Source organism: Protopterus annectens, chromosome 6.part1 (genome assembly GCF_019279795.1).
Source record: "Protopterus annectens isolate FY-2018-M chromosome 6.part1, PAN1.0, whole genome shotgun sequence".
NCBI lineage: Eukaryota > Metazoa > Chordata > Ceratodontiformes > Protopteridae > Protopterus > Protopterus annectens.
The window spans coordinates 188612963-188685051 of NC_056738.1; the positions used below are offsets into that span (position 1 = coordinate 188612963).

Sequence of the window (72089 nt, forward strand, 5' to 3'; positions counted from 1 at the left end):
AAGGAATGGGACATTGGAATGGCTGCAGGGGGAGACGCCATTCAAACATGATTTTGTGAGGGGGGAAGGGCAGCAAACTCAGACAGCCCCTGATGAACTATACCTCTCAAATGTCCAGATTTTTGCAGAATGAATAGATATTTGCTTCTTATTTTTGGTTTGTTCCTCATAAAATTTGTGGTTTTCTGGAAAATCATTTATATGTGAAGTCACTAAATGACAGACATTGAGTTTCAGACATCATAACCTTAAGAAAAATGCATGCTAAAGCAAGACCTGTTATTCTATCAACTGTCTTAATTTTATACAAGAGCAATTTTTAGTACTGTTTGTATGTTCCCCCAATATATTTGGCCTTGTCCAGATTTTCTGCATTAAGAGGTTGAGAGGTACGTGCAAATAGCTTTATAGAATTAGAAATATCCAAACCTCTCAACTGTCCCCAATTTTGGCTCAAAATGTTGCTCTCTCCCTAATAATCTCTCCTCAAAATGACAATTTTGGAAGAAAACGTGGAGGATTTACAATTATATATAACTGTAGTGATCAGAGTTATAGATTACTTTTATTTCAGAGATGCATGTAAATGCACTTATTTTGTTAACTGCTCAAGTTAACAGTTTTAATATTAAAAAGGTGTCCCTTCTTTGACCGGTTCCCAGCTGTATTGTGTGGCAATTTTATATTTTTGCATCACATTTTTGGTCTGTTTTTCATAAAATTGTGGTTTTCTGGCAAATTAGTGGCAAATCATTAAAGATTGAAGTTAGGAAATAATGGCAGACATTTGAGTTTCAGATTTCATACCCTTCAGAAAATTCATACTAATGCAAGACCTACTACTGTTTTATTATCTTTCTAAGTTTATAAGAGCAATATTTAAAAATTGTCCTTATTTCTGGGCCTGTGTCCCACTTCTATGTATGGCTTTGTCCAGATTTTTTGCTCTGAGGTTGAGAGGTATGAGTGTCAGGGCCATCACCATCAGCCAGAGACATTTCAAATTGTGACATACTTGTTGCACCCCACTCCCCATTGCAGTGGCTCTGGATGTGTCCAAGGAAGGCAAGGAGCAGTTATGCAGTGCAAGTGTGCAGAGTATTCCCCCATCCCAGGTAGACCACAAGTACAACCGTGGCTTTTCATCTGACTTGATTTTGCAGAATGTTCTGGTTTTCTGTCATATTTTATACTGTAGATTTATGCTTCTTATTATTCAGAAAATGCATGCTGTCACAGTGCCCTGTTGCTCTCTGTTTAAGTAGCAGTGCTTTAATGACTATCAGGTAAGCTTGTTGTAGATTGTAAGATGCAAGTAAGCTTTAATAAGCATACTGTTAAAGAATTACCAGCATTGAAAGCCTTTTCGTTGTTGCCATGCAGAGAATATTTACATAACTAGATAACTCATAAGCCTTAGGTATTGAAATGCATATGACAGTATTTGTAATAAAGGACAAGATTACAGTATTTTCAGAAGATCATTACATTTGTTGGAGACTTGCAGTCATCTTTGCAGGCATTACCCGTAAACTAAACAGAATGTCAATCTATCATGTGTGCTCCATAACTTGTGCAGTAATCCTTTAAGCAATTTATCTTGAGCTTGTTTCTTGTTTGCTGTTCATTTTTTACTTTGATCGTATCTTCCCCATGAAACAAGTAGATAGTTGTTGTCAGGCAGCAGGTCTTTTTTGGATAAGAAACATTTTTACAAGTGGGGGTATCACAGAGATTGCTACTTTCAGCATGTTACTTGGTAATTTTATAAAGCTGAATATAAATTATAATTACAACTGCAGTGCAAGGAGAAGTGGTTTGAGTTGAGTGCTGCTTGTTTTTTTTTATACTTGATTTTGACTGGCATTCCAGTAATGTATTTAAAAAATAGTTTATTTTTTCATGCCTCACAACCTGTGTTTCCATCTAGATATTAAGTAAGTTGTCATGTAGCCAATGCATTGAAATATTTTTTCTTCTACACTTCATTTTGTCTTGATTGGACACTTGTAATGACTGTTTGGCACCCAGGGCAGCGTATTTAATTAAAGTTCCAGTTGTTGTGGGTTTGAGAATAGCTCCACCCCTTTCTAGTTGGCCACACCCCCTCCCATTGGCCACACCCATTCATCTGTTTCCTGCAGCCCCCCCCTTTAATTTGAAGTCACCAGCTGCCACTGCAGCATTGAAATAGGGGGATACATGATAAAATGGCCAACAAATGAACCTCAACTGAGGAATAAGACAGGCCATGGATAATAACTCATACAAATACATAGAACCAGAGAAACACTAGCTCTGAATGGGTGCTGATTCTGTTCTTGGCAACAACTTATAAAACCTTTTCCAGTTACTAATAAATGCATTTATTTGTTTGTTTGTTTATTTATTTATTTGTTGACATTTGATTACTGAGAATGTCTGACTGGGTAGGTGCCCATTTTCAGCAGATGCCTAGAGAGAAAACCTCCAAAGTATTACAAAAACATTTTAGGAACAATAATTTTACAACCTTCAAAAATAATACAATAAAAACAATAACAATTATAAAGTTTACTCAGTTATACCAATTGGACATAATGTGAAAACAATGGTTAAAAATAGATACAACTTATATGACAATTATTTAATATTTAGAGAAATTTTAGCCAGGTTACAGGAGTTAAAGGAAGTTAGTAAAATACAAACAAGAATTGCAATATGAAGTTGGACAAGAAAACAGAATTATGACAATTTGGATAGAGAGTCAGAGAGAGAAATTGATTCAAGTAAGAAAGGGAGTAAAAGAGGGAGAGTAAGGAGGTGTAAGGTATGAAAAGGTACATGTTCACAGTTACAGATATAGTTTATCTTCAGGTTGAGCAAGATCAGAGACAGATTTTGACTATGAAATCTTTTAGAATGGTTGTAAAGGACTGGAGGGAGGGTATTGACCTGACCCCTAAGGAGTTCCAGGCTTGAGAACATGGTATGAGTACAGACCATGCCCAGCAGATTTGATAGCTTTGAGGCAAGAAGGAGTTTTTCATCACTGGATCATAATATCCGAGTGGGAAAATAATTGTGTAGAATGGTATGTAGTTTTGCAAAAGCGGATGGATGCTGGATAATTTTATAGATGGTGAAACACTGTGTAACCAATTTAAGCTTTTTAGTGCTATACAGTGTTGAGTTGTGAAGGGTATTTGCTGCAAATGTAGCCATTTTATTATAGCATTGTTCAAGTTTTACATTTTGTGAGGACTGAAGTTAATAGGGAGTGGCATAAAGTACTGACGGGAGGAGGTAAATAGTGTCAGGTATAGTTTTAGTTGCGTTGGTGAGAAAATGTTTGGCTCTATACAGCATTCCTAGTTTTTGGTGAGTTTTTTATGCAATTTTGTACATGTAGGTCAAATTTAAGATTATCATTGATTATCATCCCTAATAATTTGCTATGGAAAGTAACTTCAGTGGCTGTATTATTAATAGAGAGTATTTTATTTTATTTTTATGAGATAGGGGTTGGGGGGATGTACTTTGACGGGGGCTGAGCATAAATTGCAAGTAACAAAGACAAGTTTCAGTGGCTGTTAAAGCTTCTTTAATATCTGATGCACATCCTTGTAAAAGTTTCCTAAAAGATATTAAGATTCTATCCTCCAAGACGTCAGTTATAGTTGTTATGGTTGGAATGTATCAAACACCCCTGTACTTGTGTGAGTAGATCCGTAATGAGCTTGCAGTAATTGCCCTAGCCATAGCAAAATAAGGGAGAGCAACTGTTGCCTCAGCCAAAACAGAGTCACCACAAAGATTTGGAGAGTCATTCTGAAGCTTCAGAGTGCCATTGGATACTGTTGGAAATGGTGGTAAAGCATACAGGAATATTCCTGTCCAAGGAAAAGAAAAAGCACCCATCTTCCATGCCTTCCAGAATGAGGACCTGGAGCAGAAGTCTTTTAAATAGCAATACAGACTTACTAGGCTGTCCTAGTTCTAGGGGGGGGGGTTCCTCTAGTTTTTGGAAATTCCCTGCTATAGCTTTTAAAACAATTGCTTTCCAGCAACTTGATGGGTTAGTTTAATTTGGCATTAAAAAAAGGTAAAAGGGGGAGCAAAAATCCCTAGCCAATTTGGAGAAGAAGGCTGAAAAAACTGAGAGATCCCTGGAATTAACATACCTCTCTTATCACATTAACCAAGGACTTCTGCATCTGGGGGTCCAAAACTAACTCTCTATCCAAGACAGAATTCAAAATTTCATTTTTGAAATCATCTGGTAGGTTTTGAGAATGCAGCCATGCAAAACTCCTCTTAACATTTCCAGTGGCATCAACAAAATCATATACACGTTTCAAACAATGGTTTGCCACTTGACACACAAGAATCAACCAAGTTAGACAAAGCAGATTTCTCCTCAGAAGAGGAAACAGATGCCAAAATATTCCTTGTCTTCTCACAAGAGGCAAGCATAAACTTCAACATATGAGCTTGACAGTTGGGAGTGCTGCAGAAGAATACACTTTTTCACAATTCTATCAAATCAGATGAAATCACTAAAGCAATAAAGCAATAGCTGTGGGTGCTGATCTGGGATGAGTGTATAAAAATTCAAAAGCCTGAGGAACTTTATAGAGTCTATCTACTTTCTTGGGGTTAGCAGGCTTGCTGTAAGGTAAGTTATAAGCTGTGACAAAAATATCTTCCAGAACTGAAAGAACAGGAGAAAAATGAGTAGGTTCTGGAAATGTCAACTGAAACACATCATAATACTTCCTGATGAACTGAGAAACATTACTGCCCAACTGAAACAACTGATTCATTTTGGAAACAGTTTCAGAGAAGAAGAACCTTCAAAGGGACTGGCCAAATCCTCACTCACTTCAGAATTTTTATCAGAAATCTGAGGAGGTAAAACAAATTATTTTCCTTAACACTAATTTGTGGTTCAGTCTTGTGAATATCTTCAGAGAATGAAGACTCCCTTTATATTTTACCACAAACAGACAAACACGAAGGGTAAAAACCCTGCACTAAACCTGAGATAAACCCAACAATTTACACCTGTCCAAAATACCTGAGACAGGAAAAGACCTATGTTTTAAGTTTTTGTTACTTTTCTGACAGGACTCTTTGAAGAAACAGACCCACTTTTGCCAGTAAAATCCACCCTAAGGACAGGTACAGTTTTGTGCCTAGACAGAGTGCATTCTCTGCCCCTTCTACCAGAACTGACAAGAATGTTAATCCCTTCCTCACTATGAACACTTCAACAGCTGCAGAGAATATGTCTAACCCCCATTCCATAGTAGGGACTACACCAATGGAACCCAAGAAAAAAGATGAGTGGTTCAAGGAACCAGTTTTGGCCTCAGCAGAGTCACCCACCTGTTGGCCAAGGCACTTTAGCAGACTACTGTAATAGCAACCGCTGACAAACAATTGCCTTTTTTTTTTTCGTCAAGACCTTTTGGTCTTAATTTAGAATTAGGTATCTGACTAATTCATTAATTAATTAAGACACAGAATATAATTTTAATATTCATATTATACTTCATAATGTCCATAAAACTATATTAATGATATTTAAGCAATATATAATAATGGAATGATATATTTAGCAAAACATGCACATGCATATATAATAATATATAATAATATATATATATATATATATATATATATATATATATATATATATATATATATTTTTTTTTTATATTAAAATATTTTTGCAGTAAGTATTGTGATATTACTTTAAAAAATATGTATTTAAAATTTTCCCTCCATTTTTTTGAATTTAATTGCATAATTAATAGAATAATTGATGTAATTGATGTGTATATAAAAACTACTATTGTTCTGTATTGAATTGTGATCCATTGAAGGCGAAATGCCGAGGTACCAGGTCTTGTGGAGATAAAGGAGACTATTGCTGCGAAGTATTGGCTGTTTGGTGTGTTTTTTTCTATTTTTCTTCAGTATTGTTTGGCTACAATTATTTTCGGATCCAAGCCGTACTTTTTGCAGTGAGTTCTCTGATATTGAAAGAAGTAATTTCTATGTTGAATTTATTGGACATTGTGAATGATGTCAGGTACTGAAGGCTCCGAACGGAGCGCTACATATAATGCGTATAATACCATGTTATTTCAAGATATGGTGACGGAGCGTGACAAAAGATTCACCAGTAATGATCCATGGAACCTTGGGAGGAATGCGGATGCGGATGGTCAATTTGCCCAGCTGAATAAACTTATGGCCAAGGAAGTTGCTTTGTACTTTGACACTAGACTTTTAGAAAAATATGTAAGCCTTAATATTACCCCTAGGGGTTTACGCATTGACAAATTGCCTGCTGCACCTTTTTCCGATGATGAATGTGATCTTTTGGAAGAATGGAAACAAACTTCTCTTTTGTGTACTACAGGCTGGCTTCGCATACTTATTAAAAGGAATCAAAAGTGTCATGACAAGCTAAAAAATGAAATTTCCGTGTTACAGAATGAACTTGTAGCAGAGGTCAATTATAGAGCCCAAATGGCCAATATAAGTGAAAAGATGAACAAGTTAGAGGCAGATGTTGTGCAGAGAAAGCGCAACAAGTTAGTTCGGGACCTTAAAGACTATGAAACAGGCATTGTTTTCAACTGGCAGCGTGAACCTGTACGTAGTCAGTCTAGGGGGCGGAGCTGGACTCGCAGCTCAAAGCGCCGGAACTATTCAGCATCGGCGTCATCGTTTTCCTCAACAGAAAAGGAAAATACTGTGAAAAATGTTTCTTTCGCCAGAACTGCTGCTCCTAACCGAGCTATTAATAGGGACATTGTAGAGATCTCAAATGAAGATTCTAATCTCAGTTCCACGGAGGATACAAACTTTCAAAATGACAACTATAATAAGGGGCGGAACGGCAGAAATGGCAGAAAGGGTCGCAACCATTACAAATGAAAATGAAGGTTTGAGTACTATTACATCTGATAGGACTTGTCGCAATGTTGTTTCGCTAGAATGTGTTAATTTATCTGACTTGCACTTAAGCGATAGTATGATGAATGTTCTAAATAAGGGGAACAAATTTGTTCCTACGTTCTTTCCCTCATTTGCTGATATTTACTTAGAAGTGAAAGCATTCATTCGCAAGTTGTTATTAAGAGTGTATTTTAAGAAATTTACCAATGCGGATGTTAATGATAATGTGAATTTGAACATAAATGTCTCAAATTGTATTGAAAATGAGACTGAAGATGAAGTTTCTAATGCTATTGATTTTGATGATAGTTTATTGAACATGTCCATATACAATTATGAGTATGATGAAAATGATGAACATGGTGAATTTGATTGTCTTCTTGAAGAAGGAGATGTTTGTTCTACTGAATGTAACACCGATATTAGCTCCAATATCAGTTATTTGACAGGATATGGTAGACTAAAGATGCCAAAATTCAGAAATGTTAAAAACAAGTTTACTCCTACCATATCAGTGCCAGCCATTTCAGTGTTTCAGAAAGTGCTTCTAAAGGAAACAGAGTTGATGTTTAAGCAGTTCTGTAGAGAGAAAAAACAATTTAATCTAAATAAAGAAGAGTGGCAGGCCTTACAAGATCTCAAGAAATTGAAGAATAATTACATATTTAAATGTGCTGATAAAGGGGGCAATTGGGTTATTCAAAATAGATCTGATTATTGTGTCATGGTTAACAAGTTGCTTTGCAATAGTGAAGAATATATTAAACTTAGTAGGGACCCATTAAAATTTTATAACGAAGAACTTTTAAATCTTCTGGAAAGGGGAGAACGATTAGGATTTTTTTCCTATGCTGATGTTAAGAAAATGTACATAAAAGACCCTGTTACACCCATACTATATGCTTTACCAAAGATACATAAGGACTTAAATGAGCCCCCTGGTAGGCCTATAGTATCAGGGATTGGGTCTTTTTTGGAAAATGTTAATGTTTTCTTGGATTCTCAATTAAAAGTTCATATCAATAGGGTTAGTGCTCACATCAGTAACACCCAAGAGTTAATAAATGAAGTACATAAGATTACTTGGGATAGTGACTGTTATTGGGTGACTATTGATGTTAAATCATTATATACAAACATCAATATTAGATGGGGACTTGATGCTATTCTAAATATGTTAGGTGATGGTCCTAGGACTAGTTTTTTGATTTTTCTGTTAGAATTTTGTTTGACCCATAACTATTTTGTGTTCAATGATGAGTATTTTTTACAAACAAAGGGAACAGCCATGGGAGCTGCATATGCTCCCAATTATGCTGTGATATACATGGATTCTTTTGAAAAAAAGTTTATCTATCCTACACAATTTTTTCAACATAAGGTCATCCTATATAAGCGGTTCATTGATGACCTCATTTTTATATGTAAAGGGGACATATTTGAATTCTGTGAATTTTTTGAATTATTGAACACTAATGAACATAATCTTTCTTTTTCTTATGAGGTCAATCGAAACCAAATCAACTTTTTGGATCTGACCTTATTTGTAAACAATAATATTATTGAATTTAGACCTTACAGAAAGGATACATCAGTAAATATGTTTTTGCATGCAACGAGCATGCATCCTCCCCATTTATTAAAAGCTTTGCCCTATGGAGAATTTAAAAGAATACATCAACATACTAGCATGGAATCTGAGTTAAATTATGAGCTAAATGAGGTGTTCCTAAGGTTGCTTAAAAGGGGATATGATAAAAAGCAATTATTGGCCAACATGAATGATGTTATGAACAAGCATGGAATGTCTAGAAAGTCTCAAATGTATTTTTTGGGTTTGGCTAAAAGAGATAGAGATGTGGAAAACATATTTTTAAGTAACTAAATACACAGCTTTTTCTGAAATATTTGTTTCTTTAATTAAAAGATTCTGGTATTTAGTTAGCGAGGATGAGTCCATAGGTGAACTTTTCCCATGTAATATTATATTTTCATATAAAAAGGGAAAGAATTTAAAAGAAATATTAAACAATAATCTTTCTATAAAAAGAACTGTCTATGCTGTTAATGTGGGTTAATTTAGATGCAATTCTTGTAGTATATGTGACAGAATAATTAATGTTAGATCTATTAATAACATTAATCATAACCCCAAGCATTATTTTAATTGTAGATCTATTGGTGTTGTTTACATACTCGGGTGTAGTTGCAATAATATATGGTATATTGGGCAGACAAAAAGAATGGTTAGAGTCAGAATCTTAGAACATTTAAGAGACATTAAAAATTCAAATTTATCTAGTCCAGTTGCTAAGCACTTTTTTGAGGCACATGAGGGTAAAGCAGATTGTTTAAAATTCAGCATATTAGGCAAGCCTTTTTGTACTAGTGGTGACAACATTTGTGACAAACTATTAGAACTTGAAACGAGGATGATCCTGAAGTTTAATACGTTAAGACCTTTTGGTCTTAATTTAGAATTAGGTATCTGACTAATTAATTAATTAATTAAGACACAGAATATAATTTTAATATTCATATTATACTTCATAATGTCCATAAAACTATATTAAATGATATTTAAGCAATATATAATAATGGAATGATATATTTAGCAAAACATGCACATGCATATATAATAATATATATATATATATATATATATATATTTTTATATTAAAATATTTTTGCAGTAAGTATTGTGATATTACTTTAAAAAATATGTATTTAAAATTTTCCCTCCAATTTTTTGAATTTAATTGCATAATTAATAGAATAATTGATGTAATTGATGTGTATATAAAAACTACTATTGTTCTGTATTGAATTGTGATCCATTGAAGGCGAAATGCCGAGGTACCAGGTCTTGTGGAGATAAAGGAGACTATTGCTGCGAAGTATTGGCTGTTTGGTGTGTTTTTTTCTATTTTTCTTCAGTATTGTTTGGCTACAATAATGAAAGCACTTGGTAAAGGAACCCTGGAAGTGTGAATTTAATTATTCAGTGGAGAATACAGCTCCAGGAAGTAGGGATATGCCAAGGAGAAGGGATGTAGGAACTATATAGGGGGTTATGGAATCACCAGTGACTCTTTGCCCACAGTTCCACTTCACCTAAGACCAGCCCTGCTCAAATCCTAGGCTTTAAAAAATAATGGAAATGCTGTATGACAAAGTGGCACACTGTCTGTTCTCAGTACACATAAGATTATGAAATGTGATAACTATACCTCTCAACCATACCAAATTCCTTGGTATTTATCAGTTCTGAGGGCAAAATAACGGGGTGCCATGAATTCCTGACTGGCCCCTTTAATTCACAACATTTTCATTTTTTTTATATATATATGCAACTTTAAATTTATGGCTGACATCACCATGCATCGCCAAGGCACAGGGGTGTGTGCGTGATGACATCAGCTTCGTGAGGCAGTGCCTGTCTGACTCTCTGAGATGTGGGAGATTTCAAAAATAAAAAAAACTTCAGTTGGTAACAGCCACCGACTTGCAGGCAGCTTGTGGGGACTCTCACTTACTTTAACTGAACATAATTTTACACTTGATCAAGGTATAACAATGGCTGTAAACACAGGATTGCTATCAGCTTTCTTCCTCTTGTCACTGTCAGCTGACCGATCAGTGATGTTTGGTCAACAGTGAGCTAAAAAGCCGTAACTTTCATAGATGAGTGCACCACTAGGACTGGCTACTATTAGGTCTCATATAGCTGGGATTGGCTGGAGCCAGTTGGGCACCAATTCTTTTGAGTCTGCTAACATGGACCAAGGGTTCAGAGTGGAGGACAGAGTGGAGAATGAATCCTCTGAGAAGTCTAAAGATTCCAATTGGCAGCTTTGGCTGTGACTCTGCATCTTAAACAAGATTCTGAACACAGAGGGGTACTACATTCTAAGTTGTCTGTAAGTTCATTGCTGGTTTTATTTTTGAAGTGGGTGATTTGCTTTTATTTTCCCATGATGTCTCTGATCATTTTGCCTTCTTAATCATATTTTCTTTGATACCCATTTTATTTTCTCAAAATATAGATACCCCCTCCTTAAGGTGCTTCACAGGTTTCATGGCTTGCTTGTATGCTGTTGTTGCTTATGAGACAAAGGCTGTTGGTATTATGAACTCTGTCCAATTAGTATTGTTGATTGTTATGTCTGGTGAAGACTTTACTGTTTTATCTGTCACTGTCAACTAAGAATTAGACAGGAATGTGACCCACGGTGTAGGGATGCATCTGGTGAACTGAGGAGGGGAGGGCGCTCAGCTTCCCCTTTCATGAACTGTCTTGTCCATTGCTCGTTTCTTGTCCATTGTTTGGGATATGTTGAAGGTCAGTTTTTGTCTGGCGACTGATAAAATTTAAAAAAATAATGCAGACATGCAAGTTGCCTTAGTATCTTCCTCTCATCCTAGATTTGCTTACAGCATCACCCATCCATTTAGCCCATGGATGAGCTGTGCCTGATTCTGCAAAGAAACCTGTGGTTTACAAATGATGTTAACACCAGAACTGGGTGGTAATAGTGAGGTTGTAGTAGCCATTTAGCAGGAGGCTGAGGGAGGGGGAGAGGCTGTGTTATAGTGAGTTGAATCATGTTAATCTAGGCAGTGGGTAGCAGTAAGTGTTTTGTTTTTTCTGTTTTATCCTTAGTTGAGCTATGCTCTACAGGAAGTGGCAGTTGCTTGATCGGCGTAGGCAAGATGTGTTGATCCTCCACGGGCAGCAACAGGTTGAGCCATGACTGGGCAGCAGCAGCTGGCGTGTTTATAAGTGAGATGAGCATTGTAGAGGGCAGCTGCAGCTGGCTGTTTGTACTGAACTGAGCCCTATAGCTGGACAGCAATTGGCAAGCTGAAATCTTCAGTTATCTGGATTGCATGGCCTGTGACCCTCATGTCCCCTCGCAGGCTGTGTTAACTGCATCACTGACTTGCTGCTGCTAGACATGCATAACTTTATGTATACTTCATAATGTCCTCCCCACAAACAGCTGAACTTCTCATCAGTTTATTCATTGTATTATAACTACAGATCACCAGGCAGCAACCTGGGAATTTAATGAAAAAGTAGGAGCTCCTCTTGTGGCAGAAAATGTTGCACTGTGTTGAGAACTGTTAAGTCCCACTCACTTTTCAAAATTATACTAATAAAGTAGTGAAAAAGGAAAAAATCATACATAAAGTAAATTGACTAAAACAATTAAAAGTATAAAATCCAGTATTCGTCAGTGCAAAATGCTGAGTTTTATTTCAGGCAGTGAAAAGTGCTAATGATGAAAATATAGTTTAGCTGAATATAATTTATTTATTGAACAATATAGTCTGCTTGAACTAGAGGCCTCTTTTCATCAGGGTTCTGGAGAGAAAAGCTCCATAGGCAATATAATTTGCAATTGAAATGCATACAGTTTATATGCAGATGTAATCATATAAGTTTAAGAGATGGTTTACATATGTTGTGCAGTTCACCAAAGCTGTAGTTGAGGGTAAGGCGGTTCACAGAGCCTATCTTGACCTCGCCAAGGCTTTCGACATCATTCCCCCATTCTAGAATTATAGCTAAACTCACTAAACTAGGTATAAATCCCTACCTCGCAAGATGGGTTGCCAACTGGCTCACTGACAAAACCCACACTGTAAATTTGCAGACTCCAAATCTGACCTCAAAGCAGTGACAAGTGGAGTACCACAGGGTTCCGTCCGGGAACCTCTCCTGTTTGGTATCTATTTCTCTGAAGTACAGGCTAACACAGAAGGCCTCTGGCTAATGAAGTTTGCAGATGACTGCAAACTAGGAGCCATAGTCAAGTCCCCAAATTATGTGGTCATCCTACAGAAGGGCCTCGCTGAGACAGATGCCTGGTGTCAGAGCCATGGCCTCAAGCTCAGTGCCAAAAAGTGTAGTTTCATCCCCTTTGGTAAAAACTCTGTACCCATGAACTACCACATAGGCAGCATCTACTTAACACCGAATGTGTGAAAAGAGACCTTGGGACCCAGGCGGACAGTAGTCTCTCCTTTGATAGTCACATCGCCACAGTAGTCAGGAAGTCCTTCTACATGGCACACCTCATCATAAAAGGGTTCTCATCCAGGAAAAAAGAGGTCATTGTTCCTCTCTACTCGACACTCATTAGACCCATTATAGAGTACAAGCCCCTTTTGGAATGTACCTCACAAGACATCTGAAGCAGCTGAAAAGGCCACAGAAGTACCTCACAAAGAGGATTACTGGCCTCAAACAAATGTCCTACACTGACCGTCTCAAAAAACTTCAGCTTTACTCCGTAGCATATCGCCTACTCCGAGGTGATCTCTGCCTAACATATAAAGCTATGTCAAACCCAGAGCTGTTGGACATGCTACACCTAAAGAAATCCCAATCCCTCCGAATTACATGCTCTAGGGACCTAAACATTGTCACGACAATAAACAGGACATGCTAGAGGGATAGATTCCTGTCCCAGAGACTTCCCATACTCTGGAACAGGCTACCCATCTATGTCAAGCAAAGCTCTTCATTAGCACACTTCAAGAAAAATCTTGATGAGTGGATAGGAAATAGGAAATACACCCCGGGGATCACATCTGTGTCTCTGCTCGACAGTGGCACAGGAAAATAACTTTCTTGGGTGGCGTAAGCCAGGGAACCTTCTTGGCTAGGCTTATGTAGGCCCTTGGGCCGATAGCCTAGTACCTACCTATGAACCTATGAACATACTTATAATACATCCTGAACAATTAAGATTTGTATAGCCATACCAATATTGTTTTTCATATTTCTAAGAGAAAATGTTCAAGTTTTTCATGAATAGTGGGTTTAATGAAGCAAGCATGAAATAACATATGCATTTCTGGTTGCAGAAAATATATTTTGTGATGGAGCTGAGAAATAATATCACATTTGTGAGATGTACTGAAGAAATGTATGCATTTTTAATTTTTCAAATATAAAACTGACAATTATGAAGCAATGTTTAATACAGTAAATACAGCACATTAGTTGTCATAGTTTTGCATATTTTTACATGTGAATTTTTATGCCACTTTATATGTTTCAAAATATTCTCCTTCTACAGTGTAAAGTGATGTTGAAAAGTGAGTTCCAAATGTCTCCTACTATGGCGGATAACTAATTGGACATGGCTTAACTTTTGAAAAAACATATTGGTTATGCTTATAGGGATACACACACACACACACACACACACACACACACACACACACACACACACACACACACAGCTAGATAGACTGATAGATAATATGAGGTGCTTCCCTAAATTGTTGTGCTGAAATTTGATGTCATTGTGTAAAAAATGTCAGTTATACTCATTTAATGACACACTTACTTACCCAGACCAGTATGATCAGAGTGAGTTCTCCAATAACATTCTTAGCAGTTTGATAATATTCATTATAGAAATCATTTATACTGATAGTTACTGTCAGTAAAACTTTTTATGATCAGAGAGGGAAGACTTGCCATTCAAAACTATCAGCTTTTCCCTGATTGATAATGCAAACTTATTATGTAGCCTTCTTCAGTTTTCTATGTATTGACATCATTACTGGTCTGAGAGTATAATTACTCCATGATTTTATCTCTTTCTAATTATGTTATGCTTCATCTGTAGTAGTATTCCTATACAATAGGTTTCTTCTATGCATAGTCATGGGAGCCATTTTTAATAGACTTCAAGAACAATTGGGTGGCAAACAACTTTATGGAAGAGATAGCAGGTTTCTTATTTCAAGAGCCTACCCCTTGGCTGAGTGACTTTGGGATATTAACAGTTTAGTATCAGATTTATCACAGATTTATAGTACTAATATCTCATTTAGCAGGTTTGTCTTCTAAAACCAGAATAACCATTAAATGCATTGAGTGAATCAGGATTACTGACTTCAGTTCAAGACTTTTGCACAGCATATTAATTTTGTGAATGTATGTTTATCAATGCCTGAAATTAACAGTCTAATTCATACCTCTCAACTTCCTAGCACAACATATCTGGATAAAGCCTTAAATAATGGGGGGGGGGGGTGGAGCAAAGACCCAAAAACAGGCACAGATTTAAAATATTGTTCTTATAAACTTAGAATGTTGTCAGAATAACAGGTTACTAGCAGTTAATTTTACTTTTATAAAAGAAAATTTTATTTTAGTTTTATGCAAGTTCAAAGTCTGATACAAGCTCAAGTGTTAATACAAACACAACACTATTGTTCTGGTGGTCCAGCAGTTAGCATTGTCACCTCACAGCAAGAGGTTCTAAGGTCTGATTCTTGGCTCGAGCGCCTTCTGTGAGGAGTCTGCATGTCCTCCCTGTGATTGAGTAAACTTTAAAAGATATGCAGGTAGGTGCGTGAGTGTGTGTGCTTTCTGTGAAGGTTGGGCGCTGGGCTGGCAACTCAACACCGTAAAATCCACTGCCAATCAATAGCGGAACAGTGATCCACTGTGGCGACCCCTAACCAGGAAATTCTGAAAGTCTTTTTATTGTTCTGGTTATATTTTGTGTTTAATATTTTGTCAGTTCTTCGATTTATGTTTGCATGTTGGTATCCCACAATCCCACTGGGATGGGTGGGGTTAAATAATTATGTATGCAGATTCTATGTTAATCAGCATCCAGATTTTTGACCAGTTGTACCTACTGTCTGGATTTTTGATGGTTCCAGGTTGAGCGGTATGGTGATAACCACACTAGTATCACAATTGTAGTTAATGTGGGACCTAACAGGATGCTTGCTGTAATCATCCATAGTAATGAGTAAATATTCTCCAGACTGCAGAGCAACAAGGAAAGCTACACTCACATCACTTATAAAAAACCATGGGATTTGAGCTCATAAGTGTAAGCTCTGGTAGTGCTCCTATTTGTCTTTCTAATTGATGTGATTTTAGTGCCACCCAATTGTGTTTTCCTTGGCACACACTGAAAAGTACCAAAGACCTTACATGAGATTCCCTGGGCAGAAAAAAAACAAAAAACTCCCTTTATCTTTAAAATAATGTATGTTTTTGTTTAAGTTTAGCATGCATTCTGACACTTGGAAGTATTCATTATGACTTTTCTGTATACCCTTACTGACCACGCCATCACGGAAACTGTACTGGAATGTAAAATGGAAGGAGACATGGTAAAAATTTTTAAAAAGATTACGGTAACCTAAAATGGGATTTCCCAAAATGCATGTCAAGAGTAGGGCACAAACGTAACTACTTTATAACATTGAAATTCCAAAATCGAGAATGTCATATTACCGAAAGGACAATGCTGAATAATTATAACACTGAAACATGAAAATACCGACATTCATAACACGGAAATTAACTTTTTTTTAAAAGTTTTTTCATGGGGTAAGCCTCCCTGCAACCCACACACCCCATGGAAATTAAATACACCAACTCCGTGATCGCACTACATTTTAAAAAAGGTATGTAGTGGATCGCCCATTATTGTTCAGTAAACATTGTCGATAGTGCCTAGAGTGTCATACATAATGGCCGCCATGCTGAATAAATAAGCACATATTACAAATTTAAAGTCATAGACCTATATTTACAATGAACTTAGTCATTTTTCTGCTAGTTTTCCCATTAAGTTAGTTTCAGTGTTATACATGTCAGTATTTTCAAGTTTCAGTGTCATAATTATTCGGCATTGTTGTCTCAGTAATATGACATTCGTGACTTTGGAATTTCGATGTTACAAAATAGATCAGGCACAAATATACATAAATGCAAAACATGCCAGGATAGCCTCCTAGGAGTGCAAAGATAGACTCTAAGTAATAAACGTTTTTATGTGACCCCACATGCAACAATGAGTAAATGTATCCATGGATGAATTTACGGAAGTAATCCGGCTTTGTATTAGAACATTACCCCACCGTGATTTTTGTGCAGGAATGGGCATGGCCTACGTGACTGACAGAGCTGAGTGACAAGCCATGCAGATTATACAGTGACATAGTGAATTTCAATTGTGAATATTCACTTTCTGACCGTTTTTAACATAGGCTTCATGGTTTTTATATTATCTTTAGAGTTACTACAGCTTTTGGTATACGATATGTAAAACAGAGTAACTGAACTTGTCCTCATTTTCTACATTCATAAGTGCACCGTCGAAAGTACCGCATGTCCTGGGTGTCTGACTTGCTTTGTCACTTTGTACTTAACCACATACTGTGTTGCTGGGTAAGAAGCGAGTCAGAAGGTCAGTATGTACGCAGTATCCACAAGTTCCCATTTTGCAGTCTATAACCATAACCCGTGCACTCCCACCTTTCTTTAGTATAATGTGCATTATACCATGACCCCCCCCCAAAACGTGCACGCTGATTGGCCAGCGTGCACATTGTAAATCGAGTTATACTAATGGAAAAAGGTCCGGTCGCCCGGACTTTTTTCCATTAGTATAACTCTACTTTTAAAACACTGTCTCGCTATGTTAAATGGGTTTAACATAGCGAGACAGCTTTAAAATAAGCAACGGAGATCTCCGTTGCTTATTTTAAAGCTGTCTCATATGCTAAACCCATTTAACATAGCAGACAGGTTAAAAAGCAATGGAGAAAGCAAGATCTCTGTTGCTTTTTTTACTGTTTCGCTATGTTAAATGGGTGTAACATAGCGAGACAGTTTTAAAATAAGCAACGGACATCTCTGTTGCTTATTTTAAAACTGTCTCGCTATGTTAAACCCATTTAACATAGCGAAAACAGTAAAAAAAAGCAACTGAGATCTTGCTTTCTCCGCTGTTTTGCCCAACTCTGATGTACTGCGCGAGCGCAGTACATCAGAACTGCCACGGATGCCAGACATCTGCGGAAGGGCAGTAAACAGGCATTATACTATGCCATTATTTAAGAAAAGTAATAGTTTCTTTTCTTGAATAATGTCATGGTATAATAGCAATAACCCACTTCTGGGTGTGGGTAATGCTGTATTTACCCACGGTTGGCTTTGTTTGGTCCCGAGGGCGAACCCACACCCAAGCGTGGGTTATTGCTATAGTAATTGCTTTTGCAGGGGGCAAACACCCCTGCACCCCACCACCACCACCTTTCTTTAAACATTTTTTTCTGAAGATAAAACAACAAGCAATATTCTGAGGCAGTGGGACAATAGATAAATGCAATAAAAAACACCTCCCAGAAAGATTGCCACCCGCACCTTTATAGAATAGGAATTTTAAGTCTGTGTAATAGATTTTATACATGCAGCATTTTATGTGTTCACCCCCCCCCCCCCCCCTTTAAAGAAATGTAATTCTCAGTATAATACTTTTGTATAAACGCAGCATATTCTGTGTTTGTTGTAACAGGTAAAAATCTGTTTGGATCCGTATACCATTTGTTAAGCACACTTTCTACCAAATTATTTAGTCTAACATATAACATATCGAAGCTTTTAATAAGTGGAAATTGGAAATCCTGGTACCAGCAAATAAAGGAGAAACGGCTTTGTATCGAAAAAATTACAATGTTTTGTATACTCATTGCTCTGAGGATAGTTTTTCCATGTTTATTCAAAGCAGTTTTCAAAATAAACGTCATGGGTAGAGTGCTGGCTGGGGTTTGGGCGGTCCTTGCTACTGCGCATCTGGTGGGGTAATGTTCTAACATCGTCCGTGGCTTGTGCAATTAACTACATGGACTGAAAAATACCTAAACTAAAGACATATGTGTAAGCATTATGAGCCAGTGACAGTTTCTGCATTGAGATGAGCAAACTTTCTTTATAGTATCAACGACAGAAAAAAACAGTATCCCACAATCCTTTAAATAGGAAGCATCTTTTTACGTCAATGGTAAATACTGATTTCCCGGAAGCAGAGTTTTGGATATGTCTTCCAACGTGAAGTTTATAATAAATGCAGGCATTATAGTTGGTGGCGTGAGTGCTGTGTATGGATTTTGGTATCTGTTTTCAGAAGGCGGCCAAGCAAGACAAAAGGAAATCGTGAAGGTTAGAGAATGTTGTGACTTTGCATTACGCCACTTGATTATATTATTTAAAATGGCTGCTTATTATATAGTTGCCTCCTTTTCAAATGCCCAAAGTGGGATTTTTTTTTTGTAGAAGCACAAGGTTTTGCACGACATACCACAGATGTTGCAAAACACTGAATTTCATTCTTTGCCAAATAATAACTTATTCTTATATGATTATTTGCCTTGTTTATGCTATTTCAGATAATATTTATGTGTTTCAGATGCATAAAAAGCGTTTTATGCAATAAGTAAAATAAAACTTGGGAATATTTTTGTCTTAAAATTTCAGAGCATTTGCCGTTTTTCAGTATTTTTTGCAGGATATAACTACACAAATGGGGGCTATCCTGCGCAAAGAGGGAGATGTAGTAATCCCTAGATAATGGAGAACACTGGACCATGCGTTGTCACATTCAAGAATGATGATGCTAGTATTGCCTACGTCACTACTAGTCCCAGTATATCCCTTTTGAAGCTTTGTTTTTAAATCTGCTAAAAATAATGAATAAGAATATCAACATGGACCATGCGTTGTCACATTCAAGAATGATGATGCTAGTATTGCCTACGTCACTACTAGTCCCAGTATATCCCTTTTGAAGCTTTGTTTTTAAATCTACTAAAAATAATGAATAAGAATATCAACATGCATTTACGAACATTAAGTGCGAAATCTTAATCTGCCTTTGGCCGACTGGCTGTAAATCTCAGTATTTACCAAAACAACAAACATTTCGGGAGGGACAGGGCAAAATCATGGACGATGTTATTATTTTATTTTTATTTTATTTTATTTGCAGTTGGTTTACCAGGGTAGTCCATTGGGCCAAAATGAACCCGTTTTTAATGGAGTCCTGGGGAGAAAAGCTCCAAAACTAAATAGGTTAGTAGTTATACAAATTATACTATTATACAAGAGTTAAAGATACAAGAAAAACAAGTTCAAATAATACAGCAAAACTATTATATGCATCAACACATTTTCTTAACTGTGAAGTTCTAATGTCTGACATTAACTAACTGATTTTTTGGTAAACCCCTGAAAATGAAACCTTTGTATCCATGTGGCAAAGTCAAGGTCTTTATGCAAAACCTCACAGCCATAGAAATAATGTTTTTGTGTTACCATTTTGAGAAAAAAAAACAAAAAACTTCTTGTGATAAAGTTTGATATGCAACAGCGAGCAGCTGTCAAACTTTGCTAATGTATTATTCTAAGTGGTATACAAACACAATACTGTGCTCCAGTGATCTCTATTATTGCCCAGAAATTTAGTAGTCCCTCCAATGTTTTTTTTTTTTTTTTTTTTGGGGGGGGGGGGGGTGGATTTCTCATTCAGAGGATAACAATTTCATGTTCCGTACTGATTGAATAAATAAAAATAGAAGGGATGAAAATAGAAGGGATGATTCTTAGAGGTATTTCAGTTTAGGATGCACGGTCCTGGGAGGGGGGGGGTCACTTTAGGTTGCACCGCACCATCAGTGCTGTGATGCTTACACCGACTTAAAAGGAACAAATATTTTTTGATGGTCCTAAAGCACAGAAAGACTGCTGCACTGTATAAAGTCTCTCAATGGCCTATTTGCTGGAGATGTTATGTTCTACTGGCTCACCAGCAGTTTTGTGCAGGAATGGGTGTGACCAGAGTGATTGACAAGACTAATGCCTCTGATGTGCTTTGCAAATGATGCATGATTGTTATTTAATGCAAATTTGAAAGTGACCGCAGGCATACATTAATTGCTGATGAACTCGTCTGACACTTGCTTGCTTCCAGGAAGAGGGATAGAGTACGAGAATGCGATAGCAGGAATATTGTTTTAGTCTTTGTTTACCCTCTTCCTCAATGTAGTGTGATCTGGGAGCTGGTGTATTGAAGTACTGGGGGGGTGCAGGGGGGCTTGCCCCCCTGCAAAATCAAAGGGAAAGTGGAATTGGCTACTAAACAGCTTCATAAAATTATATTAAAATAAGTGTACCAGAGGGAATCTATTCTGGGCCCTCTACTGTTTAATATATTCATCAACCAACTACACACATCCTGCCCTCATTTATCTCTTGTGCAATATGTAGATGACTCCACAATCCTCACTTTAGCTGACTCCCTCTCTGACCTAAACACCCTCACTCAGTAATCCTTCTAATCAGTTGAAAACTGTCTCTCTAATCAGTTGATTTCTTAATACAAAAAAAAAAAAAACAAATTCCTGCTTTTCACTCCCCAAACCATGAACCACCTCAAACTGCCCTTCTCAATCAACTCCCCCCAACAATACATCATCTCTATTCAATCTCACACCAAGCTTCTGGGCTTCTGGGGGCTATCATCGATGACCAACTCAAATTTGATTTGCATGTCTTCAATAACATTAAGAAAACCCAACTCCTATATCAAACAAAAAATTTACACCTCTAAATCTAAAATGTCCCTATCCCATGCCTACCTCCTCCCTAGCCTTCTCTATGGTTCGCAAATCCTCACTGGCCTGCAAACCTCCCTCCTAACAAAACTCGAATCTTATAGTTAAATTGCTAAATTTGCCTGAGGTTATTCCTACTACTCTCACCACTGTCTTGCCCTTCAAACCCTAAACTGGTTAGAACTTCCTTAACATTTACTCTTTACCCAACTCAAGGTCATGCACATCCTACTGTACCAACCTTCCTCTTGTCCTGACATTGCCTCTCTTTTCTCCCTCTATACCCCTCCTAGGTCTCTCTGCAGCTCTGGCCAAAACCTACTCCATATCTACAAACCCAAAAGCAAAGTGGGGAAAACTTTCTGACATACATCCTCTTCTCACTCCTCCCTGAACTTCAACAAAAGTAACCTTCTCCATTCCTGTGTCTTTACTAGTCCCTCACCCATGTTTAATCAACTCCATAAATTTAGTGACTGCACTGCTAGATTTTCCTAACTTCTTATGTTTAATGTAAATATGTTGTATAACTCCTTTGATTACTTAGTGTATGTTTTCCTAAACAATTTAGAGCATATTTTCTTTTGAAAATTCTTTTTATTATTATGGACCATTGTATTTTTTATACCTCATGATTGTAATCATTGCAGAGCTTTTCTCCCCGGGCCGCTGCTGAAAAAGGGCTTCTGCCCAGTTGGACTAACCCAGTTAACAAATGTCAAATAACTAAACATTAAAGATAGTGAATACCAAAGTTACTTGCATGTACAGTAAACACTCAGCCCATGATAGCGGACTCTTGATCGTTTGAACATGCATCTTTCCACATGCAACTGACAAAGGGTCATTTCACGTAGAAACAGTTGCCAAGTTAATAAAAAAAAAAAAAAAAAAAAAAAAAAAACACATATCCTATACGAGGCCTTGTTCACTTGAATATTCATGCGGCTGAGAAATGCATGATGATGTTTATTCATAACTACTATTTGAGGTCAACCTGTTGCTAGGTGTTGGGCAGGGTTTGGGTGGCGTTTGCTATCTGTTGAGCCAGTACAATACAACATCACTAGTTTGCTTATGGAAAAATGTCTTGTGTTACAAGGTCTTACCCTTTATCAGATTTTAAATATTGCTCTTAATAAACTTAAAAACGTGCTAGAGTAAGAGGCATTGCACTAGCATAATTTTCTGATGCGTATGAAGTCTGAAACCCGACCACGTTAGTGGTGCTGCGGTAGCATTGTCGCCTCACAGCAAGACATTGTCCCGTTTGATTCTCAGCTAGAGCATCTTCTGTGTGGAGGCATGCGTGAATGGGCGTGCCTTCGTTGAAGGTTGTGTGTCGGGGCTGGTAACTCGGCACGTAAAAATCCACTACCAAACATTAGCGGACCGGAGTTCCGCTGTGGCGACCCCTAACGCTGAAAGACACAACAACAACATGAAGTCTGAAACCCAAAGTGCATGTCATTTGCAGCTGTTTAACTTGTATAACATCACAGATCCCTTTAAAGCACACTCCTTTTAACATTACCCTCATCACAGCCACTACATATTACATAAAACAAGGCATATGAAGTACTAACTGTGATATTTGTTCCCAGGGGTTGTAGCACTTGCAATGTCTTAATGCAACTCCCCTTTTCATATGTGATTACTAGACTAATGGCACAAGAGCCTGTACAATCCTAGCCAGTAATATGCAGGATATGACAATATTGTATCTTAATTCCCCAGATATGGGATGGGGTAATATCGGGTAGTTAGTCTTTTGGTGTTTGAGGCCAGAGTCCTTTTACAGACTGCCTCTGTCCATAAGGGACACAGGCAGTACTCCAGAAGTGAATTTACGGTCCCCATCCATTTATCCAAATTCTTTTTGAAGAGAGTAAGGGACTGGCTTTGTTTTAGGAAGATGGGAAGTTTATTCTGTACATGAGGTACCCCTTGGGATATGAATCTGTCTGTCCAGCAAGTTATTTTAGTCACAAATAAGGTTCAGGTGCATGGAACGGGTAACCCTTGTATAATTGTTCTTGCGAATAAGTAACATTTTCATCAGGGCTGGATCAGAGAATGCCTTGTATGTCAGACATAAGTCCCCTCTCAATAAATGTTATGAGAAGGAGTAAAAAGATGGGGCCTTTAGTTGGTCTGCATAAGGTGTGTATCTTGCACTTTGTATTTTTTTTAGTAAGAAGGTATCAAGGGAGGCGGTAAATAGGATCATAGGAAGTAATTAGGCTATTGGCCTGAGACCCTTATAAGCCTAGCCAAGAGTTTAACTATGTTTAGACAAGTCAGCACTCAAAGCCCCTGTCCAGCAGGGACACAGGTGGCAAGTACAGTTTTAGTTGCATTGATGAGAGAGTTTCTGGCTCTTTTATGCAGTTTTGTATATGCAGGTCAAATTTAAGATTATCGTGCATGACCATCCCTAATAATTTGCTATGGTAAGTGACTTATTGTTTGTGAGAGAGGGATTGGGGGAAATTTTTATTTATTTATTTTTTTTTTTGAGGGAGGCTGAGCATAAATTGTGAGTTAGAAAGCCATGTTTCAATGTCTTTTAAAGCTTCCTGAGTAATGTTTGGCGATGTGATTTCATAGTAGCAGGATTTGTTGCCTCCTTTAATATCTGATGCACATCCTCGTAAAGGTATTTAGATTCTATCATCCAAGAAGTAAGTCTGTTATACTTGTTATGTTGGGATGTGTGAAACACCCCTGGATTTGTGTGAGTAGATCCATTCTGTCATGAGCTTGCAGTAATTGCCTTAGCCATAGCAAAAGAAAGGAGAACTGTTGCCTCAGCCAAAAGGGAGTCACCACAAAGATCTTTGGAGAGTCATTCTAAATCTTCAGAATGACATTGGATGCTATTGGAAATGGTGGTAAAGCATACAGGGAATATTCCTGTCTAAGGAAAAGAAAAAGCATCCATCTTCCTTGCCTTCCAAAGTGAGAACTTGGAGCAGAAGTCTTGTAAGTAGTAATAGAGACTTACTAGATTGTCCTAGTGCTAGGAGGTTCCGCTAATGTTTCCAAACTCCCTGTCATAGGTTTTTAAACATTTGCTTAGCAGCAATTTGCTGGGTCAGTTTAATTTGTTATTAAAAGATGGTAAAAGGGGGAGCAAAAAAATCCCTGGACAATTTGGATAAGAAGGCTGAGAGAATGACTTGTAAGTCAGGCATAAGTCCCCTCTCAATAAACAATAGGAGTCAAAGTAAAGGGACAGGGCCTTCAGTCTGCATAAGACATGGGTCTTGTGTGTGTGTGTGTGTGTGTGTGTGTGTGTGTGTGTGTGTGTGTGTGTGTGAGATATTATTTCTGGGGCTGTCATCCACGAACTTGGTGAGCCAGAGGCCCTCAACATTGGCCTTCTCTTCAGAGAAGTATATACCTAACAGGAGGGGGTCCCAACACTGAGCCCTGTGGGACACTGCTAGTAGCAGGTTTCTTACTGGAAGTGGATTCAGCTATCTGGACAACATATGTCCTATCAGGGAGCCAGTTGATTAGCCACCTGATGTAGGGATTTATGCCTTACTCAGTAAATTTATCTATGATCCCAAAGTGGTGAATTGTGTCAAACTTTGGTCAGGTCTAGATAAGTAGTGTGTACCGTTTTACCATTCTTTCTCCAAGACGTCCACCAGATTGAGCAAGCAAGACCACCCTTTGACAAAGCCAAACTGAGTGTGGTCCATTTTTGGAGAGTTCATGTGTTATTGATCAGGTCATTGATAATTCTCTCCATGGCCTTGCAGATGACTGGTAAAGCTTATTCAACTGTAGTTTCCTTGGTCAGTTGATGGGGGCCCCCCCTTGTGCAGAGGGCTGACTATTGCAGTCCTCCATTCCTCTGGGATAAAGCCCATCCAGAAACTGTGATTAAAGAGGGTTTCCAGTGGCCCTGATGATCTGTTTTAAGCTTAAGAAGCATCCAGCAATGTTGTCAGGACTCATGAAGGCTGTATTTTGTGCTTTAGAAAGCACAGTAAGGACTTGTTCCCTTGTAATGAATGGTAGGGAGATGGTTGTGGGTATTTTTTGGCTGTGATGGGGGGGGGGGGGTTGAGCTGAACTTGTCAGCCAGCAAGTTTACTATAGTTTCATGCTGGGTGTAAGTATTGTCATTCATGATCAACTCTGCATATTGTTTGAATGTTTTCCCTGAGGTAACAAACAATTAAAAAAAAAAAAAAAAAAAAAAAAAAAAAAAAAAGCTGTATGATTATCTTTCACCTGGGTGGCAAATTTGACCAGCTCTCTTATTTATTAGTTTAGACTGGTGAGTGTCTTTTTGCACTGTTGTCTGTCCCTTCTTGGCACTGGAGAGGATTTTGTTTTCTGTTTGTTGAATAGCTTATTTATGCTAGGGATCCCCCAAGGTGGTTTATTTTTGCCAGTAATAGCTTTGACTAGGACAGATACTGCCTCCTCTATACAGCTATGAATGTGGTTGTACAGTGCTTTTGTGAACAGCTTAAACTAGGCCAAAGTGTCTTCAGGGTTTGGAGGGGCTTGGAAGTTTAATAAGTTGTCATTTAGTTTGAGTTAGCCTAAGCAAAGCTCTTAACAGGTTTAGAGTTTGATGGGGGTCTAAGTTGGTCTTAATACTAAAGGAGATCATTTTGCGGTCAGATCTTCCCAGGGAGGAATTAATGCATGGGAAGGAGTGGTACACCTGTCACTTAAAAATAGACACATCTCTCAAAACACTGAATAAATGTAAGTAACATTTTCCACTGTTCCCCTGAAGCTGTTAAATATTGTTTCTAGATTAACAATATTGCACCTATTGTTTAGAGGCATTCATTTTGACAGTTTTAGAACTAATATGACCCTGAAGTAAGCCATGTTGAATTGAAAAAGCATGTACTCAGAAAAGTACAAAGAGTATGCTTGGTCTTACCCTTGTTTATTCCTTCTGCAGTCATTAAGGAGCAGCACTCTGATTCCATTAGCTGAATTCCTTAAAAAGGCCTGAAAGAGCTATTGTGTTGTGTTTCTTCTCCCATGCTGCTCCTGTGTAATAGCACCAGAACTATACAGACCCGTTTTGTACAGTGACAGTTGAATGTAAAATCCTACATGGCATGCACAGTTCTGTTATTTCATATAGTGCCTCTAAATCAAGCAGATACACTGGGTTAACCTTCACGGACAACCTATACCACTGTCATTCAGTTGTATTGCCTGCTTTTCTAGTATTGTGTAGTTTAATAAATTGTAATGACTTTTTGTGATTTCCATGTGGGCAGTTTTTAGAATTCTGTGCATAAATGGTCAAGAATAGCAGTGATGTGTACACTTGTGTTGCTTAGCAAAATAAAACTGCAGTAATGTTACCATAATTTGAGTGTACACATAATTTGAATGTGCATCACAAAATTGTTTATGCCATGGAAGGCTAAATTTGTTATAGGTCATGGTTACTCCTGAAGATGGAAAGCCATTCCACAAAGTACTGTAACAGAGAGTTAATTTGTATTACAGATTTAAATTCAAGAGTTCTGGGAGTGTTCATATTATCACTGTAGGAGGGAAGCGATCTTTATATATTTAACACTGAGTGGTGATTGCTTCTGCGCATCGTGCGGGTGCTGATCTCCCTTCCTTTTCTACCTTCCAAGACGTAGCTGCCCTGTGTCTGTAATTTTACAGCGCATCCAAGAGTTTGCCACCTAATGTTTTTCCTCTCCTTCATAAAATGTTTACAGTTCTCAGTGATTAGCAGAAAATTAGTCAGTGATGCCAGACGTTTCATACTTCAGAATGCACACATTGATGTAAACCGATTTTATTACGAGTGAAATAGAGTAGTAGTTTAAAAAGTCTCTCTTGCTTTGTCCCTCAGTATTTTTGTTCTTTTGTGAAAAAAACTTGAATCCACCGCATTTGCTAATTATATCTCAACCTGTAGACATTGAAAGTAAGTTCAGAGGCCCTTAAAACATAGGTACAGCCAGCCAAAAAAATCTGGACATATAATTAGCATTAAAAATTGAATAACAGCACATAACTTCCACTTCGAGTAGAAATGTGGGATATTACTGGAACACATTTAAAAAAAGTGACAGAGGCAGTATAAAATCTGTAGACTCTCATGAACTGTATTGCAAACTTCTGCTACATTGTCAATCACCCAGCATCTCTGTCTTCAGGGAATCTTTAAAGTCAGCCAACTCATTACACTCCCAGAGTACATGTTCCCAGTTGCAGCTTTCTTCCCCATCACATCTCCAACATTTGCTGTCTACCTGAGGAAAGATTCTTTGGAGCCTGCTCGGGGTATAAAAATATCTATGTAAACACTTCCAGGCAAAGATCCTAAATATTCTAGATTTTGTTGCATATTGGGAGACATACACATTCCCACATTGTTTGTTTATTTTTGAATTGCTTATCCAGTCTCTCTTCCCAATTCTTCCTAACCTCTTCTGAGTGATTCTTATAGTTATCATGCACTATTTTATATGATCTAATTATTCCTTCCTTAGAGGCCATTCCTTATCTAGATTCTAATTTTTTTAGGAGCCCCATATTTCTTTCTCTTTGCCTATACTCTTATCAATCCTTGATAGGGAAGGCAATCTCTAACCTGCAATCCAAATAAGTTCTTGGCATCTTCCCAATCTATTACCTTTCCCTCTCTCTAGTTATCTGCTCCCAATACCTTAGTTCCTTTTGTCAGCCGTTTTTTCAAAAAGTTGAGAGAAATTATAAATGCAGTCACTGTTGCCTGTTTTTGTAACCTAGAAAATAAAATTCCTTCTTTGTCTTTCCTTGGTTGATGCATTCAGGTTGATATCCTTTACCATTTGCGATCATCTATGCAGCCTTCATCCACACTATGGCTTGCAATATGTATACCCGCTCCCTTTTTTAAATAGTATTTCTGTTACGGATCAAGTGGTTGGTTGTTAGCTTCAAATGTCCAGAAAACTTGGCCTCCCAACAAGCCTGAACCTTCATTTGTAATGCAGAATACAAATTTCCTACATATATTCATTTTTTTCTTGTATATAATACTTGTCTCATTTGTAACTGTAACCTGTCCACCTTGTGCATCATTTAATTTTCATTAACTTTTTTGTCACAGTTTTGTTTCTGCTCATTCTTCCTTTCTTCCACAGTTGGACACTATTGTCCTGTTCTCCTTCATTCAAAGGACGAGCCAAGCAAAGATGTCCCTTCTGCATTTTGGTCAAAGTTTATCAGAATACCCCTTTCTCACACATTTCACTATATTTTTTTTGTACCCCTCTTTCCCCACAAAAATAGTCTTTCATATGATTTCTGTAATGCACACTTCCTCTGAAGTCTTGAATGAGGAGTGTATTCAGTAAATGTAAGTTCCCCTTCATTCGAAAAACCAACCAGATTGATCACTTGCTAATCCAAAGAAAACCTTCATCACTCACTTTTTCTATTTTTTCCTACTTTCAGTCCGCAGTCTTAGTAACATCCTCTGAAAGCATATGTCCTGAGCTGAAATGTAATTTTCCTTTTAACTGATATTTTAGGTGACTGCATGGTGCGACTAGACCAGGGTGCCCTCTCTAAATGTTCAGTGAATTGTTTTTGCATAACAATAAGTGGTTTTCTTTTTCTCCAACATCAGATAAGCAACAATTTTTCTTAAGTCTGACTTTTTGCCTGAAGAGCTGGTACAGACTGTGGTCTCAGTACTTCACCCCAAAACATATGTCTGTCTGGAATTAGATGTACAGCATACATCTTTATCTTTTTATCATGTCCCTTTGTGAATACAGAACCACCTGCCTGGACATTCTTTCTACTGCATTTGTTTGTTTTCCCTCATGATCTCTGCTGCCATTTGCATTGTTGCATCTACCACTAAGGTAGCTTATTCCACCTCCTACTTTCCCTGACACCATTTCCCCCTCCAAACTGTGCTGTACCTATCCTTATTCCCCTTTGTGTGCTCCATCACATTACTTCCAAGCCATAATTAAGGAATCTGCCACATTCTTTAAACCAGACATTCCACCTGGCTGCAGATCCACAATTTGAACCTGTATGTTCTCCTCCTCCTGATCAGATATCTCCATCTTCTTGCACTGCTCCACAACTGTCTTTGCTCTAGGAATGGAAATATGAGAATTTGGAATGGAACATTTTTCTGGTACCCTAGCTGAGTTTTCTGTTGTCAGAATGAATACTAGCCACCTCTAGTCTCCCCTAAAAATAGGCAGTGAAGTATTACAAGTGGGGAATATAGAAAATGTAATAAAACAGTATAAGGGGTGTATAGGTATGAATGCTAATAACTAGCTATGTCAATTTTGGATATTGTGTGGTACAAGTTTTTTCTGGAAGTTTACTCTGAGTAACTGTTTCTTGGATGCTCTTCACATTCATAGTATTTCTTTGTTATTGTAAGCATTTTGACAACCTCTATACATTTCAGTAGCTCCTTTGGTCTACTTAGTTCTGCATTTGGGATTCTGGCAGTTTTCCCCAGCATTCCTGTGACTCTCAACTTCAGAATTTCACCTGACACAGCAGTGCTAGGTCTGTGAGACTGATAACTGTGTCTTGTCAAACCAATCCACTGGTCTACAAAGAAGTCCACCAGTCACTCTGCTGGTCCATCTGGTTGTCTTATTTGAGAGTGTATGTCAGGTAGTAGCTTCTACTACACCAAGCAAAGCATTGCTGGCTTTGGATTCATCTTGGCCACCCTGCACTCTCCATACACTTTGCTGGACCAAATTACATTCTGTTATATATGGGGTATTTACCTTTAAATATTAATGAACCAATATCAGAACACTGTATACCATTTGGTACATTGTTTCTTGTGATTTCACTCTAGACCTGTTTGAGGCTAGTCATATCCTTGGTGTGAGTATTGGAATGGAAAAGTATTCACTGAATTGAAGAAACACCTGCAAAAGTGAAGAAAACGTTTTGTTTTAAGAGTTGTGGTGCTTGGGGGTACAGAAGTAATATGAGCAGCAGAAAACCACTTCAAATACAGTCATCTTAGGTTCTTTACCTACAAAAGAAGCTAAACAGAAAATGGAAGGGTTTGTCTTCAGAAATGTAGTTTGTTTTAGTGCCAGCAGAACATCTGAAAAGTTTGAAATGTTAAGTTACTGAGATAGAAGCCTTGAAACATAGCTCTCAACTGTTCAGATTTTTTTTACCTTCTACCTCTGGTCTGTTCCTCTTAAATGTGTTTTTTGTCAAATCATTGAGGATTGAAGTCACTAAATAATGACTTGCATAGGAGTTTCAGATTTCATATCCATCAGAAAATGCATGCTAATGTCAAATCTGTTACTGTAGCAATGCTCCAAGTTTATAAGAGCAGTGTTTAAAATCTGTCACTGATTTTGGGCCTTTGTCTGCCTATTTAGCTTTGCCCAAATATCTTAGAGGCTATTATGAGTAGTGGGGTGGTTATTTGTTTAATTGGAAGCTAGTTTGCCTTTTGAAGGCTAGTGCAATGATGTTCTCTTTTGGAGGGCCAGGATGATGTCTGCAGATATTGAAGGCTGTCTTTGAGGGAAGGCTGCAGTCACTACATCTGACCTTGATATTGCAGTAGCTCTGCCACAAAGCTCTACACCTACAAGTTTACTGAGAAATTTGTCATTTTTTTTACTAGCCCATGGTCGCTATATCTGACATCATTATTGCAGGAGGTCTGTCACGAGACACTACACCTACATGTTAGTGAGAAATTTATAATTGTTTAATGTAAGCATATTTATTATGAAGAATCTTGCAGCATATTAACTTTATTCAGTTACATACATGCCTGCTTTGTGATTGAAAGTCTCTGTGAAATAGTCCGTGCACCGGACCTCTTACTAAGTTGGCCACTGCTTCCTTTAGTGGACCAGTAGACTATACTGCATATGCCAGTTATTTAGTCTCAGGAAATGACTGACAAAACGGTCTTACTTGCATCTCTGTTAATTGCTTTGTTCTGAGTATAAACTGATTGCTCTGTTTATAAATTTCACCTTCAAACCTGTGCCCACATCCTATATAAAACTACTTTTAAAACAGTGCCCTTCTTCAACTGATTATCTTCCAAGCTACTAAAATGGTAGCCAATAGCCTGTCCTTTTTCAATCCTTATAAATGGGTCAGTCCAGGAATCCCACATTCTGTCTTTTATGGAAAGTCATACACTATCCCTTTGCACAAAGGAGTAAATTCAACAGACATCAACAACTTTAGACCTATAGTATAATCCTCTCTTCCTTCACCAAAGTCCTTGAAAAATGTATTCAAAAACCATTGCTAGACTATTGCTTGCTGGAAGAACTCGTATCCTCTACACAACATGGCTTCTGTCCTTCCCATAGTACTAGCACTGCCCTTCTAACCTATATAGTTGCTGTCAATAAAGCTAGAGATATTAGCAAACTAATCTTCCTTATTTCTAGACTTGTCTAAAGCCTTCAACACAGTTTGTCACAGCAAACTTCTACTTCAAATGTCCTCACCAAGGTCTCTGTCAGCCCACTGTTCTGTGGTTCAAAAGCTACCTGTCCAATAAGTGTCAGTAAAATGGCACTCCAGGCTCTGTCCTTACCTTCCAGTTACCACTGGTGTTCTACAAGGCTGTATCTTTGTTCCCCTTCTCTTTAACATTTTCACCACCACCCTCTATACTTCCACACAGCAGACCACCCTAATACAATATGCAGATGATTCCACTCTCATTTGCACATCTGAAAACATGATACACCTCTAGAAAATTACTTGGGGAATCTTTTAACAGACACTGAAACATGGCTTTGTAAAACACACAACTCATGCTCAACCCAAAAAGACCAAACTACTGCTTTTTTCCCCAAATCCCTCTCATGAAAAAAACTAAATTTAAAGTCCTGTCTCTTGATAATACAACTATTGAATTCACTTCTTATAGCACACTATTAGGGGTGTTAGTGGGTGATAATCTTGCATTCCGCCATGCATAATACAAAATCGCATAAGAAAAACTCATCAAAAACTAGGGATGCTTTACAGAGCCAAAAACTCTCAGACAAAACTAAAACTACAGTTGCCACTACTTATCTCCTCCCCACTCTTCTTTGCGGTGCTCCCATCCTTACTAACCTCCAGGCTTCAAATAAATGCTGTAACAAAGTTGCTAAATTTGCAACACATATTCCTTTCAGAACCCACCACTGTATAGCACTTGTTTGTGTCTTTCGGTTTTTCCCGGTTAGGGGTCGCCACAGCGGAACTCCGGTCCGCTAATGATTGGCAGTTGATTTTTACGTACCGGCTTGTCAGGCCTGACGCACAACCTTCAACGAAGGTACACCCATTCACGCATGTCTCCACGCAGAAGATGCTGTAGCTGAGAATCGAACCGGATAGCGTCTTACTGTGAGGCGACAACGCTACCGCAGCACCACCACCGCGGGTTTTTAACCTAAATTGGTTCGTCAACTAACATACACAACTTCTTACCACTGATAAAATTATCCAGCATCCATTTGTCTGTCCAGCAGTAAAAAACATTCTACACAACTGTGTTCCCAGTGAGTTGTTGCAATCCAGTGACCAAAAACTCCTGTCAGTTTACAAACCTAACAAATCTGCTGGGCATTGTCTGTACTCAAACAAGGTTGCTAAGGCCTGAAACTCCTTACCTGTATCCATCAGGTCTCTCTCTGTCTCTCTTTTGCATGCTTAGGTTGAGTGTTAGACTACTTTCAAGGGAAAAACTGAAGAGGATTCTTAGTGGAGCCGGGAATAATTTAACCGTAGCTAACCAGCACTGCCCGGTGCGCAAAACCATGCAAACGTGGTTTTTTATAGTAGGGAAATGAAAGGGATGGAAATTAGCCCAAAATGACCAATAAACTACTAACTTCTGGGCTGGAACCACTCCTGCAGGGACAGATAGGTTCCCCTTTCTCAACAGGTGAACAGAGAAACTTCTTTCTATCCAAGTATGGTATGGGCAACTCATAAACTAGCATCACAGCCCTGAATTCAGCACTAGCCTGAAAACTGGACTATACTAGCTTAGAAAGGCGGGAAACAAGGACATTTTTGTCTTTTTGAAAAGATAAGGCAAAAATAGTAAAAAAAAATACATTTAAAACTGCTTTAAGCAATCAGAAAAGGCTATCGCACTTTAGTGTATAGCCTACAACAGTTAAACAAATTATTTAAACAAAAATAACTTTTTAAAAGTGCAGGCAGTCAAATAAGTACAATATGTGAAAAAAACAAGCTTTTAAATCACAAACGCTGGAAAATCTGCGTTTAGGCAGAAAACAGTTAAGTACAGCAAGAAAGTACAGAAAACTGATAATCACTCCAAAGTCTCTCTTCTAAGCTAGAAGGCTTGTATCGGTTTAAGGCTTTCTAGTGCTACCCAGTAGGTTAGTTACAGGAAAGATGGAGAAAGAAGCGCAGATGTGGTCTTTTAAACCAGAAAGTTGAAAGAGACGGACAAACTGTCCAAAAATTCAATAAACTACAATTTCTGGGTCAAGAACCTCTCCTCTCATGGTAGACTGGCTACCTAGTGCTTACCACTCCCACTGATAAGCTAGAAGGCTTCCCTCCAATACAGAAAGGCTTGGGGGGGGGGCTCAGAAGCTTACCAACAGTCCTTAATACAGCAAGTCTGTATCTGGACTTGACTAGTTAGAAAGGCAGGAAACAAGCGTAGAATTTGTTACAGAAAAGCAGCTAAAACAGCAGTAAATACAATTCAAATTGTAGTGCAGGCCAGCACACCCGAGCGTGTAACAGCACTACAGCAAATACAGTTCAAATAAATGCAATTAAATTAACAAATGACTAAACAAAACAAGTGCAGAAGGCAGTAAATTAGAAGGCTGCTAACGAGCAATAATAAGTGCAGAGTAAGAGCGACGGAACAAATAACAGCATGCAGAAGAGCAACTAAGACAGTTACAGTAAGAGCAGCTGAATAAGATATATATATATATATATATATATATATATATATGTGTGTGTGTGTGTGTGTGTGTGTGTGTGTGTGTGTGTGTGTGTGTGTGTGTGTGTGTGTGTGTAATAAATTATATATTTTTAAGGGAAGGAACAGAGCAAGATTAAGAGGCTACAAGGGGTTAGGGGTTGTCCTTCCCAAATGCTCTCTTTGTACACAGTAGGAGTGCCTGAAATCAGAATATGATCTCACTGCACTCAGTTGAGTGAGCAAATGAGATGGGCCCAGAAGGAGTATCCAAATACAAATCTACAAGAGGGGCGGGCAGATTCAAAGCCACCAACATTGGGAGGGCGGGTGGGGAACTTAACTGTAGAGAGACAGCCACAACTTCAGTTGAGTTAATATTCAGTGAAAAACTCACATAAATAAATTAAATACTATATGCAAAAGAGCAGATAAATGTACTTAAATTCACTTATACGTCCAGCTGATTTCAGGTAGGTGTTAGCCGGCCAAAGCTGTGATATTAAGCAGAGATGACTCAAAATGTACCACTTATATAAGACAAGACAGGATATTAGTGATGAGCTGAAACTACCCCCCACTGCTATGGATTGCTACTTGCACAATTTGTATGATCAAACTTACCTTTGTGTGTTTTGTTCGACATTAAGATCAACAAGGCAAAAGACCAAATTACAACATCGAACCTGCGAAAGATTGTGAAAGGAACTTGTTTTCATTTTTCAGTCGTTACACTAAATCCCTCCAGTAACACCAGCTTCCATTTTCAGTAGTGGCAGTGTTACAGGAAGTTTTTTAGGTAAGGTGTGGGGATAGCATGCATCACTAAGGTAATGCAGGGGTTATCATCTGAGGTATTATGTGGAATAAACTAAGTGCATCAAAAAAGATGTGCAAATCTTTGTATCTTTTTTTTTTTTTTTTTTAAGTAGTAGGAGCCTAGGTCTTAGTTTCAAATATCACATTTATTTGAAATATAACAAATCCTTGGTAGCAGTATCTAAAGCATCTGTATTAGCACGTTGGCTACTTTAGTAATATTTTTTCCAGGAGTACAGCACTTTGTATTTCTGCAGTTACTATGTGGGTCCTCCTCAGTACTTTGTGTTACCAGATAGATCTCCTTTCCAGAGCCATATCATCTTCTTGAATGGCTGGTATCAAGGGTATGTCCCATGAAGGTGACCATCCAATGTGCTAGCTTGGGACTGTCCTGTGAGTTGCTAAGGATTAACCACCTCTTTGTTGATACAAATGTTGTGCAGTTGAAGTAATAACCAGATCTGGAAGAGTAGTTCTATCCCCAGTAACATATTTATCCAGCCGTCACCCCTTTCCCTGGTGTATTTGCTAGCTTCACATGGCTAACCTTTGATCTGTAAGGTGTAAATACCATGGTGTGCTATAGGATTAGGTGAATAGCAGCCTGGGAAGTTTAATTTCTTGTGTAATCCTAATGCCTGTGGCCTCAACCCTAGTTATTGACAAGATGAGCCTACTCTTCCAAAGCTGTAGTAATGGTAAGTGTGTAACTTTCATTTACAGTCTGTTATGCCAGTAGGGCATCTTGTGTGTGATGTGCAAAAGCAAGTGTGTGTGTGTTTAGGGGTTATATATACACACACACACACACACACACACACACACACACACACACACACACACACACACACATTCCAGAAAGATATGCAGCAGTACGGTCAGTGAATCGTCCTGCCTTTTTGGCCTCTTGGACAAAGCTGCACCTTCCTTATAGAGAAAGCACCACACACACACACACACACACACACACATTCCAGAAAGATATGCAGCAGTGCGGTCAGTGAATCATCCTGCCTTTTTGGCCTCTTGGACAAAGCTGCACCTTCCTTATAGAGAAAGCACCCCATCCCCAAATGTCCCTGAGCTCCACTGAGGATCAGTAGTTTTTTGCGCATCTTTGGATGCGCCTTTTCCCAGGTTGGTCATATGTCCATCCTCCCTTGCCAGTGCCTCAGATGCCCCAGCTGCTAATCGAACCTGGGTTACCCAGGCTGTAGTCGGGGCTTTATCCCAATATGCCATGGTGCTGGCCATGTTGGTATAATTTAATTTTACACCAAAGTCTTTTTGTGCCCATGATGCACTGTTTGTCCAGTAAAATTACATTAGGAAGCACAACATGCTATGTGGTCTGTGGCAAAAATTTTATTTTTCTTCAAAGAATCTCATTGATCTCTGCTGTCCTACATCTAGACCATTTTTGTTTATGGTACATCAGAATTTTAGTTCTAGGTTTTGCTTCTCCCATTTATTCTGAAGTTGGTCATCTTTGAACAGTCAGTCTGATATGCCATTCTTCTCAAAAAGATTTACATGGGGATTCATGATCCTTCCCTGTGCTACTTACCATACACATTATGGAGACGTACTGCAGCATGCATCCAACAAGTTCACATTTTGTTAGCAGAATCTTGCACATCAGCAATCCACAGAGCACAGTGGCTTGAAATTTACTGTATGCAGAATGTCTTTGAGTTTTAACAGCATACAGTGTGCCATTTGAACTGAAATATAGCATCACACACATGCAGAATCATAGGGCACAGTGAAGCACCATGGCTATAGTACAGGCTTGAGTTGCAGCACCCTCCCACTTGCTGTTATATCCCTGGTGCAGCCACAGTCAGAAATGCTTCCATCTTGAGTTGTCGTGTCCCTGATGCACATCTGTAAGTATTTGCAGTGCTGTTTAATGTGCATAGGGCAGATGTTCAGATGAGCCTATGTACTACACTCTGCACCTTTTACGTCAGGATAATGACACACCAACCTGCAGTTTAGTTAGATGGTCTTCATTTGCCAGCTGTGGTTCCATGCAACTGAAAAAAATACTCATTGTGGATGAAATCTGTGTCCTCCTTGAAGATAAACATTTTGAAGGCATATGCTGTAGGTAGTAAGCCTGTAGCAGCAAAACACTGCAGTGTCAAACCAGACTACTACATTGGGTACCTCTGGGTTCAGTCCTGGGACCGCTCTTGTTTGGCATCTACTTTTCTGAAGTACAGGCCAACACTAAGGGGCTCTGGCTAACAAAGTTTGCAGATGACTGCAAACTGGGAGCCATTATTGTATCCTCAAATGATGTGGATATTCCACAAAAGGGCCTTATAGAAACACATCCTTGGTGCCAGAGCCATGGGCTCAAGCTTAATGCCAAGAAATATATAGTTATCTCCTTTGGGGAAAAAACATGTACCCATGAATTACCACAAGTGGCATTACCACATAGGCAGTACACTAAACACTGAAAGTGTGATGAGAGACTTAGGGACACAGGTGGACAGTGGTCTCACCTTCGATAACCACATCGCCACAACAGTCAGGAAATCCTATGTGGCACACTTCATCACTAAGGGCTTTTCATCCAGAAAAAAACAAGGTAATTGTCCCACTGTACTTATCCCTCATTAGACCCATTATAGAGTACAACGCCCCGTTTGGTATGTACCTCCTAATTCATCTGCAACAGCTGGAAAGGCTGCAGAATACCTCACTAAAAGAATCACAGGCCTAAAGCAGATGTTGTATGCTGACGGTCTAAAAAAATCTCCAGCTATACTCTGTGGCATATCGTCTACTCTGAGGCGATCTCTAGTTAACATGCAAGGCCATGCCAAACCCTGAGCTGTTGGACATGCTCCACTTAAAGAAATCCCAATCCCTCAGAGCTACACGCTTCAGGATCTAAACCTTGTCATCACAATGAACAAAACATGCTGCAGGGATAGGTTCCTGACCCAGAGACTCCTCATACTCTGGAATATACTGCCCATACATGTCAAGTAGAGTGCTTCCTTGGCACTCTTCAAAAGGAACCTTGACAATTGGATGGGAGATGGGAAATTCACCCCTGGGATCATGTCAGTCGCCCTGCTAGATAGGGGTCCAGGTAAGTAAATATTGTGGGAAGAAATGTCCAGGGAGTTATGGCTAGGCTTATATAGCCCTAGGGCCGATGGCCTAGTACCAACCTATGAGCACAATAGATAATCTCCAACCTGTTTTTACACTTTGTGTATGCTTTGTCCAGTCATGCTATGACATCTTTTTTGATTTAGTTATCCTGGGCCAGTTCGGAAGCAAGAAGTGCATGAGTTGTAGACTAATATGAACCAATTGCATATAATTTAGTAAGTTTTTGTATTAAGCACATAATTTATAATGCATCCACATGCCTTGGTGAAACCTGACTTCAGTAACGGGTGAAATCATGCACGTACACACACCCTGGACTGTGTTTTGTTGATGCTTCTACCATCAGCTGTGGTGTGTCAAGTAGGAGCTGTTGCTGCTGTTGTGCATATAAATTGTTTAGGCAGGTCAAGTGGGTGTATTGTACTTTGTTGTGCACTGCTTTGTAGTTTGTGTGATTTCTATATAATGCGATTGCATTATGTTCTGCCTGCTGTGGAGTATTCAGTAGAAATGGTCTTCACATATGTTTTTGCTGGCTGAGACTGTCCACTTAGTAGCAAGGTGGTGGGAAGGCCAGTGCTTTGCAGTTCCAATATTTCTGAATGGAGTAGGTCACATTATGCAAATGCGGTGTGTTGAATAAATACCTGTGTGGTGTTGTGCTCTCTTTCTGTAACTGCATAGTGGCCTTCCAAACCACCATTCTTTTCTTGCCACTCGTATTGAGTCCTGTCACTAGTGCAGCTGAACAGACTTTTGGTGAACATTTGTTGAGTCCAAGTTGGTAACCTAATCTGTGTTTTATTAAGTCTGTGCTCCTCTCAGATGCAGCCTTCCTTATACTAACCATTTTCCCAAGCTGATGCATGTCAGTCTAATGTAGTAAAGGCTGTGAGAGGTACTGAAGGGAAATAGATTCACAGAAAAGTAAAGTCGTTTACTTAGACTGAATGCCAGGTACAGGCAGAAAATAGTGAGAAAATTGATTCATGCATTTTTATTAATGGAAAGATAGTCATGCTATTTTAATGTATATTTAGCCCTCTTGGTATTTAAACAAAGGGCATGTACAGTACTTTGAGAAAAATGTGACCTTTGGTGGAGCTGAACACAGCAAAAAACATGTACAGTAGTGTATAATCAGGAGTGCTGCATAAACCACAGGAGGACTATGGAAAAAACGTTGTCTTAGAATTATTAATGTGTAAAATGTTCAGTTTAATATCCCCTGGCAGATACAGGGCTACCAGTATTTATTACAGTAGTTTTCAATATTGGCAGATATAGTTTAAATTAACAAAAAGTTACTTGCAGGTTTAATTTATAATGGCATATGTGTGCTATTTATATCTATATCTTATCTTACTGATACTTTTCCCCACTTTTCAGAAACTTCCTGAGGGAAATGTTATTCGGATGGAGGAATCAAAGCTCCGAACTGCATTAACGATGCAGGTCATCAAAAAGGCAGCAGAAAGTAATGAGAATATTTCCAGGAAGCCACCATGGGGCAGTTAGTGGCAGTGTGCTTCTGTATCCTGCACATCAGCAACAGAAAAGTCCGCTTGTTAGCGTGCAAGACTCGCTTTAAATGAAGAAATGGTGCTGAGAAAAACTTTTGGTGTAGATGTTGAACAGCTTTTAAACTGGGGATCTGAAATCCATGGTACACAACTACTTTCTGGGACTTGGACCTTATTATGAATGTGTAAATATCTGATGTAATTTTTTTGGATTGTATGCTGCCATTAAAGTGGCTTACTACAGTTACTTCTGTGGTTTCCTATAACAGTACTGTGGATACCACCACATGGATATACATTTATTTTACTGATGGATCCATGCTTCTCCTCATTTATTACTTTTAGAGTAACCCTTTGCATTTTGTATTGTAAAATGGAAGATTATCACTAAGCTTGCTAGTCTGCCTGTGTCACCATCTGTCTATATTTCTGGACGTTTTCCTGCGATTATCTTGTGATACTTAATGTGCCTCAGTTATGTTTGTACAGTCCCATCTGATGAGCTATAATTATTCTACTAGGGTAACGACCACCAGGGCCTTTATAAGCCTGGGCGTGCAACCCAACCCAATTGTGTCCTTGTGTATCATGGGCATTTATTAGGAGGGTATGTTAGGACGTTTCTAGGGGTTATGTGGGGGGTATGTTAGTTTTGGCATTTCTGTCTGAGAGACATGGGGGACAGACCCAGGGTGAATTTCTGATTTCCCATCCATTGGTCAAGGTTACTTTTAAGTAGGGTGAGGGAAGGACACTGCTTCAAATGGATGAGGAGCCTGTTCCAGAGCATTGGGATCTTCTGAGAGACCTCTGTCTTGCCAACGTGTTTTGGTTATGTCACAAACAAAATTTTATATCCTTGGATCTAATAGTTCTGATGCTGTTCATTTTTGCGAATGTGTGCAAAAGGTCCATCAGAGCTGATCAGAGGATGCATTGTATGCCAGGCACCGGTTTCCCCTCTGTAACATGTAGGAGACTGAGTATAGTGGTAGGGCTTTAATGCAGTCCATATAGGGCAAAGTGTTTGTGCCCTGGATTCTCCTGGTAAGGGAACCTGTGAGGTTATCTCAGATGTTGCTTATGTCTGGTCAGGTATGTGGTGAAGGGGGAATTGTGCTAAATGATGGGTCTGATAAAAGCTGAATAAACTGACACGACGTCTTCCTTGGAGCTGGATGCCATGTCCTTGCTTTATACACTGGGTAACAGAATGATTGTCTTTACCTTGGTCCTATATTGGTCAAAGACCAGATTACTGTCTACATATGTTCCCAGACCAGATCCCTGGCTACCAGGTCAACTCTTAGAGATGTCTTATCGATGTGGTAGTTAGCCTGGGAGACGTTTTCCCAAAAGGCACTGTAATGCATTTCTTGGCATTGAGTCTTGGCATTGAGTTTTAGTCTGTGATTTTGTCATTTGTCAGTGTTAGACTTATCTTTGAACATGGTCAGCCAAAGGCCTTTGACATTAACCTTTACCTCTGAGAAGTAGATGCCAAATAGGAGCAGTCTCAGCATTGAGCCCTGTGGTACCCTACTGGTGAACAGTCTCGTGGTCTCACAAATCCTGACTTTCTGGGTCCTGTTTGTGACTAAAGTGGCTGTCCTGTGGGTTATATAGGGGTTTTATGCCCAGTTTGGTGACTGTCAATTATTGCCAAGAGAGAGATTGTATTGAAAGCCTTAGCCAGGTCCCACTAAGTGGTATGCACCATTTTCCCCCATCTGTTGTGTTTTAGTAGGCATGACCTTCCCGTGACCAAGCCAAACTGGGAACCAATGTCTGCAGGTTGCCTATATCTATCACTTCAAGGTAAATTGTTCCATGGCTTTGCATATTAGATTTAGACTAATGTGTCTGTGATTTAGACTAATGTGTCTGTATTTTTTGTGGTCCGTTGATGGCCCACACTTGTGAAGTGGGATAACCATTGCAATCCTCCATTATCGTGGTAAAAAGCCTGCTTTGAGGGTATAGTTGAAAAGTGACGCGAGTGGTCCTGATAGATCATGTTTCAGTCTATTTAAGAAGCATGCCAGGATATTGTCTGGTCCCATTGAGGTTGCGTTCTTGGCCTTGGTAAACCCTGCCAGGACCTTCTCCCTCTTTAATTGTTTGGGGGGGGGGGTTGTTAGTAGGTATTTCATGGTGGGGGGGGGGATGAAATTTGAGCTGAATTTGTCAGCCAGTAAATTTGCTATGTCATTTTGCTCAGTGAAGGTGGCACCATTGACCACCAGTTTGGCACACTTTGTTGCTTTTGATGTTTTTTCCGTAGCTGTATAAGGTTTCTTGGTTATCTTTAGCCTGGCTATCTTGACCTTTTAATTGTCTCTGTTGGACTTTGAACTAAAACTAAACAAGCCAAGAGGACTAATTGAGAGTTTCTGCCATTATGGGAGTTGCTCTTCCTAGCCACGACTTTTCCTTTTGTTACATACTTTAGATATAGTATACTTTCTGTGAAGCAACAATATCGATCCACCACTAACTCCCAAACGTTTACATCTTAATACATCCTTCTCTTTCCACCCCATGCGCACATCTGCCATTGAGAAACTACTTAAACTCAAACCCACTTCAGTGGCAGCTGATAATCTACCAACTGAATACTTAACTGGCAGTTGAAGCCATATCAAATCCTATCGTGTGTCTGTTCTCATCAATTGGTCTATAGCAGAACAATATGTCCCACCAATGTGGAAAATTGCTCACAATTTTTCTACACAAAGGTGGAAGTTCCACAGAACTCACTAATTATAGACCCATTGCCATTCTCTCCCCACTATCAAAACTTCTCGAAAGATGCAGCCACTCACAACTGCTCCAGTATTTTGCCACCAATAACCTACTAGCAAACTCCCCAACATGGTTTCAGGCCCAGTCATAGTACATAATTTCTCAATTTCACTAATACCATTGTCCAACTCAGAAATAATGATAAAATAGTCTGTGCAGACTTTTTGGACATGTCCAAAGCTTTTGAATATCTCCCACCCTAAATTATCTGCTCTTTCAAACCTGAAGCTAAACCCCTCTGCTCCAATGGTTCCAAAGCTATCTGGATGGCCGCCAACAATCTGTAAAATGGCAACATCTCCCCCACTCTCCCTGTCTCATTAGGAGTTACACAGGGTTCAGTTCTTGGGCCACTGTTTTGTTATTTAGCATTTTTACAAATGACCTCAGTACTGCTACCCCATCGGCCTCATTAATTCAGTATGCAGATGGTGCATTACTTGTATGTGCTGCCATCTACCTTACAACACCTTCTAGACATAACTCAAAAGTCCTTCTCAGACACTGAACTATGGCTAACAAACCAACTCATACTTAACACCAATAAAACAAAACTTATGATCTTCCAACCCCCGAGATCCTACCTCTTTCTTCATCACTGCTTGTAACAGTACAATAATCACTCCTGCATCACAAACAAAACTACTATGTGTCATAATTGATGATAATCTAAGATTTGACCTACATATATCATAATTAAGAAAGTGCATAAAAAACAGGTACTTTTATATAAAAACAAAAAGTAACTAATATTTCTAGAGTAGCCATTGCTAGAAACCACCTCATATCAACTGTCCTGTACGCCTCCCCATTTCTCATCCACCTTAAAAAGACAGACGTAAAGAAACTAGAAAATTGCTGTAATAAAGTAGCAAAATTTACCAGTGACTGTCCACATTATACCCATCATTGTCACACCTTAAACTGTCCTGGTTAGAACTACCACAGCTTTTATCCTATGATCAACTAACCATGGCACGCAAACTATTATAGCAGTCCAACAAAACTGCTGCTGTACTAAGCATTCTTCAGCCCCATACTACCAACCGAAACCTATGATCAACAAATATTTCACTACTACAGGTGTCCAAATCCAATAAGGCAGGTGACTCCCTATTTTCCCACCAAGTAGCCAAAAAATGGAACTCACTTTGTCATACCATTAGGACCACTATCAATACTGACCAGTTTAAAAATGCTCTCAAAAGCTTTCTTAATACTGCTTGGCTTTGCTCTAGGCCAGGCTAAATTGCTATAAGAAGGCTTGCTCATGTTGATCCTTCTCCTCTGACGACTTTTAAATCTTAGCTCTTCCTTGTATGCTTTCCTGCTCGCTATTAATCACCTTGTGCACTCTTTTCAGTTGTAATGATAGCCTAATGCACTGCTTACATTGTATATTTTCTACTGTCTGTGTTCTTGCATTGTAAAACAGAACTATTCATTGATCGTATTGTATGTATGTCAGTTTGTAACATCAAAGTGTGTATTTTATGTATTGTCATATGTGGAGATTATAACTTATGTGTTTGATGTATTCTTTTTGTTAAGTGTGAAGCTTTTCTCCCCTGGCCTCCGCTGAAAACTGGTATTCATCCCAGTTGGACTTTCCCGGTAAACAAATGTAAAATAAATAAAACAAAAGTATATACCCATTAAAGTTAGGATCCACCAGTATTTGTTTTTCAGAGTTTTTTTTTTTTGCTTACTTCTAGTAAGTACAGCAGCCTCTATAAAGCTGCTTTAAATGGTAGTACACTCCTTTGAAATAAAAATCAAGTAGGAATCAAGTAGGTAACAGAGGCAGACAGCTTTTGTGATCTGTGACGGGGGGGGGGGGTTGTGTAGTGCTCTGCTATATTGGTGAGTGCTAGGTCCAATATGTTTGAAACTCTGGTGGGTGTACATAATCTCTTCAAGGGTATTTGTGTTTAAAATAAAGTCCATGAATCGTTGTGTCTGCAATTTGAGGCAGTACATGTTTCCAGTCCATAGAGGGGTAGTTAATCTCCCATGAACAGATTATTTGCTTTAATGGTGAGTGTCTCCAGTAGGTCTAGCTATGAGCTGTGGGATTCTAGGGACATAAAGGTTGACCTATAGCTTGCGAAGGTATGTTATGGGAGTTTGTTTGTGGTTGCATGTGGATAGATTCCAAGGAATCATCCTGTTTCGCCAATTTAGAGTTACACTTATAGTTTAGATTGAGACTCCTCAACCTTTTGTCCCTGTCTATGCAGCTGATGATCAAAACATGTGGGAGACATTTAAGCCTTACACTGCTGGAGTACTTTCTGCAAATTTAAATCATTTCTCTGCAACAGCACAGACGTTTGTGTTCTCCAGAGTAAGGAGAGCTTGCAGGGTGTGGAGTTTCTTGTTTAGGCTAGGCTGCTAGCATTGAGCAGTAACGCCTGTAGGTTTCTTTGGGTTTTGTTTGCCATGTCAGTAGTTTTGTCAATTTGGCATTGCCCAAAAAAGACTCAAAGGGAATGGATAAAGTTTTGGCCACTATTTTGAAGCCTAGTGGAGACAGGTACAGACCATACTTTGCAAATCAACGTGGTTTGCTAACCATGACCTTCTGTGCCTCCAGATATTGAATCTCCTTGGAGAAATACCAGAAATTAACTCATTACAGCTGAGTGGCACCTCCAGGTGCTTTTGCAGTTGCATCCTATTGATGCCTGTAGACATCAAATATTGCTTATTTATATTTGTATTAATAATTGCAAAACCTTGCAACATATGAAGTATCTTAAAGCTTAGACAATGGTGAACACAACTGTATTGATATTTCACCTTTTTCTAGTATGGGTAAAGAGGTAATTGTCTTTTGTATAATATTTATGTTCATAAGTTTCACATTTTTTAAATATCTCAACAACCAAGCAGCACAGTCAGAACTGCTTAGCCTCATACGAATGCTGTCGGTTGGATGAAGAAAATGTTGCAAACACCATGTGCGTAAATTGGTTGCTGAGATATTGGTTGCTGAGAACGTATATTATTTACAAAATATTATAAACTTTTATAAAAATGTGTTTTCTCCTGTCTACCTGATGAATCTGGGCATCTTGGGACAATGCAGGAATTGCCTCGTGTACACAGACAACCCTCTCCTCCTACCACCCAACACTACAACCTGTGAGAGATGCACTTGTATAACCAAACTGGAAGCAAAGCTCTCTTCGCCCAAGACTGGACTAGACAGTCAAGAGGAGAAGGTAAACACTTGCACCACACTCCTCACATAATCTCTCAAAACCTACACCACCAAAACACACACACAGAAACACAAAACACATACCTACATTTGCAGAGGCTCTCAAAAAAAATCTACCCAAGCAACAGGGACCTCCAAAGCAGAAACGCAAGCAACCTCCACCCCCAACACAACACAAATGACACACAGCCCACAAACTCAGTGTGCTACTCAACCACAGCCCATAAGGCATAACAACGTACCAAACACTCTTGGTCATAGTTGACTCGTCAGGCACACTGATGTTCCACTCACCAGGCTAAACAAGGAGAAAGTTACTGTCCGCTGCCTGTCAGGTGCCAGGATCCGCCACATAATGCATGTACTCGGGTCACTCCACAGCAAGTACAAATATGACTGTCGTTGTCCATGTTGGTGTGAATGACCTAAGACTTGCCTCCCTGGACAACATGAAAAGAGACATGGAGGAGCTTTCTGATCTTGTAGCCCAGGCAGGTATGACCCTAGCCCTGAGTAGCATCCTGCCATCACCCAGAATGATACCACAGTACAAGGACAAAATGATTGACAACAATTGGCTAAGCTTCTGGTGTCATTCTAAGGGGAACCAGTATCTATCTGCCTGGGATGACATGATCGACAAACCACGATGCTTTGCCAGAGATGGCCTGCACCTGTCGCCCTTGGGATTCTGGATACTGGCTAAGGCTCTTGCCACCCCTATAGTGCCTTTTTTTAGGCAAGATTCAAATGACAAATTCACCACCATAACCGGTACAAGCAAGCAAAATCTGAGGGTAATGCTACTTAATGCTGGAAGTCTAAACCTCAAAATGCACTCACTCGAGGCACTCCTTAAAATGGAGAACATCGACATCTGTGCAGTGACGGAGACCTGGCTCAAAGCTCCAGAGAGCACCCCTGTATTACCAGGCTATAATTCATACCACACCTTTTGGCCACCTAACCTGGACCGAAGCACTGAAGGTGGAGGCGTGTCCATATTCATTAAGGATATCCACACCTCCAGGCTAGTTGCTCAGCATAATGCATCTGAGATTATCCAAGTGCAACTAACTGGAATTCTGGAATTCATAAATTCCAATGCCTTGGATCGACTTATCAACACCCCCACCAGGGGCAGCAATATCCTAGACCTGGTCATTACCTACATGGACAACTGGTGTTCCACACCAGAAGTCAATTCCTTGTTGGTCAGGTCTGACCACAAGCAAATCACCCTAGACATCCACATCCCACCCCCCATTAGGATAACCACTGTAAAATATTTCTCCAAAGCCAACTTGCCACTTCTTAAGACAGAAGTGGCAAACTTCACAACACCCTTGCTGATGGACAATAGAGATATGACTGCTGAATCCTATACAATTGCACTTTATAAGCACTTACATGAGTGCATGGATCGTGCAATCCCTAACGGAACCAAGATGCTATCGTCCTAAAAAGGAAGCCAGTCTGGTGGTCCCCTGCTATAAACAAACTACAACAGAAGAAAGAAACTTGCAAAAAAGAGTAAAATTCCATGATTTGGAGGAACTCCATGGTCAGCCTCAGTAAGAAGCTGAGATCCCTCATAAAATCCTCCAAAGCTAGTTATGAAAACAAAATCACCACTGATTCTAAAGACAACCACAAAACATTCTATAGCTATGTCAAGAATCTCAATGTTAACACTCAGATCAGCTCTGAGTTACAGCAAAATGGCACTAAATATACAGAACCAACTGACCAACTGATTGCCAACATCCTGGCAGATAGGTTCAGTGCTAACTTTACCCCTCTCTCATCCCCTAAAGGGCCCATTTCTATACCTGAAGAATGCAAAGTACCTCTAAATCACGGCTGCACAGGTAAAAAACACACTCTCCAAAGCCAAGAACACAGCATCCATGGGACCTGACAACATCCCAGGTTGCGTTCTACATGAACTACAGAGTGAACTGGCACCCCACCTAAATACCATGTTCAATCATAGCCTCACCTCAGGCTTTGTGCCCACTGAATGGCGTACAGCAACGGTTATCCCACTCCACAAAGGGGAAGCCACCACAGACCCCCGGAACTACCACCCCATTAGCCTGACGAGCCTGGTCTGCAAGGCTATGGAGCATATCATCATGGAACTTATAAACAATGACATTGGTAATCTCCAAACTCTGGACTCTACCCAGTTCAGGTTTGTAAAAGGCAGATCATGTCTCTTAAACCTGATAGACTTCTTTGAAGCAGTCACCAAAGCCGTAGGTGAGGGTAAGGTGGTACACACAGGCTATCTAGATCTCGCCAAGGCTTTCGACACCATCCCCCACTCTGGAATTAGACAAATTCACTAAACTAGGTATAAATCCCTATGTCACAAGATAGGTTGCCAACTGGCTCCCTGACAGAACCCACACTGAAAGTAGCAGACTCTAAAATCCAACTTCAGACAAGTGGAGTACCACAAGGTTCAGTCCTAGGTCCTCTCCTGTTTGGTATCTACTTCTCTGAAGTACAGGCTAACACAGAAGGTCTTTGGCTAACAAAGTTCACAAATGACTGCAAACTAGGAGCCATAATCAAAACCCCTAACGATGTGGACATCCTACAAAGGGGCCTCACTGAGACAGATGTTTGGTGTCAAAGCCATAGCCTCAAGCTCAATACCAAAAAGTGCATAGTCATCCCTTTTGGTAAACACTCTGTTCCCATGAACTACCACATAGGCGGTAGTCTACTTAACACCGAAAGTGTGATAAGAGACCTTGGGACACAGGTGGATAGTAGTCTCTCCTTTGATCACATCGCCACAGTAGTCAGGAAATCCTTCTGCATAACACACCATCACAAAAGGTTTCTCATCCAGGAAAAAAAGAGGTCATTGTTCCCCTCTACTCATCTCTCATTGTACCCATTGTAGAGTACAACGCCCCTTTTGGTATGTACCTCACATGACTTCTACAACAACTGGAAAGGCCACAGAAATACCTCACAAAGAGGATTACCGGCCTCAAACAGATGCCCTATGCAGACCATCTAAAAAAAAAAAAAAAACTAGCTTTACTCTGTCGCATATCGCCTATTCGGAGGCGATCTCTGCCTAGCATACAAAGCTATGTCAAACCCAGAGCTGTTGAACATGCTCCACGTAAAGAAATCCCAATCTCTCCGAGCTACACACTCTAGGGACCTAAACCTTGTCACCACAAAAAACAGAACATGCTGGAGGGTTACATTTCTGTCCCAGAGACTTCCCATACTCTGGAACAAACTACCTATCTATATCAAACAAAGCTCCTCATTAGCACTCTTCAAGAAAAATCTTGATTGGATGGGAGACAGGAAATTCACCCCGGGGATCACTTCTGTGGCTCTGCTTGACATGGGCGCAGGGAAATAATTTTCTTGGGTGGCAAAAGCCAGGGTACTGTTTGGCTAGGCTAATATAGGCCCTAGGGCCAATAGCTTAGTACCTACCTATGAACTTGGTGTCTATTGTGAGTTATTTGCAGAATCCAGTTTAAAACCAAGAACCTAAAGAATACGACCACTGTAAAAGTAGTTCTGTGCTGAAGAGTTTGCCATTTACACTTCTATTGTAACCCTTATGGTTGCAAAGAAAAGAACATTTGTTTGAATCAAATTATGCCCTCCGATTTCAATCTAAAAGCTTAGGTTGTGCCCACTGGAAGCTGTAGTGTAAGCTTTCAGGACTCCATTAGAGGGAATGAATTAAGCTAATTATTGAAGTCTGTCATCTTTGTTCTAACTGTGATGCCATTAGTGAAGGTAGATCGCTGCCCGATGCAAGGTACATACCCGCATCAAACACATTCAGAGCACCAATATCTCTTCATGTAGTCCAGGAAATTGCGTCTCAGGCTGTTAATGCCCACATGATCAAATCATACTGGTACCTGTGATGTAGTGACTTGAGTGTGTGGGTAACTTGGCTAATCCTGGCTCCAAATAAGCAACTAACCGTTATGACAAGAGTCCTGGGTGATGTTTGTTTGCCTTATGGGCTTTGCTCTTGGATCTCTGTTAGGCATATGGGTGGTTTTGATGAGTGCTTTAGAGATTGCTGAGGATAATCGTTACCATGCTTTGGAGGTCTTTGAGGTTTGGGAAGATTGCTTTTTATTGCGTCAATATAAATTGTTCTGTGTGTGCTGCATGTTCTTGACAACTTTGTGTGCAGAGTATGATCCTAGCCAGATGTGGTATGGTCATACCGCATTCTACTTCATTTGATATCAAGTCTGGTTAATACCAGACTCACCTGGTGCAGAATCAGTGAGAATTTTTGAAATTGATGACCTGAGTCAAGGCATTGCTCACCTGTGTTAGGAACAGAATGTTTAAATACAGAATGTCAGAGTTAATGCAAGGTTATAACCTTGAAGTTTGCAGCTGTGGAGAGTTGTGCCTGTGTGAAACACTGAGAAGCTTAAAATGGTTTTATGGACTTCACAAAGACTCAGGAAAGGTTTTTCATTTTGTTACTGCACATGTAGTTGTTTTTAACTGCATTTTTTCTGAATTTCACATGTTTTTTTCTGTGCAACTTTCTTTTGATATTTGCCTGTTCTGACCTAGTGTGGAGGTTAGCTTGGAGAGAGTGGTGGTTATTCTACTGGAAGTAGATTAAGTTCTAGCTGTTTTTCATTGGTTCTCTTGCTTTTCTGTATGATGAGTTTTGCTGTGCTGAGCACACTGCTGCCATAGATGTAGCTGAATAGCAGGTGATGTGTGCAATTAAAACATTTCTCCTGTAGTCAGTATTACTTTTACATGTTTACTTTCATTCAGCAGGCACAAGGTGGAAGTGTTCTGTTTGCCTAAACAAACTGCTCTGAAGTGCTCTCAGCCCTTACATGCTATGGAAGACTGCACAGTTGTGAACTAAATGATCTGCTATACCAGTTCTTAAATATTAGCATCCCAAGTATTTTTAGCATCTCAGTGGTACTGGCTCCCTCAAGCAAATTGTATAAACACTTCTGTAGGTACCCAAACAGCTCAAATTATATTAACACCTCTGTAGCCATTTTTACTTTCTAACTGGGACCTTCATGCACATCACAACTGGGCACCTCCTTCTGTTGCCAGCCTTATAGCACTTAGTATCCTAGAGTGGTGTTCATGTGCACTGATGATCTACTTAACCCTGCAGATGCCCTTTTTGAGAGGTGCAAATACTTAACCAATCAGGAGGCATCACCCTCACAGTTTACTCTCTGCAGTGATCATAGCACTGACACACCTCCCCCCTTTGCAAATTTAATATCATTATATTAGCAATACACAACTGTCTTCTACGATGTTGCCAAAAACTCTGAATCCATGCCTCCTAGAACTCAAGACTAGGTATCCGCATAAATCCCTTATTACATCTACTCCACATACCTCCCCATTAACATCAGCATGTCATTCACAACAAACCACTCCCATGTCTAGTAGGCATAATTTAACTACTGGGAACATCCTTGTTATTGGCAACTCCACTGTTCGGCACACAGATTCCAGGTTGGACAAGGATAGGATTACAGTCTTCTGCTTTTCTTGAGCCAGTATATTAACTAGGGCACAAAACCCACACTTTCCCACCATGCATAGGACTCCATGCGGAGGGTACATTTTTATTCATTTTATTTACCAGGAAATTCCAACTGGACGCAGGTCCTTTTTCAGCGGATGCCCAGGGGTAAAAGCTCCACATCATATACATGATAAAGAGAGATACAAAGTTGCAGCAATAGTAAACAACATTACAGGTTGTTGGCTTTAATGTAATAAGATATTGATTATCAACAGTATATACCGTAAATGTTGCAAGTTAAGATGCTTTCTTGTCATTTGTAATATTAGTAACAAAGTTGTCGGACACTATGTTAAAGTATGTAAAGACAACTAGCTATTTCTGCCTGGTTAGTAGTGGCGGTAGTATAGTTGGGTTGAGTCTAGGTGGGGGGGGGGGTAAGGGGGGGTTTGTTAGTCTGGAGTAGAACATGGACAAAGCCAGTGCAAATTTAAGTGGAATTTGAGCGCAGTCTTAAAGGCTGCTGGAAGTAGAGGGTGGAAGATTGTTCCAAAGTTTAGATATGGTACATGAGAATATGGCTTCTCCTGCTGAGTTTTTGGGTTTAATAACAGTGAGTTGATTTTTGTTGCTTGATCCTTAGGGGCCTAGTGGAATGACAGGGTTGGAGAAGGAATAGAAGGGATGTTAAGGGGGTGGTTAATGAGTTTGAGCGAGGGTGAGTTGATTAAAGTGAAGTTGTGGGAGTTCTAGCCGGTTTAGTTCTTCAAGGGTGATACAGTGATGGCTGCGGTAGGAGGTTCCAGTGGCAAATTTAGCAATTTTGTTGTCAAAAGCATCCAGCTTGTGTAGGTCTGTCTGTTTAAGGTTGGTAAATATGGGGGGTGCATAGATTAGGGAGGAGATTAGCTGGGAATTGGCTGTGGAGATTATAGCTGCCTTTGTTAGGAATTGGCGGCTTCGATATAATGCACCAAGTTTTTTGTGAACTTTTTTATTGAGAGAGATATGTGGGTGTCAAATCTAAGTTTGTTTATTTCCACACCGAGTAATTGTGTGTGTTCTGATGGAGAGATGATAGTATTGTCTTTGGCAAGAATGTTAAAGTGGGGGGCTTTTAGAAGATTGGAACAGGAGAAGTTTTGTCTTACTTGGGTTAAGTAGGAGCTGAGCATTGGATAGCCAGCTTTCTACAGAAGAGAATGATTCCTGTGTGATTTGTTGTAGTTTTGGTGGGGGTAGAGCAGATGAGTAGAGTCCTCTACGTACTGTATAAGAGATGCTTGTGTGGTGGCAGTATGTAGGTTGTTGGTGAAAAGTGGGAATAGCAGAGGACCAAGGATAGACCCTTGGGGAACTCCAAGAGTAACTGGCAGACGAGGTGATAAGTTATCGTCCCAGATTACTGATTGCTGGCATCCGTGTAGATAGCTGTGGAACCAGTTGCAGGATGATTGTGAGTAGGAGAGGTTGGGGAGAGTAGAGAGTAGCAGCTCATGAGATACCATGTCAAAGGCCTTTGAGAGATCTAGAAATACGGCAGTAGAGAAGAGGCCATTGTTTTTGTAGTGTTGGTGAAGGAGAGCAGAGAGGAGGTAGTGCTGTGATATGGCCTGAAACCATGTTGGGTTTTGGAGAGGAGATTATTAGCTAGGAGGTAGTTGGAGGCCTGGGTGTTGATACATTTTTCAAGTATCTTGGAGAGAGGGGAGAGGATAGCAGTGGGGTGGTAATGGGAGAGCTTGGTGGGGGGGAATAATGTGGGATATTTTCCATATCGAGGGAACATAGCCTTCTGTTATGGCACGGTTGATTAGAATTGAAATTGGGTAGGCTGGTGTATCAGCTGCAATTTTCAAGTATTCAGAGGGGAGGTTGTCAGCTGAGAGTTTGATGGGTTTAAGTTTTGATAAAAGTCTTTTTATATTGGAGGTAGGTACTGAGGTGAAGAAAAGAGGAGTGGGGGGGCTGTTGTAGGGGAGTGTTTGTAAATTGTCTGGCATGCAAACTCCTCAAGACTATGCAAAAGGTATTTTTAGCTTACATTAAACTTTAGTTATGAATAAGATGCTTATTCTGAGTGGACTCTTCCCTTCACCTAGAATGATGCCTACATTCAAGGAAAAGATAATTGGTTTCAAAAATTGTCTAAGTTGCTGTTGTCATTCCAGGGAGGTCCAATCTGTATCACTCTTGGACAAGATGGATAGACAATCCATCTTGCTTTGCAAAAGACAGTCAACAGCTCCCTTTCAGGGACTTCCACATATTTGATAAAGCCCTTGCATACCCCTGTATGCTTTTTTAAGCTAGGGCTGATCTAATGAACATCCCAACCTGATATGCCAGAGTTCATTAAATTATATTAAGATGGATTTACTTAATGCCAAGAGTCTTAATAGTAAACCACCAGATGTTGAGGTACTTCTGCATCTGAACACATCCATGTATATGTCATTACTGAAACCTGATTCAAATTCATAGAGAGTATCCATTGTGTACCTGGGTTTTGTGCATACAATGCTTTCAGACCCACTGCTAACTGCAGTGGAGTTTGTTGGTCAGGAATAATATCCCTTCAAAATGGTTGCCCAGAGAAAACCCTCAGTAAGCTATTTGAACTTCAGCTTACCTTCAGGGAAATAAGATGTCCAACTTGTAGCCTGCTGTTGATCATCCTCCATAACTCCGGAGGGCCACAATAAATTGTCATGTTTAAAGGATGTCCCTATAAGCACATTATCTTTAATCATTTGTGACTTCAACTATCCTTCTCTTGATTGAAGCAACCTACACTTATAACATTGGGCATGCGCTGAGATTATAGGATTGGATAAACAAAAACACTCTGGTTCAGTGTGTCCTAAAACTTAACAGAGATAAACATTCATGATTGGTTACTCACAAACTTGACCCCTGTCAGTTCCCCTCCATTGTCAGCCCTTCATGGGTAAAGTCTAACCATAATCTGGATATCTTTATCTAACACTCTCCCAGTAACCAAGACCCACTCTCATTAGAGGCTTCCAAAAAGCAAATGTCCTAAAATTATATGTCATAATCTTTAAATGTATCAATGTCAACTCTACAGTTACCCCAACTATGCAGCCAGCTCCACTAATGATTTTTGTGGCCATTTATGTAAATGTATTGACCTGGCAGCCTCTTCCAAAGTCAAATATGGTGGTAAATTGAAAAATAAACTGTTCTGGAGGTTTGCTGATTATAAACAAACTGTATAACAGAAGGAAGAAACTCCTTAAACTGTTTTGTAGGGTCAGAAACCACAGTGTCAGAATTGTATTAACAACCTCGCTAAGAAACTGAATGTAACTATAAAGACCAGCAAAGCATCACACAGACTAGAATTAACAACTAAAGCAAAGGATAACTAAAAGACCTCCTTCACTTAAGTCAGAAAACTAAGAAATAGCTTAATACTGCTGTGAACTTTTCCTTAATTCAACCTCCCATTCAGACCTAAACAACATTGCTGACATATTGGTTAGCAGTTTTCCAACAAATTTCTCCTCTGAAACTACCATCCTTGAGTTACTTTTTCCCCCATCTGTATCACTAAAGAACACATTCTTAAAGTTACTCAGACCCAAAAATTCCTCCCTGGGCCCAAACAACTTACTATGCTATTTAATAAACAGTGTTAGACATGCACTTGGGGAACCTCTCTTGACTCTTCCCAACCTCCCTCAGCCAAAGGTGAGCAGGATTGCGAGGATGGCCTAATGGTTAAGGTGTTTGCCTTACAAACACAAGGTGCAGGGTTTGAGTCTCAACAAGGGATAATTGGCTAGGCTTAAAATGGCTCGCAAGGGCGGTTAGCCTAGTACTAATCTATGAACTGTTTAACCGAAGCCTTGTAGCAGATTCTGTATCGGAATCTTGGTACTTTGATGTAATATCTCCATAAGGGCAGACCCAGGAACTACAGACCCATCAGCCGTGCATGTCTTATCTGTAAATCTGGGGAGTGCATCATCACAGACCTCCTAACTGATGCCATGAGAAATCTGACTAAGCTCATCCCATTATAATTCAATTTTGTAATGGACAGATCCTTCCTGCTGAATTTTGGCAGTTCATGGTCACTTAGGTGGTTAATGATGGTTACACCATCCATGCTGTTGACTTCAACCTGACCAAGACATTTTACCATACTACAATGGAATTGTTTAAGTTTGATGGCATTAAACATAAATCTCTGCGTGGTAGGATGGATAGGTTCATAGGTTGGTACTAGGCTATCAGCCCTAGGGCCTATACAAGCCTAGCTATAACAATTCCCTGGCTATTTCTTCCCACATTATTTACTTTCCTGGACCCCTGTCTAGCAGGGCGACTGACGTGATCCCTGGGGTGAATTTCCTTTCTCCCATCCAATCGTCAAGGTTCCTCTTGAAGAGGTCCAAAGAGGCACTCTGCTTGACATGTATGGGCAATCTATTCCAGAGTCTGGGGAGTCTCTGGGTCAGGAACCTATCCCTCCAGCATGTTTTGTTTATTGTGATGACAAGGTTTAGATCCTTGGAGCGTGTAGCTCTGAGGGATTGGGATTTCTTTAAGTGTAGCATATCCAACAGCTCTGGGTTTGACATGGCCTTGTATGTTAAGCAGAGATCGCCTCTGAGTAGACGATATGTGACAGAGTATAGCTGGAGTTTTTTAAGGCGGTCAGCGTAGTGCATCTGCTTTAGGCCTGTGATTCTTTTAGTGAGGTATTTCTGAGGCCTTTCCAGTTGTTGCAGATGTCTTGAGAGGTACATACCAAATGGGGCATTGTATTCTATAATGGGTCTAATGAGGGATGAGTACAGTGGGACAATGACCTCCTTTTTCTGGATGAAAAGCCCTTCATGATGAGGTGTGCCACATAGAAGGATTTCCTGACTGTTGTGGCGATGTGGTTATCGAAGGTGAGACCACTGTCCACCTGTGTCCCTAAGTCTCTTATCACACTTTCTGTGTTTAGTGTACTGCCACCTATATGGTAATTCATGGATACATGTTTTTCCCAAAGGGATAACAATACATTTCTTGGCATTGAGCTTAAGCCCATGGCTCTGGCACCAAGCATCTGTTTCTGTAAGGCCCTTTTGTAGAGTATCCACATCATTTGGGGATTCAGTAATGGCTCCCAGTTTGCAGTCATCTGCAAACTTTGTTAGCCAGAGTCCCTTAGTGTTGACCTGTACTTCAGAGAAGTAGATGCCAAACAAGAGAGGCCCCAGGACTGAACCCTGAGGTACTCCACTTGTCACTTGTCTGGAGCTGGATTTGGAGTCGGCTACTTTTACAGTGTGGGTTCTATCAGTAAGCCATTTAGCAACCCATTGGGTGACATAGGGATTAATACCCAACTTAGTAAGTTTATCTATGATTCCAGAGTGGGGGATGGTGTCAAAGGCCTTGGCAAGGTCTAGATAGGCTGTGTGGACCACCTTACCCTTGTCCATGGCTCTGGAGACTGATTCAAAGAAGTCAATCAGGTTCAGGAGACAAGATCGGCCCTTCACAAACCCAAACTGGGTGGGGTCCAGTGTTTGAAGGTTGCCAATGTCTTTGTTTATAAGTTCCATGATAATACGCTCCATGGCCTTGCAGATAAGGCTTGTTAGACTGATGGGACGGTAGTTTCTGGGATCCAAGGTGGATCCCCCCTTGTGGATTTGGATAACTGTAGCTTTGCCCCACTCAGTGGGCACGAAACCTGAGGTGAGGCTATGATTAAACATGACACTTAGGTGAGGTGCCAGTTCATATTGTAGTTCATGTAGTACACAGCCCGGGATGTCATCTGGTCCCATGGATGCTGTATTCTTGGCTTTAGAGAGTGCGTTTTGTACCTGTGTGGCCGTTATTACTGGAATTTGGCAATCTTCCGGTATTGAGATGGGCCATTTAGGGGTGAGAGGGGGTGAAGTTGGCACTGAATCGATCTGCCAGGATATTGGCAATATCCTTTGGATCAGTATATTTATTGCCATTCTGTTTTAGCTCAGAGCAGATCTGAGCATTGCCATTTAGATTCTTGACATAGTTATAGAATGCTTTGTGGTTGTCTTTGGAATCTTTGGCAATTTTATTTTCATAACTAGCTTTGGAGGATTTTATGAGGCATCTCAGTTTCTTACTGAGGCTAGTAAGGGAGTTTTTTGCATCCTGGGATTTTCCTCTTTTCTGCAAAAGTTTCTTCCTTTTGTTGTAAAGTTTGTAGGGGACCACCAGATTGGCTTCCTTTTTTTGGATGAGAGCATTTTGGTTCTATTTGGGATGGCACGATTCATGCATGAGTGGATGTGCTCGTACAGTGCCTTAGTGTAGGATTCAGCAGTTGAACTTTCAGTTCCCGTCTGCATGGGTGTCATGAAGTTTGTCACTTCTGACTTGAGTAGCATGAAGTTGGCTTTGGAGAAGTTTTTTATGGTGGTTTCTTTACTGGGGGGTGGGGGTGGGGGTGGGATGTGGATGTTAAGGGTGATTAGCTTATGGTCAGACCTGACTAACTAGGGGGTGACCATAGGTATGGAGCATTGATTTGCCATGTTGGTAATGACCAGGTCTAGGATATTGGAGCCCCTGGTGGGACTATGTATTAGTTGATCCAGGGCATTGGAATTTATGAATTCCAAGAACCGTTGCGCAAAGGGTGGAATGCACATTGCCTGAGTGAATGACTCCCCCACAGAGAGAGGAGGTAACCAGTGAATTCCCTCTGGGATCTGTACTGTGCCCCTCCTGTTGGCTTCTATTTTTTGGGCCTCCAAACGGATTACTGATTCCTGGTTAAAGTTTACTGATGACTGTAAGTTTGGTATGGTTGTCCATTCCCTTTGGACGCATATACCTGCTGAAAAGGACTAACTAACTAAAATGTATTACTGGTGCTTAGAAAAAGAGCTAAAACTGAATCCCAAGAAGTGTAGCATCAACCCCTTCAAGAAGCAGAAATGCACTGCATTCTACTTCTGAAGTGAACACATCCTATTACCATACAAGTCTGTTATCACAGACCTGGGCACTTGGGTTGGCCATCACTTGGTGACTGTAGTTAGGAAATCCTTTTACATTTTGCAACTAATTGTCAAAGGCATCTCTTCTAAAACAAAGGAAGTAATTATTCACCACTGTATTCTTCCCTAGTCAGACCTGTTATGAAATGTATTGCACCCCTTTGCTTGTATTTGGCCAGGCATATTAAAAAAAAAAGTGACTGATAAGAGGTCACTTGTGTCTGACATACAAGACATCCTTTTGCAAGCTGTCTAGGGATCTAAACAACTTTGCAAATCAACAGAATGGTTTGGAGGGACAAGTATATTTCCCGGAGGATACTGCTGTTCTGGAACAGATTCCCTCTCCATGTAATACAAAGTTTATCCCTGTCCATATTCAAGCACAACTTGGATTGATGGATGGGAAACAGAAAACTTACCCCAGGACTGCCCCCTGTCTTATTAATGGACAGAGACCACTCCTAAATACTTTCATCCATGCATGGGTCCCCTCAAATTATCTATGGTATGATCTCAGTTCTCATTATGGGTAATCAGCCGTGGAATGGGTAAGGCCAATCTTTAACCAAATGGGATAGGTTAATTTGAGCACAAAAAAAATAAAATAAATCGACTAGCCTTAAAATGGACCACAAGGGCAACTAACCTAGTATTTAACCTTTGCACCTATTAAAAAAATAGAGATTCCTAACAGAAAGATATCTGGTCTCAAGAACCTTAGCTACCAGGAGAGTCTGGAGTATTTTTGTCCTTGTACTCAGTATTATACAAAATTCTGAGGGAAAACCTACTCCTAGTTTACTGTACCCTTAGAAAGCCAGTTCTTCTTGACTTCTTTCTCTTGATAAAAATCAGTGTGCAGGCAATACCAGAGCCAGGCATCTCAGCCTGCATGGAATAAATAAAACTAAATTGAGATGTTCATCACCATGTGCATCTCCTGGCTCCGGAACAGACTCCCCTAGATCTCAAGCAATTTTATTTTCAACCTTCAAATGAAGATTGGATAGAGCTCTATGGATGCCCTTTAATTTATCCCTGGACTTGATAGAAACTGCCCTTCTTGCAAAAGGTGGCAGAGGCTGCTGATGAGTTTTAGCAAGGCATGCATGGTCTCTAGTTAAACATAGGTTGTACATCCTGTGATCCATTACAGAGTCTTACTCCAAGAGAGTGGATCAGCTTCATGATCTTTGTTTGGCATGTTCTACACAGTCATGCAGTAAAACTAGTAGCTTTGGCATATTAAATGTTATTCTCTTCAAGAAGTCCTCTTTGCCAAAGGAAGGAAAGTCAGTGGAGACCAATTTTTAGATATCATAGGCTTTAATAATTTCATAAAGACAAAGTTCAGTATGCATACAGTACTTCCTTGAAGTAGGATACACTTATGAAAACCATGCATGCAGGTAAGGGAATGCTTATCTTTATATACCCCTTCTCATAGTTCACTTGCAGTTTCTAAACGTTCTTGCAGTGCATTGTCAAGGAGTGTTCAGCTCCTTGCCATTTGGTCCTTTGCAATCAGAGTGCTCAGTAAATGAAGTATTTTTGTACCTTAAATTTAAGGAAGTTTGAATTTATCCTTAGTTCAATGATAGACTGATTCAGTCCATATCTCTTCAGAAATTATATCTTCTAGTTAAACTCTTGAATGCTTTCAAAATCTGAGCATTGCCATTAGCATTCAGAATTGAAATATATTCCACTCCACTATCAAGAGTTTCTTAGGGGCTGTTCTGAATACAAGATAACATTAACCAGGCACTACAAACCTCTAATATATAATTTTTTTCATCTCTGAATGGAAATTGCTTACTTGCAGGGACATAAGACTGTGGGCTTCATATCCTCCTTTATCCTTGTGACAGTGGTACCTCCATAATCTTTGGAATCACATTTCACAATCTTTCCTGTATTACCAACCATAGTGAAGGAAGTTTAAGTGATGACATAAGCAGCAGACCTGTACTTCCTTGTAAATCACTTGCTGTCAGAGTGAAAACTAGACCATTGTCCATTGTTTTGGAGAGTGTCTCCTTTCTGTAGTATTGTGTGACTGTGAAGTTGAAGTATATAAGTTCAGGAGGATGCAGAATTGGCCATCCACCCCACACACAGTCGGAACGGTTTTCATTGTGTTACTGCAGGAAGCACTGTCTACAGAAAAGAAAGGAAAAACAAATCATTTTTGTACATTAGAACAAAGTTTGCCACAGTATTTCAGTAAGTTGTGGTCACAACTAGGTTCTAGGCAATCTGTTTTTAATCTTACACAATGGAAGCAACACAGCCATCAGTTAAGGTGCTACCCTGCCACTGATTGTAGAGCAGAACCTCACAATATATTTGGGTAGCTCATATCCAGAACCTGAAGGTTAAAGGTCTGTAGTCTCTATCCTAAAAGAACAAGAGATAAGCCGTAAGGACATTTTGGTGATCCAGCTTGCCACAGACATCTTCAGGTCAGTCCCGAGACCAGAAACTCTGTAAGATGTCACACAATGTGATAGTAAAGTGGTATAAATGAAATAGGGAATTACCAAGTCTTGTGCCTTCATATAAAATAACCTTGATTATTTGGAAGCAGGTGGTTTATTTGAATTTGTCATTTCTGGCCATTTACATTCTGAGACACTCTAAAGTGAAAAATATCAATATTCCAAGAATGAAAACTGAACAGAGACTTTCCCATGAAACAGGGTAAAGGAGCCACTGAAAACTGGGTGGAATTGCATCCAACCTGACTCGCCAAAGTGTTCTGTTTAACTCCCCATGTTCCACAGTTAGGCAAAGGTGACGTTGCCTTTTTCATCATTTGGGGTTAGGATCTAAATGTATGTATTTCCTTTGGTCCTTGTAATTGTAATTTGCAGATGTGTGCATTTCCTCCGGTCCTAACTGTTACTATGGAAAAATGAGGGGGGAAAATCAAGATCTTGTTCTTTTAGAGTTCCATGCTGTCTGAGCCGCTGTGTGCCTTTTGATTGAGTGGTTAAGGATTTCTGAGCTCCTTTAGCAGTCTTCAAGAGCATGTCTTGGTATTACATCTTTGTATGCCATTTACAGGACAGACACACACATGAGTGGTTAAGGATTTCTCCGCTCCTTTAGCAGTCTTAAAGAGCATGTCTTGGTATTACATCTTTGTATGCCATTTACAGGACACACACACACACACAGAAAAAAAAAAAGAGAGAAAGCAAGTGATTCTGTGTCTTGTAGAACTATGCTCCCACTAGCAGCCACAGAAAGAGATTTAGGGACAAGTGTTTTGTATCTGTGCATTGGAACTGGGCTCTGTGCAACAACCACAGGGCGAGTGTTCAGCCATGTACCCCTAGTGATGTCTCATTGCTGAAAAATATCAGGTGCCTATCTCCAAATGTTTCTCATTTATACGTTGATCTTTAGTGGTGATCTTATTACAGGATCATCATGAATATACTCAAAGTACAGTTATGTGAGTGTACTCACAACAGGAGATGTTATGAATGATAGGAGCATTGCTGTATAAAATTTTAATAGGGTATTATTAAATGTAGATGCCAATCGTGTGGTCATATCTTTACTATTTGGTCAGCCCTATATTAAGACACCATGGCTGCAATCTTGTACCATTGTCTTAAGGGGAATACCCACTGATGGAGCAAACATATTCCCTACTCTATTCTCTTTGACACCCAAGAAGAGGCAAATAGATGTCATACCAGCAGGTATTCTTGAGAAAGCCTAAATCGGCCTTAAAAGCTTGAAACAAAATAAGCAAAAGTACAATTTGAAGTTTTATCTATAACACAAGTTAGTTAACATGTCACATTACTGAGCATGCTTTCAGTTAACCACAAAAAAAGATGACTCAGAGTCACAGCATGTATGGATAAAATGTAATGTAATGAAACACACAGAAACATGTAAAAAAAAAAAAAAAAAAAAAAAGATAACTAGGTACACACCATGATTATTCAACTGTTCACATGCAGACTCACATGAATGCATCCTGCCTGCAACAATAGTGCTACTGTTAATGAAGTTCTCAACATTATCCAGTCGTATCTGTAGGATTTCTTAATTGTATTCTCAGATTCCAGCAGTAGGTTTATAACATGCTTTGCAGGACGGCCACAGCAGCTCTTACTCTACATCTTGGTTGGACATGTAATTTAACTCTATCACGTTCAGAATATATTAATAAATGTCCAGACAAGAGCCTCACAAATTCTTTGAACAAATATATTTTTTACCAGATTGGTAGCCGTTGGTGTAGAGGATCTGAACATCTCAGAAGTTTTACTGTATTAGACAAAGCAAAAATAAGACAGTTAGGTAACTACTTGGAAACAATATGTCTTTTGTAACTGAATGAATTTCCTTTCATGTTTTAAAGCTCAGGCTGTGTAATAGGTTTAGTTATCTTCAGCTAATATTTTAGTTGGACGTAATACATAAGTAATGTGTATAAGTTGTTCTGTTTTATTTTGCTTAACAAAAACAAGACAGCTGCAAAAATTGGTTTAAAAGGCATAAAAGAGATAGGTCCTTTACACCCTGTTTCTGTAGAAAACCTGAACATGGGTGTTTATGGATTGTGGCTTTGCATGCAGAAATCTTTCTAGCTTAGATAACTGCAGTTAAAAACAATGTTTTTCAATTAATATATTTAATGTCTGAGGTACTAATAGACTTAAAAGTGGAACAGTTAGATTCTCATTCCCAAAGTTAGTATGAGGTAGATGGAACCAAGGGCCTGACTTCAAAAGACTTGTTCTCTGTGTATAATTGACTTAACTCTGGTGTAAGCCTGCCCTGATGCCACAAGACTTGCTTTTGGTGCAAGTTGACAGTCCATCGTACCTTGTAGAGGATTCTGTTCAGATATTGTTTTGCTACAAGCTGGGGGAAAAGCAGCATACAACTGCAATGGCTCAAATGTACCGTAACCATTTTACAACTATCTAACTTCTGTTGACTGTCTTTCCTTCTTGTGTATAAATGATTGCATCTTCAAAATAGTTTAACATATTCTTATGAAAGTTTTAAGGAAGCTTACTAAGAAAGCAACATAAATTATATTTAGAGTCTGTTCCTAGCCTCAAATGCAGATCTTTACATCTTGAATTTTAATTGGGGGGTATTTGCCATTTTTATGCAGAAACATATAAAAAGAGAATAAACAATAACTTTTATACAGAGATATGTGCAATTTTTAGGCCTGAACTCAGCATGCTATATGATTATGTTTTGATAGTTTTTATATTTGTTTCTCTGAGGAAACCGATTACTATAACTTTATTTTAAGTGATTGTTTTTAAAGTGCTGTAATTTGTCAGCTTCATATGGTCATCTTGGCTTGAATTTGACTCTGCCTACAAATGTCAGTATTTCTATATTGCCATTATATTTTTAACAGCTGTAGTAATTGGTTGTTTTGGACCATTTCTAGCTCTTTTGAAGTTCCCTGTTTAAAATCCGCCTCTGGGGGTTTTTCTGGCTATACTGCTCAGACAAGCTCCTCGTGGTCCTGCAGAGTGGTCCTAGCTACAGAGAACTCAGAAAAGCGATTACTTTCTGGATTTAAGTATCTTTGCAGTTTTTTTTACTTGAAATTGTTTCTCTAGCTTACCCTAAACAAGCTTAAACTGTTTTTAGCTGTTTGCTGCATTATTTCAATATCTGCTTTAAAGTTACTTTTTAGTCGAATTTGATCGAAAGTTTGTTTAATTTAACTGTTGGGGCTGCCCACTAAAGTGTGCTAGCCTCTGTAACTGATTTATTACTGTTTCTGCATTTTCTGTGTGTTTCTATCTAAAAACAAAAAAATAATCCTTGTTTTCCCACCTCTCCTCGACTAGTTTAGACCAGTTTACAGGCATTGCTGTATTCTGGCCTGTGGTGTAGTTCCTGTGTTGTCCATTACCTTACTTGGATAGAAGGAAGTTTCTTTGCTCACCAGTAGGAGTGGGGAGCCTTGAGCAGCCTACCTGTCCCTGTAGGAAGAGACCTCAGCACAAGAGCTGTAGTAATTGGTTGTTTTGGACCATTTCTAGCTCTTTTGAAGTTCCCTGTTTAAAATCCGCCTCTGGGCGTTTTTGCACGGTTGTGCGCATAGTGCAGCGCCAGTTAAACAAGGTTAAACTTCTTCTGGCTCCGCCAAGTCTGCTCTTCAAATTTTCCCTTAAGGAAGCTCTACTCTTAGTATAATCAGACTACTCGCTATATTATAAGCCTAGCACTTGTTCTCAAAACTTCTCTACTAAGTAAGCACTCTCATACTAAGTAAGCACTACATCCATCTACCACCCCTGTGAATATCCACTTCCCTTAAAGACACAGCACTCCCTTATACTATTCTAGCATGTCGAGTGGTAGATTACTGGTGTCCTCTCCAGTTCAGCTGGTTAATCTGGGTATCTTGAGACAATACCAAGAAAAAGCGATATTCTGCTGACCAAACTCCACAAACAAACTGAAAGTGGAAAACATTGTAGGCTGAAAACACCTTCAAGTTTATTTAAAACACAAAGTATTGCACCAAGCACAAAACAAATAAAATGAACGCCTTCACAATATAAGCATTTTCGTCCTGAATGGACTTCATCAGATCTGATGAATTCCATTCAGGACGAAAACGCTTATATTGTGAAGGCGTTCATTTTATTTGTTTTGTGCTTGGTGCAATACTTTGTGTTTTAAATAAACTTGAAGGTGTTTTCAGCCTACAACGTTTTCCACTTTCAGTTTGTTTGTGGTATCTTGAGACAATGCTACAATTGTCTCATGTACACAGACAACCCTCTCCTCCTCCTAACAAACACAAATACATGTGAGAGATGCAACTATATAGCCAAACTGGAGGCTGAACTCTCTCAACTGAGGGCTGGCATGACCAGACAGGAGGAGATGGTAACCACACACACAACAAACCCAGTCCCACATAGACCTACCACAACTGCAAACCAAACACATAAAAACACAAAGACATACTCGGAGGCTCTAATAAAAAACTTACCAAAACAACAGAGGCTCCCAAAGCAGACATCCAAAAATCCACCACCTCAAAACAAAACACATGCAACACATACTTCAGTAAATCAGTGTGTCAATCAATCACAGCCCTTAAGGCCAAACACCATGCCTGATACACTAGTAATAGGTGACTCTAGTCAGACACACTGATGTCCCGCTTACCAGGCTGAACAAGGAGTGGGTGACTGTGAGCTGCCTGTCGGGAGCTAGGATCCGCCACATAACAGACGCACTCAGGTCACTCCAAAGCAAGTACAAATATGACTCCGTCATTGTCCATGCTGGCGTGAATGACCTGAGACGTACCTCCCTGGACTACATGAAAAAAGACATAGAGGAGCTCTCTGATTATGTAGCCCAGGCTGGTATGACCCTGGCCCTGAGCAACATCTTGCCCTCACCAAGAATGATGCCACAATACAAAGACAAGATGATCAGCTTTAATAATTGGCTCAAGTACTGGTGTCATTCTAAGGGGATCCAGTGTCTGACTGCCTGGGGATGACATGTTGGACAAGCCATGCTGCTTCGCAAGGGACGGCTTGCACCTGTCACCACTGGGCTTCCGGATATTGGCAAAGGCTCTTGCCACCCCCATAGTGCCTTTTTTAGGCAATGCTCAAGAGACAAACCCACCTCCTTAGAAAAAAAAATGGAAAAAAACTAAGGGTAATGCTGCTCAACGTCAGAAGTCTAAATCTCAAGATGCAGGCACTCGATACACTCCTCAGTATGGAGAACATCAACGTCTGTGCAGTAACTGAAACCTGGTTCCCCAGCGCTACCAGGCTATATCTCGTATCATGTTTTTCGGCCCCAAAACCCGGGCCGAACCACAAATGGAGGGGGAGTGTCCATATTTATCAAGGACACCCACACCTCCAGGTTAGTAGCAACACATGAAGCATCAGAGACCATACAGGTGCAACTAACCATAGGCAAAACTGCTATATAACTGGTAGCATGTTACAGATCACCCTCCCAATCTCAGGAACCCCACTCAACCTTCCTGAAGACATTGGAGGATATGAATGTATCACAAAATACCATCATACTGGGAGACTTCAACTACCCAAACATAGATTGGGTACATTATTCTAGCCCTAACACTCTAGCCCAAAGGTTCCTGGAATTCATAAATTCAAATGCACTGGAACAACTAGTCACCTCTCCCACTAGGAGAGATAATATACTAGACCTGATCATCACAAACATGTGGACAAAATGCTCCACACCGGAGGTATACCCCTCACTAGTGAGATCTGACCACAAACTAATCACCCTGGATATAAATATCCCACCTCCACCCCCAGCACAAAAGACCACAGTGAAAAACTTCTCAAAAGCAGACTTCACTCTTCTTAAGACTGAGATGGTATCCTTTAAGCCCACTGGGCCAGTGGATACCACATCCCACAATGCCGAATCCTTCACAAATGCTTTCTATGGACATCTCCAAAAATGCATGGATCATGCAATCCCAAATAAATCCAAGTCCCTCTCCACCAAAGGCAAGCGTCCTGTCTGGTGGACCTCAGCCATTAACAAATTGTATAACAAAAGAAGGAAGCCACTGCACGACAGAGCAAAATTCCATAAAGGGAAGACATCTCTGATCAACACTAGCAGAAAACTACGTTCTCTTATAAAAACATCCAAGGCCAACTTTGAGAGAAAAATCGCTAAGGACACTAAAGATAACCACAAAGCCTTCTTCAGCTGTGTTAGAAACCTGGGTGGAAACCCACAGATATGCTCAGAGTTAGTTCACAACAACAAAAAATACACTGAACCCACAGATATTGCCAACATTCTGGCTGACAGGTTCAGTGCAAATTTCTCCCCTCCCTCACCCCCAAAAGAAGAAATACTTATCCCAGCTGAATGTAATCTCCCTGTCATCTCAGATGTTCAAGTGAGAGCCGCCCTCAACAAAGCTAAAAACACAGCGTCAATGGGACCTGATGGTATCCCGGGTTACGTGCTACATGAACTCCAAGAGGAGCTAAATCCGCACATAAAAATGCTATTTAACCTTAGCCTTACTACAGGATATGTACCTGAACACTGGCGTACAGCAACAGTGGTCCCACTCCACAAAGGGGGTACCTCTACAGACCCTGGGAACTACCGCCCCATAAGCTTAACCAGCCTAGTTTGCAAAGCTATGGAAAGAATCATCATGGAACTCATAAACAGAGACATTGGGGACCTACAGACACTTGACCCCACCCAGTTCGGCTTTGTGAAAGGCAGAGCCTTCCTTTTGAACCTGGTTGACTTTTTCGAAACAGTCGCTAGAGCCATTGACGAGGGCAAAGCAGTCCATACAGCCTACCTGGACTTGGCTAAGGCCTTCGACACAATACCCCACTCAGGCATCATAGATAAGCTCAACAGCTTAAACGTAAACCCTTATGTCACTAGATGGGTTGCAAACTGGCTAAAGGACAGAACCCATAAGGTTAAAATCGCTGGAGCAATGTCAGACTCAAAGCCAGTCACAAGTGGTGTCCCACAGGGATCTGTCCTGGGACCCCTCTTGTTCGGCATTTATTTCTCAGATGTTAAAGCAAACATGGGAGGGTTGTGGCTGACAAAGTTCACAGATGACTGCAAATTAGGCGCCATAGTTGATACACCAGCGGACACATACATCCCACAAAAAGGCCTCACAGAAACGGACAACTGGTGACGGAGTCATGGCCTTAAACTAAATGCCAAAAAATGTATAGTCATCCCCTTTGGGAAAAACAAAGTACCCACAAATTATTACATAGACAGCAACCCACTGAGTACGGAAAAAGTAATCAGAGACCTAGGGACCCAAGTCAACAGCAACCTCTCATTTGACACCCACGTTGCCAAAGTGGTTAGAAAAACATTCTACCTTGCACACCTTATCATGAAGGGATTCACATCCAGATCCAAGGATGTCATTGTACCCCTATACTCCTCCCTCATCAGACCCATGATTGAATATAATGCCCCATTTGGTATGTACCTCACCCGGCATTTGCAACAGCTAGAGAGACCACAAAAGTACCTCACCAAGAGGATCAAGGGTCTCCAACATATGTCTTATTCTGCCAGACTAAAGAAACTCCAGCTCTATTCAGTAGCATACCACCTGCTCAGAGGTGATCTCTGCCTGACGTACAAGGCCATGTCCAATCAGGAACTGATGGACATGCTCCACCTCAAAAAATCCAAATCCATCAGAACCACGAGAGCTAAAGACTTAAACCTCGGTACAAGTATGAATAGGACATGCTGGAGGGATAGATTCATAACCCAGAGGCTTCCCATGCTCTGGAACAAGATCCCAGTTCATGTGAGACAGAGCCCCTCACTGACTCTCTTCAAGAGAAATCTTGATGAGTGGATGGGAGATCGTAAGTTTACCCCGGGGGTCACATCTGTGTCACTACTAGACAGGGGCACAGTAAACTAATTCTGTTATATAAGGGGACCTTCACTGTGTCACTACTAGACAGAGGCACAGTATTCTAAATCTATTCTGTGCATTTTTGTACCATTTCATGGGGTGGCGAAAGCCACATCACTATGGCTAGGCTTACAAATGCCCCAGGGCAGATAGCCTAGTACTAAACTATGAAACTATGAAACACCTTCACGGTGAGACATCCTAACAATCAACCTTATTTAGCATGCTGCATGAGCTAACAACTATTGGAGAAAGCAGACAACACAAATATGTGCATGTCTATCAGAACAAGTAAAACATGCATGTTTAAAGTAGAAACATATCACATTTTCTGGAAGAAAAAAAGCATTTTAGTTCCAATTTCAAAAGAAGACATTAATGATATAATTCAGATATAATTGCAAAAAACTAGCAGTTAGATGACTGTATAGAGCTACTGGTAAACTAACAATTGAATTCCTTATCTCCAAAGCCATTTCAATATTCTAACACCTTTGTAGGAATACTAGAGCATGACTGTTAACTACATACTGTATTTTGATGATGCCAGGTGTAAAGATATGTCCAACTTCATATTCAGTGTATTTCGTTGTTTATTAGCATAATCTGGGAGGGGATGGTCATACATCCAGTGACCAAAAACTTCCCTATTCAGAAGAAATGTGAAAGTTATTTTGCTTTTGTTGTAATAAAGCAAGAATATATTGACATGTGGTGTAGTTCCTGTTCTATGCAGAAGTTGTATACCTTCCCCTATTAATAACATGTACAATGCGACAAACTGCAATAGTGAGTGCAAACATGGATTAGGTTCTTTACAACTAAGTTCATCACTTCCATATTTTGATCTTTAATCACTGTTTTCCATAGGAATCGCTGCTTGTGCAGTTCGTAAGGGTGCTCCAGCAGTGATTCATAGGTTCATAGGTTCATACTAGGCTATCTGCCCTAGGGCATTTATAAGCCTAGCCAGAATGCGTTTGGCTTTCGCCACCCATTTTAAATTTATTTTGTTATGCCCTTTTTCGAGGTTAGTATACTGTGCCTCTGTCTAACAGTGACACAGAAGTGATACCCGGGGTAAACCTACGATCTCCCATCCACTCATCAAGATTCCTCTTGAAGAGAGTCAATGAGGGACTCTGCCTAACCTGGACTGGGATTTTATTCCAGAGTGAAGGGAGCCTCTGGGTTATGAATCTGTCCCTCCACCATGTCCTATTTATTTCAGTGTTGAGGTTCAAGTCTCTCGAGCGCATAGCTCAATGGGATTTGGATTTTCTGAGGTGCAGCATGTCCATTAATTCCGGGTTGGACATGGCTTTATACGTCAGGCACAGATCGCCTCTGAACAGGCGGTATGCCACTGAGTAGAGCTGGAGTTTCTTTAACCGGGCAGCATATGGCATCTGTTTGAGCCCTTTGATCCTCTTGGTGAGGTACTTTTGGGTCTTTCCAGTTGCTGCAGGTGTCTGGTAAGGTACATCCCAAAGGGCATTGTACTCAATTATGGGCCTGATGAGGGATGAGTAAAGAGGCACGATGACCTCCCCTGATCTAGATGTGAATCCCTTCATGATTAGGTGGGCTATATAAAATGTTTTTCTAACCACTTTGGCCACGTGGTTATCAAATGAGAGATTGCTATCAACTTGGGTCCCCAGGTCCCTAATTACTTCTTCTGTACTTAATGGATTACCACCTATGTGGTAATTTGTGGGCACTTTGTTTTTGCCAAAGGGATGACTATACACTTTTTGGCATTTAGCTTGAGGCCATGGCTCTGGCACCAGTTGTCTGTTTCTATGAGGCCCTTTTGGAGGATGCTTGTGTCAGCTGGAGAGTCGATTATGGCGCCCAGTTTGCAGTCGTCTGTGAACTTGGTCAGCCACAGTCCTTCCGTGTTGGCCTGTACCTCCGAGAAATATATACCGAACAAGAGAGGTCCCAGGACTGAGCCTTGTGGGACACCACTTGTAACTGGTTTGGAGTCTGACATGGCTCCAGCAATTCTAACCATGTGGGTTCTGTCCTTGAGCCGGTTTGCAATCCATCTAGTGACATAGGGGTTTATATTTAAGCTGGTGAGCTTATCTATAATGCCCGAGTGGGGTATTGTATCGAAGGCTTTTGCGAGGTCCAGGTAGGCTGTATGGACCACCTTCCCCTCGTCAATGGCCTTGGTGACAGTTTCAAAGAAATCAACCAGGTTTAAGAGGCAGGATCTGCCCTTAACAAAGCCGAACTGGGTAGGATCCAGTGTCTGTAGGTCCTCAATATCTTTATTTATGAGGTCCATGATGATTCCTTTTTTTTTTTTTTCTATTTCTTCTGTAGTGGGTTTGTGTGACCATGGAGTTGGTATACATAGATTGGTGTGTGGAGGGGGGTGGTCTGGTTGAGTTCCATAAGGGTTGAATTTGGCAAGTTGTAAAGATATAACGTATTTTTATTATCATTGGACAAAAACACAAACTAGTTTGTAGATGTTCTTCAGGTCATCACTGTTGCAGTTTTTGTTTACTAATAAAAAATATCCTGCTAAGGATACCATACATCCTTCCTCTTGTACCATACATACAGAACCTATGCATGAGACAATGTACTGGAAAATAGGGGGCATATGGACATGAAGTTCCTCAGAACTTTCATGAGTTCAGTTTGTGAAGAAAGACTACATCTCTTACCTTGGTCTGTCAGCCACACAGTCTGTGTAAGGTTCCAGTCCTGGGCAGATAAGTATCCCCATTATGCACCCTTCCTGACTCACTTCTTTTTGACTATTATATCATGTCATCCAGGGGAGAGAGAGAAAAATATGTGACTATGTGTGGTAGATTCCTATAAGGATAGTTATACAACATGCTCATCATACCACTGTAGACAGCCCTCATCAGGCCTATCATATAATATAATGCCACTTTTGGTATGTACCTGACCAGACACATGCAGCAACTGGAATGTCCACAAAGGTTCCTTATAAAAAAGAATACAGGAACTAAACATAATGTCCTGCACTAATTTCCTCAAAGCTCTGTCTCTTTACTTGATGTCATACAGACTTCTGAGATATGATCTTTGCCTGGCATACAAGGCATCCATGGACCCTGTTTCAATGAATGTTTTGCACATCTGCAAAACAGAACTGCTAATAAAAGACCTACA

The 72089-nt window shown here is 39.9% G+C and overlaps 1 protein-coding gene across 1 annotated transcript; it reads left to right on the forward strand.

The window, feature by feature from the left end:
• The first annotated feature begins 18797 nt into the window (after positions 1-18797).
• LOC122805463 (ubiquinol-cytochrome-c reductase complex assembly factor 3-like) lies at positions 18798-40089 on the forward strand. The gene is made up of 2 exons (XM_044075639.1): positions 18798-18949; positions 39713-40089. Exons 1-2 carry the CDS (start codon positions 18827-18829, stop codon positions 39839-39841), a joined length of 252 nt encoding a protein of 83 aa, XP_043931574.1. The 5' UTR covers positions 18798-18826; the 3' UTR covers positions 39842-40089.
• Positions 40090-72089: the final 32000 nt, after the last annotated feature.

What these genes read in the sequence shown, in the direction of transcription:
- LOC122805463 (XM_044075639.1), top strand. Translation starts at nt 18,827, where the DNA reads ATGTCTTCCAACGTGAAGTTTATAATAAATGCAGGCATTATAGTTGGT. An exon ending in GACAAAAGGAAATCGTGAAG is followed by an intron (nt 18,950 to 39,712) that starts GTTAGAGAATGT and finishes CCCACTTTTCAG; the next exon opens with AAACTTCCTGAGGGAAATGT.